Source organism: Nicotiana tomentosiformis, chromosome 7 (assembly GCF_000390325.3).
Source record: "Nicotiana tomentosiformis chromosome 7, ASM39032v3, whole genome shotgun sequence".
Taxonomy (NCBI): domain Eukaryota; kingdom Viridiplantae; phylum Streptophyta; class Magnoliopsida; order Solanales; family Solanaceae; genus Nicotiana; species Nicotiana tomentosiformis.
Genome location: NC_090818.1, coordinates 44,482,010 through 44,554,098, shown reverse-complemented (window position 1 = coordinate 44,554,098; position 72,089 = coordinate 44,482,010). Strand labels below are relative to the sequence as shown.

The 72,089-nt window shown below is 38.4% G+C and overlaps 1 protein-coding gene and 2 long non-coding RNA genes across 3 annotated transcripts in view; 2 read left to right on the top strand and 1 right to left on the bottom strand.

Annotated features, from left to right (window-relative positions):
- LOC138896477 (uncharacterized) overlaps positions 1–2,745 on the bottom strand; it is a 107,783-nt gene extending 105,038 nt beyond the window's left edge. The window contains exon 1 of the long non-coding RNA XR_011409655.1: positions 2,651–2,745. This is a non-coding gene — a long non-coding RNA (uncharacterized lncRNA). The remainder of the gene's footprint in view (positions 1–2,650) is intronic.
- A 12,210-nt stretch (positions 2,746–14,955) lies between these two features.
- On the top strand, positions 14,956–16,676 carry LOC104118829 (uncharacterized). Its single transcript, XM_009630192.4, has 2 exons — positions 14,956–15,329; positions 15,497–16,676. The coding sequence occupies exon 2, from the start codon at positions 15,517–15,519 to the stop codon at positions 16,393–16,395; it is 879 nt and encodes a 292-aa protein (XP_009628487.1). The 5' UTR covers positions 14,956–15,329; positions 15,497–15,516; the 3' UTR covers positions 16,396–16,676.
- Positions 16,677–34,212: 17,536 nt separating this feature from the next.
- Positions 34,213–37,133, top strand: LOC117281083 (uncharacterized). The gene is made up of 2 exons (XR_004511694.2): positions 34,213–34,691; positions 36,631–37,133. It is a non-coding gene; the product is annotated as an uncharacterized lncRNA (long non-coding RNA).
- Positions 37,134–72,089: the final 34,956 nt, after the last annotated feature.

The window sequence follows — 72,089 nt, the reverse complement described above, 5'->3', positions numbered from 1 at the left end:
ATAATAACTGAAAGCAACTGGAAGTCAATGATAATCTGAAGATATGCTTACCTACTGATACTGACTCAACTCTCTCAATATAGTAAGTAAAATAGATGTTCGGCCTTATAAGGTTATAAGGCTCGGTATATATGTAACTGCTCTGCCGTAGTAGGCTTACTAATAGGCACTCGGCCATACTAGGCTCTGTATCTCGGCCAACTGGGCTCTCTCATAGGCGCTCGACCATAGTAGACTCGGTATATAACTTATCATCTAATCAGAGGTTGCCCAATAGGGGCCTGCCCATCAATTATAGCTCGATGATAATGAAAATACTGTAATACGGTATATATATACTTTCTGCTCTCTTGACTGGAAAAAGAAAATACTCAATTGAATATGAAGTCCCGATAAGGAGAATATTATAACTTACAAGACTAGGAAAATATACGTAACTTCCGGGACATGAATTTTTTTCTTTATACATCGTTATCAAACTTGTGTAATTACGAGATTATGCAAAATGAAGGAAGAGCTTAGCCTTAACATACCTGAGTTGATTCTCTTGAAAAAGATTACACCATACTCCCTTAATATTACAAAATCTCACGTTGCTTCGAATTGGTGAAGATCTTTCGTTGCTTATGTTGATCAACTTAGATTTGCACTAGTCGTCCTTATAATTCATACCCAGGTACGTGACTACTTGAGAATTGAGATATATAAGAGGCCTTTGTAACGTAACAGTAAATATGTAAATCTAGCAAATCATTTCAAGGCTTACTTAAATAATGCTTTTTTTTGAGATATCAAGATTGTTGAGAATTCCAAATCCCATCTGTTACATATATCTTCATTTATCTCTTAATGAATTAGAGTCTTATACCTTAGTGGGTGTGGGCCCCACTAAGATAATGACTAGTCCTTTAAGAATGACACATTATCAAATGATTTGAAGAGTCACTTAGGTTAATTAGGTTGCTGCTACGTTAATTCTTAACCATTCCCAACCAATTAGCTACCAACATTTTAATTAATTGCTAATCTCCCACTAAAATTAATAATTATCCGATCATTCACATAATTAAGAATTATCCCAAATTACTTAAAATATTGCTCATTTTTAGCATACCTTACACACCTCACTATCATGGCCATGTGGTACCTTGTATGATACTAGTCCATAAATATCGGGTATTTTAGCTTGGGCCATATTTTATCCCAAAATATCAAACTTCAACGAAATTCATTTTCTTCGATTTGCTTACCCTCTCACCTTCATCAATTTACTCATCACTTGTTTAAAATAGCATAATGCTTATAATCACGATATAATTTTATTCCCGAACTTGCGTCGATTAACTTACGATGAAACTTTATTGTACGAAAATGCGGGATGTATCTATCTTCTGAACCTCTCTTTTTAATTGTTGAAGACCTCACATTTTTCTATCATAGGAATGATGCAAACTTGAGTTTCTCTAACTCAACTCTTCCACAGCTATATCTCTACCAACCATCTTTCTGGATGTAGGTATCGTCGTATTATGAATAAGATAGAGTTTAGGAAATTGAGTTCTTACAACGGAGCTCTACCACACGATCTAGAGTAAGAAGAAAGAGTGACAGTCTTAAATGCCCTGTAGCCTCCTGCTTATAAGTATGGTGCATGACACACCCATAAACAAGACTCTACTAGACACGACTTGTAGACTCCCTAGGATATAACTGCTCTGATACCACTTTTGTCACGCCCCGAACCTGGGGGCGAGACCGGCACTCAGTGCCTCACCTATCCTCGCGTACCAACTTGCGACTAAGGGACTCTCAACGTATAATGTCATACTTTTGCCACGGGCCACATTGCAAGACAATTACGAATACTGACTAAATATCAATAAAAAGCTGGGCCGATAAGGCCGTCATAACTACTACAGCTGACAATCCAACAAAATGTACATAAAAGGCCTACAAGCCCAACATACTGCATTTACCGACAGGATATGTCTACAAGCCTCTACTGATGGATATACTGTGATCGGAACAAGGCTCCAACCTACTCATAATATATATATATATATATACACACACACACACACACACACAAAGATGTACGTAAAGCTCTAGACCTGGCAACTCCGAAGGGTATGGAGCTTACTAATCAAGCTGAACTTGGGCAACACTTAATAAGGAGGTCTACCTGTCTGTCTGTCTGAACCTGCACGCATGAAATACAGCGCCCCCAGAGAAGGGACGTCAGTACAAAATAATGTACCGAGTATGTAAGGCACTATACTGAATGCTGAAACTGAACCGATAATATAATAACTGAAAGCAACTGGAAGTCAATGATAATCTGAAGATATGCTTACATGCTAATACTGACTCAACTCTCTCAATATAGTAAGTAAAATAGTTGTCCGGCCTTATACGGCTCGGTATATGTATAACTTCTCTGCCGTAGTAGGCTCGCTCATAGGCGCTCGGCCATACTAGACTCTGTATCTCGGCCAACTGAGCTCGCTAATAGGCGCTCAGCCACATTAGGCTCGGTATATAACTTACCATTTGATCAGAGGTTGCCCAATAGGGGCCTGCCCATCAATTATAGCTCGATGGTAATGAAAATAATGTAATACTGTATATATAGACTTTCTGTTCTATTGACTGGAAAAAGAAAATACTCAATTGAATATGAAATCCCGATAAGGAGAATATTGTAACTTACAAGACTAGAAAAATATACGTAAATTCCGGGACATGAATTTTTTTCTTTATACCTCGTTATCAAACTTGTGTAATTACGAGATCATACAAAATGAAGGAAGAGCTTAGCCTTAACATACCTGAGTCGATTCTCTTGAGAAAGATTACACCGTACTCCCTTAATATTGCAAAATCTCACGTTGCTTCGAATTGGTGAAGATCTTTCATTGCTTATGTTGATCAACTTAGATTTGCTCTAGTCGTCCTTATAATTCATACCCCAGGTACGTGACTACTTGAGAATTGAGATATATAAGAGGCCTTTGTAACGTAACAGTAAACATGTAAATCTAGAAAATCATTTCAAGGCTTACTTTAATATTGCTTTTTTTGAGATATCAAGATTGTTGAGAATTCCAAATCCCATCCGTTACCTATATCTTCATCCATCTCTTAATGAATTGGAGTCTTATACCTTAGTGGGTGTGGGGCCCACTAAGGTAGTGACTAAGCCATTAAGAATGACACATTATCAAATAATTTGAAGAGTCACTTAGGTTAATTAGGTTGCTGCCACGTTAATTCTTAACCATCCCCAACCAATTAGCTACCAACATTTTAATTAATTGCTAATCTCCCACCAAAATCAATAATTACCCGATTATCTACATAATTAAGAATTATCCCAAATTATTTAAAATATTACTCATTTTTAGCATACCTTATACACCTCACTATCATGGCCATGTGGTACCTTGTATGATACTAGTCCATAAATATCAGGTATTTTAGCTCGGGCCATATTTTATCCCAAAATATCAAATTTTGACGAAATTAATTTTTTTTTTTCAATTTTCTTACCCTCTAACCTTCATCAATTTACTCATCACTTGTTTAAATTAGCATAATGCTTATAATCACGAAATAATTTCATTCCCGAACTTGCATCGATTAACTTACGACGAAACTTTATTGTACGAAAATGCGGGATGTAACAACAGTAGTATTCACGCGAGCCTCAGCTACTTCAACATTGGCCCTATACTGGGCCACCATCTCTTCAGCATCGGCGAAGGTTATGCGAAGCTGAGACTTTATAGCTTCACATTCGTTACCGAGGGCTTCCCGCTCTGCCAGAGCCGAGCTCAATTATGATCAGAGTTCATCATTCAACTGGGACCGCTTGTCGGCTTTTTCTTTCGCCACCCGGAGTTGAACCTCTACTGATGCTAGCTGTGCCCGGGTGGTTTCCTTTTCTGAAGCCAGCCGGTCCATTTTGCTCTTCCAACCATCGGCCATGGCTTCGACCTCATTCATTTCAGCTCAGAATTGGTCAATCCGGTCAATCTTCTGTTGAACCTGCGAGTGTTGGTCGTTAGTCGCCATGGCTAATTTTTCATTGCTAACTTCAAAAACCTTTACCTTTTCGACCAGATCGGCATGTTCCCGCCTCATGTTCGAAGCCCCCCTCTAAGCCTCATCCAGCCCGGCCTGAAGGTCTTTGATGGCCCCTTCGTATTGCTCGCTGAGAAGCTTGTGCATATCTCTTTTCTAGTCAAGCTCCCTAACCTCAAGCTTAAGATGGTTAACCTCAGCCCAGTACCGAAGAAAGCTTTCATGATTAAGTACCGAGGCCTGCAAAAGGGTAAAAGAAGAAAATGTGAGAAATATTAGAAACTAAGTCAAAGTTCGAAAGAGCATATGAGAAAATCATTTCAAGGCTTACTTAAATATTGCTTTTTTTGAGATATCAAGATTGTTGAGAATTCCAAATCCCATCTATTACCTATATCTTCATCCATCTCTTAATGAATTGGAGTCTTATACCTTAGTGGGTGTGGCTAAGGTAATGACTAAGCCTTTAAGAATGACACATTATCAAATGATTTGAAGAGTCACTTAGGTTAATTAGGTTGCTGCCACGTTAATTCTTAGCCATTCCCAACCAATTAGCTACCAATATTTTAATTAATTGCTAATCTCCCACCAAAATTAATAATTACTCGATTATCTATATAATTAAGAATTATCCCAAATTATTTAAAATATTACTCATTTTTAGCATACCTTATACACCTCACTATCATGGCCATGTGGTACCTTGTATGGTACTAGTCCATAAATACCGGGTATTTTAGCTCGGGCCATATTTTATCCCAGAATATCAAACTTTGACGAAATTAATTTTTTTTCAATTTTCTTACCCTCTAACCTTCACCAATTTACTCATCACTTGTTTAAATTAGCATAATGCTTATAATCACGAAATAATTTCATTCCCGAACTTGCGTCCATTAACTTACGATGAAACTTTATTGTACCAAAATGCGGGATGTAACAATAGTAGTATTCACGCGAGCCTCAGCTACTTCAATATTGGCCCTATAGTGGGCCACCATCTCTTCAGCATCGGCGAAGATTATGCGAAGCTGGGACTTTATAGCTTCACATTAGTTACCGAGGGCGTCCCGCTCTGCCAGAGCCGAGCTCACTTGTGATCAGAGTTCATCATTCAACTGGGACCGCTTGTCGGCTTTTTCTTTTGCCACCCGGAGTTGAACCTCTACTGATGCTAGCTGTGCCCGGGTGGTTTCCTTTTCTGAAGCCAGCCGGTCCATTTTGCTCTTCCAACCATCGGCCATGGCTTCGACCTCATTCATTTCAGCTCAGAGTTGGTCAATCCAGTCAATCTTCTGTTGAACTTGCGAGTGTTGGTCGTTAGTCGCCATGGATAATTTTTCATTGCTAACTTCAAAAACCTTTACCTTTTCGACCAGATCGGCATGTTCCCGCCTCATGTTCGAAGCCCCCCTCTAAGCCTCATCCAGCTCGGCCTGAAGGTCTTTGATGGCCCCTTCGTATTGCTTGCTGAGAAGCTTGTGCATATCTCTTTTCTAGGCAAGCTCCTTGACCTCAAGCTTAAGAAGGTTAACCTCAGCCCAGTACCGAAGACAGCTTTCATGATTAAGTACCGAGGCCCGCAATAGGATAAAAGAAGAAAATATGAGAAATATTAGAAACTAAGTCAAAGTTCAAAAGAGCATAATGATGCCTTACCCAATTCAGCGCCTGCTGCGCTTCGTTGAACAGGCACGACATGTCCATCTCATTCATTTTTGCCTGGTCTTCTTCGGTCACCAGGCATCAGAGGTAGCTCGTTACTCCCACAGGAGCAGAAAGAACCCGGGCATCCTTCGGGACAGTGATAATTATGGACCTCTTACGGTCGGGATCCACACTCGGGGTGGTGAACTGGTTGACTCACTTTGGGCCCGAGTTCAGCCTACTGACTTCTGAAGATAGGTCCTTTCTCGACACTTCCAGGTCGCCCTGCCCGGAAAAGTCTTCCAAGACATACGAGTCCACAGCGTCAAAAAAGGAACGGGGGGATTGTCCACGCCATGAGCCCCTTTGTTAGACCTCTCCTTCCCTGCTCGGGCCTCCTCGAGCATGGACTCAGTATAGGAAGGCGATCGTGAAATCTCTATTACACCGGGCGCCTCCTTCGGAGCGTAGCCGGCATACCGGGAAGTCTCAGCCCTGGTTTTCTCATCAACCTCCCGGGTCTGAGGGAGATCGGCCTTGTGGATCTCCGCCTCAATAGCTGCCTACTCCTGGGGAGGAGTCGGCCCGTGGGCTACGAATAAATCACCTTCCTCGGGCTCATCCCTGATCCGAAGAAGCGAGTCCGAGTTGGGTGCTCTAGATCTAGAACTTTCCTTTGCCTTGCAGGCCAACCTTCTCTTTGGCTTCTTCTACTCTGAGCTCGGGGAGCCCGAAGATCTCCTTTTCTTCTTTTCCCCCGCTGCAGCCCCAAGCTACCCCAAAGCGGAGGGGTCAACGGATAAGGACACATCCTCGTCCCCTCCTAAAGGCCTAAGTTCAATGGTCTTAGGCAAACCTACAAAAATAAAAGTGAAGAGAAGAGAGTAAGTACGATGCGAAAGAGAGATCCCGATGTTACCTATTTAGGGAAAGGTCTTACCGTGAGAACAGGCCTCCCATCGGCCCCTCGAGAGTTTGCGCCATGTGCGCTCGGAATAAGGCATTTGTGAACAAATGCCCTCGACCCACTCCTTGAGCCGAGAGATAGCGTTTGGGACTCGAGCGACGACTGCACCACCACAAGTGCCAGTAAGAAACAAAGAGATGAACGTATAATGGTGTTCAAGGGGAAAATGTACTTACGAGATGCATTCTACTTCTCAGGGAATGGCATGAACTCAGAGGGAACCAAGTCTTCGGTCTTCACCCGAACGAAGCATCCCTTCCAGCCCCAGTCTCGATACTCATCTATACTCGAGAATGGGGCTTTGCTGGCCCGGCGTGTTAGCTTTATTAGTCCCCCTCAGAAGATTCAGGGACTGTATAGGCGGAGTAGGTGATCGATGGTGAACCGAAGGGATTCAGTCTTGTTCACGAAGTAACAAAGGAGGATCACGACCCTCCATAACGACGGGTGGATCTGACCGAGGCATAATTCGTACCTCTTGCAGAAGCCCAAGATAACCGGGTCCACCGGGCCCAATGTAAAGGGATAAGTGTAAACACTTAGATATTCCTCCACATTGGTAGTGATGGAGTCCTCAAGCCCTAGGCTTATTACATCCTTACCCGCTCAGTTGCAGTCCTCTTGGACCACGGGAATGACGTCTTCGGTAATGGAGTATATATACCTTGATACTCCTTCACACCAGCCCTGCACCGATGAGGGCTTTTTGACCTTAAAGTCATCCGGGACTGAGCAGCCCCCAGGGATGAACATTTTCAAGGGAGGCTCGGGAGGGGGTTCATCGGTAGCCGCACCGGGAGCAGACATCTCGAGGATGACTATATCAGGAGTGACCGCCTCAATTTTAGTGGTCGGTTGGGAAGAAGAAGAAGTGACTTGTTGATGAACAAATTTGGTTATTTTGGCCATTGTTATTTGAAAAAGCTTGAAAGGTCTAAGAAAAGGTTTTGAAAAATGAAGAGTCAAGTGTGCTGATTTGGGGTAAAGACTAGGTAAAAACCCAGAAATTACTAAGAAATTTTGAAGAACGGAGGTAAAGATATGGAAGTACGAAGAAGGTGAGTAACAACTTTAATAATCGAAGGTAGAAGCTTGGTCAAACAGTTAAAAATGAACAAAGAATGAATGATTTTATAGAGGTTTCATGACGCTTCGCATTCAGAGGTGACCCGCCAATGGCTGACACGTGTTTGAAGTCAGAACGACGCGATTGACGGGATATTTCGGCTTCTTTGTCGTTTCTGTTGCGGCATATTAAAGAAGGAGGTGAGAAACATCTATTATTTCTCATCGTTTCGGTAAACCTCCTCCCTAAGAAACGAGGGGACTATCTATATACGGGTAAAATCGAGTCCGTTAAATATCTCGGTTTCCCGGTCAGACAAACGGGATTGGAACGTGATCATAAGGAATCGGAGTCTAGGCGAAAAACCTCTCACATCGGGGATCGAGCATAACATCTGCCCTCGAAAGCATCGGGGCCACATCTCCCGGGTCCGATTCGAGTCCCTCAACTTCGGAGAGCATTACCAAGCGGCCGAACACGACTAACAAAGAGCCGTGACATCCGTGCCCAATCGGATGTCACGGCGTAAATCTCGGCTAGTATTAGCAGTGAATCAGTGATTAGCATAAAGAAAGATTTTTATCCTTTTTTAGAATTGTACTTGGGGTGAAACTCTCCCACTATATAAAGGAAAAAATAACTGTTCATTAGACATATTGTAACTCGCATATCAAGGCAGTATATTCCTATTCTCTCTATTATCCAAAATTCTTACTTTTGTTCATCAGTTCTTCATTAGTGTGAGCCCGAGATCGAAGGCAGGCACTTCGTTAAGCTGTTACTGAGTCCGGGATCACTCTCCTTATTGGTTTGGCAATATATTACGCCTTTTACTTATTTAATCTAACTTCATTTATCATTTGTATCAATTTTATCCGCGTATTTTTAAAATCACATGTAAATTTAATTGTTATCCAGTTTTTAAGGGTAAACAGTTATAAAGTAGTACATACTATGTATCATATTTAGGCACACAAATTTTAATCTTAAAATGCAAAACTTATTAATACAAGGAAACCTTCCCTAGATACTAGGACTTCTATCTAAAGGCTTTGAATAATTGATTTGGTCATCTTATGAAGACCTAGCACATGCTCATTCTGACCTACAGTCACTAATTTTTGCCCATTGCTAAAGCATGCATGTACTTGCTTAGATCCTATATTCTAGATCACAACTCTCTTCTTTTGCTTCCCATCATTTAATTTAGATTGCAATGTGTCAGCCTATTAATTCTTTATGAGGATTTAGGATGTTCCTTGTAATACTTACGTTTTGTCCTTTTTCACATATCCAGAGCTAATTTAATTAACTTTCATAGTATATAATTTATAAAGATAAAATTCATATATTTAAAAACATATAAAAATACTAAGTTGCAAATTTTCTTTAAAAGTTTTTGTCAAAGATCATTTAAATTTCACCCACCAATAGTAAAACGTAACAACTACTTTTGGGCAGAGACGAAAAATATATATTTATCTAAGTGAAAAACATTAAGAGAAGAGAGGGTTGTCCGAACCGGGGCTAATAGCCTATGATACCATAATACTATTATAAGAAATCCATTTGTATTTGGTCCTACTTTCCAAGCCAGAGGTCCCTCATAATATGAACCGTCAATCATTTAGAATTTTGAAAAGTTCAATTTCAATCACATTTCCATTCTTTTCTGCGAGCGCAATAATCTGTATAGTCAAGTCAAAATTTAAAGTTTATGGGTTATGAACTAATTATCGAAACTATAACTCGTTTAATTATTGATTTACAGTTTTTTTATATATATATATATATATATATATATATATATATATATATTAAAAATTTAAGTATAAATAAAGAATCTAAACAAAAACTACTTCATTTGTCTAAACTTTTACCTAATTAATATTGTAACTCTGCCCCGGTTGATCTGAAGTTAATGTAATATCTAAACATTGGATAAAATATTTGGTTGAAATTGAAAAAGAATATCTAAAAGTTGATTATTACTCCCTCTGGTCCACTTTAGTTATTTTTTATTTTTTTTACGTATATTAAGTAATTCACTTTTTAACATTAATTAAGAATAAAATTAACTATATTAACCTTTATTATCTATTTAATTTGTTGATTAAAAATATAACAAATACTTCAATACTCTTTACTCCAAGAGCAACTTTAAAAAAATAATTAATTTTTTCTTAATATCTAAAAAAGTAAATACTATAAACCATAAAAAAAAAAAAAGGCCAAAAATGAATCAAAGTGAACCAGTTTCGACCCAATTGTCATTTGAAACAATAAGACAAAGAAAAATTAAATACACATCAAGTTAGTTCCATCTTGTGCTTTTAACCTAAACAGAAAACGGGTTTATGTAATCGATCTCAAGCGAACAAGGGAATGCATCCAGTTAATTAAATCTAGAACCATATCTCTAAGAAGATCATTTCTTTAATTGAAAGATTGGATCACAGCATGCCAACTTTATATGATATACACATTATTATAGTTTTGAAAGTTTTCTTCTGACACAAGTTTTTATTTTCCCTCTGATAAGAACTTTTTCCTTCCTAAACAGAAAAGAATTTTTTTTATATAAGGAGAAACCCTTCATCTAATAACCTTTTCTTGTGCATTGCAGATCTTTCCAATAAATATGCATTTCTTACCAATATGCATAATAATTAACTTCAGTTAGAGTGAACTATAAATAAGGACTAGCAAAAAAAAAAAAAAAACTATTAATAAGGTATTCACGAATCTAACTATGAAAGGAGAACGAGGTCACATTAAATCATAGTTGACGGACAAAATAGGTACACGTTATATTATTCTTTTCATGCGAAGTGGCCAAATTTGATAGGAGTAACTTATGCCTCATTTGTTTTTTTTTTTAAAGATTAAGTCGTATGAATCTGAATACACATCCGAATATTAAGATGTGTATTAAAATCTGAAAACTAAATGATTAATACTGTTTAATTTTTAACATCTGAATGTATAAAATTTATCTTTATTTGAAAATTAATAAATATAAAATTCAAATGAAATACTAATTAATCTAATATTCTATCAATAAAAAAAATATATTTTTTAAATATGATTGCTGGTAGTGATGGCTAACAGTGGTGCTTCTAGAGGCGGTGGTTAGTGGTAGGTTGGGTTGATGGTTGTAGTTCAGGGTAGTAGCTAGTGGTGGTTAGTAGTGGTGGCGATCTAAGTTGCTCGAACACGGGTGCGGGTGTCCGACACGGGTGCGGATCTAGAGGTCGGATCCTTCGAGATATAAATTCTAAGATTCACGGATAACGATCCTAGTACGGATACGGGTGCGGGGATCCGGCTAAAAATAATTCAAAAATTATATATATATCTAAACTATGAGGAATTTGGTGTAATAATTATGTATAGCTTGTAAAGTGTGAATTTTTTTTTATTTTCAAGTTGTAGATAAGTAAAGAATTGATGTTCTGGATAAGGTATGCTATTTTCTTCAAATTCGCCCTAGTTTTGGTTCTGATTTCGTGAATCAACTTGTATCATGTCTCGAATTTTTTCGTCCGTCGCGGTCAAAGTACCCAAAATTATTTGACCAAATCCGGTACGGATCCCTTACCCATACCCATACCCATACTAGTATCGTGTCGACACGGGTACGACACCTAAACTGCCGTATCGGAGCAACTTAGGAGGCGATTATGATTGAGGATGGTGATGGTGAGTGGTGATAGTTAATAATGGCGGGTGGTGGTGGTAGTTGTGATTGAGGAAGGTAGTGGTAGGTGGTGGTAGTTAATAATGATGTGCAATACCGGTTATGGTTGTTGATGGTGATGGGGTGGTTAGTTGTGGTAGTTGAGGTTGATGAGTGTTGTTTGTGTTTGAGAATGATGGTGGTGGGAGTGGTGCAGATGGTGGGTGGTGGTAGTCGATTATGGCGGCGGCTATGATTGAGGATAATGGTGGTCGCATGGTAGTAGTTGATAATGGTAGACGGCGACGATAATTAATAATGGATATGGATGATAACATCTTAATGAAATTAAGTCTCTGTTATGGATCTTAATCATACAGACCTATTCAGACCCATTAAGTGGTTGTGAAGTTAAAAAAACAAACACACTTAATGATTAAGATCTGAATAATTAAAATTTAGATTTTAAAAATAAACATACTTAATATCTGAGATCTGAATGATTAAAATTCAGACCTCCATTAAGTGCAAACAAATGAGGCCTTAAGATACGAAGATTACCGAAGAAAATAGGGCAAGAAAAAAAGGGTATCCGATAAGTAATGTTCCATTTAGATCATTTAGCCTTTTACGATCATTAATTGGAGTCTTCGATTTTTAATTATGCTGAATGGAGTATCATTTGATAATTCTCTCTCCCAGTTTTAAGGCGTATAGAAAATATTGGATATTAATTGAAGTTGAAAATGATAATTTTTTTTTTAAACCCCTCACAAATTAGGAGAATTTATATTTGAGAGTTGAAAAGAGAAAATTGGGAGTTGAAATTGTATTTAACCGTAAACTTTTTCTCAAAAATATTTGTAAAAGATAAAAATTTGTAGGTAAAAATCATACCTTCACATCTCTAGGAGGTGGGTGGAATAACTTTTTTTAAAATAAAATAAGAAAAACAATACTTGGCACATCATACTATACATGGATTGTGCCATGTCCTTTTATATTAAAAGAGGTACTTGATTCAATTCAGGGGTGATCATAAAAACTTACTTGTAAAGGTGTTTATATTAAACCATATTAATTTATTATAGTTAAATGATAACTTAAATGTGAGAATATGAATTAATAATTATAATTTAGTGATAACCATATTTTTATGAAAAATATATAATATATTTATTGGATCAATATAAACATACGGTGATGGTAAGTAAATATCTCAAATAAAGCGTCACATAGTATTTCAATATTTTAAACGTTATACCTAATATTTTCTAATACTGATTGATTTGGCTTTATCATCATTTGTAGCTGTTGAACTTTAGTATTTGAATTGTTTATTAGATACTATTAAAATAATAAATTCAAATGTATTTTAAGTAAAATAATGATTTTCACTCAAAAAAAAAAACCAAAACTTTCACAAACTTTTTCTAAGTGAATTTAGTGCCCATGCTTCAAATATTATTTTTCTTCAACTGCATCTTCAAGTAGTACTTTTTTTTTTTTTTCAAATTCGAGTCAATTTGTCCGAACGTCTGATAATTTTATTCAATTTCATAGCCTTAAGATAAGATCTTATTAGCTGATGATTGGACTCATACACTAACTGGAATACAGATAGGCATCTCTTGTCTTCTTATGTGTGTTTTTCCTATCAACTAGCGTTCAAAGTCTTGGATAGGATAGTGTAGTTCACTTTAGACTTTTTATTGCAACCTTACTCTGTTCGTTTACACCAGAAAAAGCATTGCCAAAACTTTTCCATTTTGATTAAACAAGAGCTGAAAAGGGAAGAAAGATAATTTTATGCATAATATTCTACTAGGAAATTAAAGCACCGTCACATGAAAGAAAAAATAACCTATTTGATCACTATCCCCATCTATGTCAATTTAATCAATTTTAGCAATTCCCGCGTTATTCACTTTTGGAATCCATTATCTCTTTTTTAAAGTACTTCTTATTACATTTATTATTATTGCGAACGTAACAGATTTTGAGGGAAAAAATTTAAAAATCAAAGTTGCTTTTTATCCAAATGACGAAAAACCCTTTAGTGTGAACTCCTTAATATTATGCAAGAATCATGCAAGGAAGGGTGAACTTGTCTTATGGCGTAATGCGTGTTGAAAAAAGTGGCATCCTAGAAAATCTTAGGGAGTATTCCATTCATAATTAAATTAAAGGAGAAGAAAAGTGACAACGAAATAGAAACCGAGTGATGATTCTAAAGATGCATTTAAACATTTTCTTTTTGTTTCTCATTCAGTGTCCGATATTCGTATTGGTATCCGATTAAATCCAATTTCGAGTCGAAAAATTCTTCATTGAGATGTAAAATATTTGCTCACAAAAGCAATTTTATTTCTAGAATTCAAACCCGATATCTTTGATTAAGAACAACATATATTATTATTTTAAAGTAAAGAAAAGTATTTGAGAAACAGTTTGAAGTTTGAAAGTCTGAATTTTGAAGGAGTAGGTTATTGACTTGGCTCCTAAAGGGCATTGTTAAAGAAGATTGCAATAATAAGATACAATAAGTCTGTTTATTCTTGTTTCCTATTGACTAAACAATCCCTTGATTGGCGCAAGTCCACAACTTTAAGCCAGTTTTATTTTTCATGAAATTCTTTTTTAAACCCCCAAGTCCCCAACCGTCTTTCATCTTCTTCTATTGAATTGACTAGTTGCTAACAACATTTACTTTCATAATATTAAAATACCATAACACGACAAAACATTGACTTATATCAATTTGCTAAGTATAACTTTATTAGGCGTTGATCCATGTAAATATAATACTTGTATGGATAAAAAGTTTCAGCGGAAGGAAAATTACAGAGTCCATATGCAATAGTCTACTAATCAAGATGTTACAACTTAAAATTAAAATAAACAAATTAATAATATTCAATTAGACTTTCATTACCCCTAATAATTATGTGAACAGATGTCTCTAGCTTTTATATATTACTTGGGCATCGAAACTTTTCCGACATTTTACTACAATTACTCTCTTTGGTTTTTTTATTTATTTATAAATTAGTAGTTCATGATTTGGAGTACATGGGTCCACCCACTTAATTCTCGTTGATGAAGAAGATTTTGTACATTGAAAAACAAATCACAAAGTAAATTAACATAATTAATAACTACATAAAAAAAGTTAAATACCACTCCAGTAAAATCTATTTAAAACATAGAATTAAAAGGGAAAAAGTATTATTCTTTCAAATAATAAAAGTACCAAACAATTTGAGATAGAAAAATTAAAAAGAAAAAAGCAGACGGCAGGCCTTTACGCTAATTGGTATTGGTATTGATTTGGATAGCGTAAAGATAATCCAACACCTCCATTTGTACGACTCCTATGAAATCATGGAGTTAGTCAGAGTATATCGGGTCTTTGTTTCAATATTCCTGCCCCCACCATTACCCGACCCGATCCAAACCCAACAACTCTCACGTTGTGCATATAAATGCAGTATGAATTAGAACATGCCAATCCCATAACCCCACACTGGGCACTGAGTAGTGCACAAATCAGTTCTTGTTCACTCTTTTCTGTTTACCCTCAATCATCAAAGCACACAATCTGACGAATCCAAACAAACAAACGCGGCAAATTACATCACCATTATTAATACAGAGTAGTAAAATATTGAGAGTTCAGAATCTTCTACTTATTAGAATTTGTGAATTTATTGATATTCTTGATATTTCCCATTACGAAAGGCTGACATCGTGCTTTCCACTACTACTACTACTACTCTTTTGCTCACTGCTTTTTGCTCTCAACTTGTTAGAAACCCGACCCCATCAATCTTTTTCCGCGTTGGGATCATCAATTTACTCCTCTCGGATCTGATAAAATCAGCGTACGTTCCTGTTTCTCACTCTCCTCAACTTTGTTTGTTTTATCTTTCTCTCTCTCTTATTTTACCATATCCATAAGCAATACTTTCATTCTAACTATTTGTACTAGACTTTTGGATGTAGCTTCTGTTATGCTATTTCCCTGACCAATTTCTACTGAATTCTACAGATTCTTTATTATAAGTGAGAATGGGGAAAGCTGCTAGAGACTGGGCGCAGATCTACTCAATTTATGGTCTTGACGATTGGCACACCCCAATATTCCTTTTAATTCATGCCATTTTCTTCTCCGTTCTTTCGGTGCTTTTTCTCCTCTACTTCGAGCCCACCTGCTACTTCCTCCAGCATTTCTTACCTGGTCCTAGCGCCGCTCGTTTCGCCGCCGGCTTCACCGGCTCCGTCACTGCCCTCTCCGCCGTCTGCCTCTTCTTCGCCGCCGGCAACATCTTCTACTCCTCTGTTTCCCTCCACTGGGAAATGGCACAGCGAATGGTCAACGCCGTTACTGACTGGTCAACCGTCAAGCATGCTCTCGACTTAGGTTGCGGCCGCGGCATCCTCCTTAACGCCGTCGCTTTACAGCTTAAGAAATCCGGATCATCGGGTCGCGTCGTTGGATTACATCCAACGCCGATCCGATCTCTCACCACTCTCCGAACTGCAGGGCATGAAGGTGTCCAGGAGTACGTCACGTGCCGGGCGGGTGATCCGAGGACGCTTCCTTTCAGCGACAACTACTTCGACGTGGTGGCGTCGGCGGCGTTCGTGCACAAGGTGGGGAAGGAGTTCGGTCAGAAGACGGCGGCAGCGGCGGCGGAGAGGATGAGAGTTTTGGGGGAGGTGGTGAGGGTGCTGAAGCCTGGGGGTGTAGGGGTGGTGTGGGATCTGGTGCACGTGCCGGAGTACGTGAAGAGACTGCACGAGCTGAAGATGGAGGATATTCGGGTTTCGGAGCGGGTCACGGCCTTTATGGTCAGTAGCCACGTCGTATCATTCAGCAAGCCAAGTCAGCATTTTGTGGGGTCCAATGAAGTGAGACTGGATTGGAGACTCAACAATCTTTGTTGAAAATATAGCATATGAAAGTCAGTATGGTGATAACGTAAGTTATGGGTTGTATGTTGTACTTTTTATTTTTCTAGGGGCCTTTATGGCAATCTGGGGAAGCGAAGTGGAACCAGATTCAATAATAATAAATTACTAAGAATATAGGACGGATAGAGTGTTATTTTCCCCATTTTGATAAGGGAACTTGAATTTGTTCTATAGCTCTGAAGAAATGGTGAATATCTATTGTAATTTGTACATAATGTTTTGATATATGATTCTAATTAATTGTGCTACTAAAATTAGCTTTTTTGATTTTTATATTTGCCTTCTCTATGTTGTTTTTCCTGGTTCAATATGAAAGGATTGAATATATTTAATACTGTTTCTAGAATAGTAGCAGGAGTAACAAGTTTCGTATGGAGAAAAACGCACATGAAGTTGGATTGCTGACAATCAGGCAAATAGGAATTAATACTCATCTTGTACCAAAAATATATTTTTATTTTTACTTGTCAATTTTAGTAAATCAAGAAAAGATTTTTTTTTTATAATATTTTACCATTATCATTAATTACTCATATCACAAACTATTTCCCAAAGACTTCTCAAAATACAGACCATTATTATGGGTACTATGATAAAATATGCATTTTGTCTATTATATCTTAAGGGGCGTACAAAATAAAGTGAACAAAGTGTAAGCACGTAATTTTTGACCCGCACAACTTTTAAAAGTAGTATTTTAAAAATATTTATTTATTTTTATTTTTAATCGGATTTCAGTCAACTTTTAATTTTAATTTTAAAACATAAGTTTGAAAATACAAAAATAGTTCTATAACGTTTTTTTAGCTTATTAGTATTTTATAATATTTATAACATTAATAAAAAAAATACCAAAAATATTTTTATTTTAATATATAGTTCACTTTAATAATGTATTCTTATTAACTAAGATTAATTAATATATTTTGATAGTATTTTTATTTTTATTCAATAAGAGAATTGAATTTGGGCCAATCGGGAGTTCATTTTCGAATTTTAGTGGCCCAGTAAGACAAATGCCGATTCTTCACAATATCTTTTACCTCAAATCCTTTTCTCACCCATCAAAACCCTCCCTTAATCATAGCCATTGATCTACTTTCATCCAAGGGCCAATACTCACTCCCCACTACCATATAAAAATTAAATTAACACCCAAAAATCCTAAGCTGATTCCCCCACTTCAGCCACAAGAGACACAAAAAACAGAGACGAGTACATCCTTCAGGAGATCTCCAAAAAAGGGAAACCAGCCGCACACCTTAGCCATTTTTCCACAGCACCCCACCCCTAAACTTTTTCCCTTTCCGTTTCTTCGGAGTTTTGAGAAAGAAAACCAAAAATGAATAGTTTGCTTTGCTGGTAAATCTCCCGATTTCAAAAATGGAAAGAAAACATTCACCCCTTAGTTTAGTTCATAGTTGATGTAGTCATCTCTAAGAAAAAAAATCAAAAATGGAGTGTAGCATGAGGTGATTGTATTTGGTTTATGCTTAAGGAGTCCGACGTATTTTCGTCGCCGTTTGCGATTCGCGGTTCCAGCTCCCGTTGCCGTTTCTATTGTATGGTCCAGATCTGCTTTGCCAGAGTTCATTGTAATCAAACTCATATATTGAAGAAAGCTACTTAAAGGTCCCTCTCTTCTCTGTTCTTATTTACATGCTTGCTTATATGTTGAATGATCTGAGAGCAAGATAAATGTCCTTATGTGATTAGTTGTTAAATTAAGGTAGTCTTAAAAGCTCTTAAACCAAAAGTATTAGAATTTCTATTCTTATATGCATATATTATTTTACAGTTCTTCTGATAGTTTATAGTAGTATATTTTGAAAATTTAATTTCTTTTATTGGCATTCTTCCTTTTTAATAATATATCAGTAGGTTATTTCCAACAGGGTTTAAGGTTTTCTTTGGTCGTCACATTTAGGAAAAATATTTAATCTCATAGATTCAGCTTTTAATTCGTAACTCGCAGTACTATTTCCTTTAGTTTTTGGGATCTTTAGTTTACTTATTGAGATGGTTTGAAATTTGTTAGTTTTGGCATACTTAGGCCGTTAATACTCATAAACCTACGTAGATGCTTTAGGCGCGATTAATAATAAATTATCGTGACTATGGGTACGGTTCCCGTGGCATAGTTATGATACGTAACCCCAATTCGAGTGTGCGTTTCACGTGACTCGACCACAACTTCAAACAATAATAAAAATAAGCATGCCTTAAATCGCGGGTGCATTTCATGTGGCGTGGTTTGCGACGTGTGCCAACATGACAAGTGTACGACATCATGACTTGTTCCAGAAATAATTTCATAAATAATTAAAAGCGGTTAGAAGATAAACAATGCACCGTAAGTTTCAAATATGTATTAAATTAGATAATTAGGCCAAGTATTAATAGTTAAGCGACCGTGCTAAAACCACGGAACTCGGGAGTGCCTCACACCTTCTTTCGGGTTAACAGAATTTCTTACCCGATCTTCTGTGTTCGCGGACCATAAATAGAGTTAAATTTTCTCGATTTGGGATTTAAAATAAACCGGTGACTTGGGACACCATAAATTATTCCAAGTGGAGTCTCTGATAAATAAATAATCCCATTTCGATTAGTGTCACTTAAATTGGAAAAACTCCCTATCCCACTACGGGAAAAAGGAGGTGTGACAGCTCTGGCGACTCTACTGGGAAACGAACCCAGAATCTCTAGTTCAGGGTTCAGAATTCGAGCTTAAAATAATTGTGATACTTGGTTTTGTTTATAATCTGATTTTTTACGTGTTTGAGCCTAATGTGCTAAATGCCGCTTTTTACCGCTTTGATATTATTTGAACTGTATGTAAACTGCTATGAAACCCTCCTTCTCTCTGAGTCTTCTAAATCTTCTGGGGAGCGTGCGCTTCGCGTGACTTCTTTTCTGTTAGAGTCATATCCTAATTTTAGAACGAGGTTCCGACAAGTTGCAAAGCCGGTGAAGCTTCTGTATTCCCGGTACGCTGCCCCCTTCGGTTCGAGTTATCCGCTCGGGTAAGCCAGGTCTAGAATAATACACCCAGGATTTAAACTTATAATAACACAGCCTCATGACGGATCCCTAGTAGATACGTTTGCTTGCATCATGTGTATTTGACTTAGGGGACTCGACACAGGGGTTAGGTCCGTCTAGGATAGGTGTACCCAAAATTAAAGGACCATCCTGATGCATTCTTTACGTGCTACTTGTGCATTAATTTGCTTGGCTTGTATGTTGACTGGATTCTTGAGTTAGAAAAAAAATCAAAAAAAAACAATAGAAGAGAAAAACCAAAGAGTGAGGTAGGATAAAAAACGCCTGGTTTTGACAATCCTGATATTCAAAAAAAAAACTCGTTACTCTGTCAAAATTTCAAGAATAAAGAGAGAAAAGCATTTCAAAACAAATCATATTTGTCTGTGCATCAAAATTGACCGAACTACGCGGGTTTGATTCTCACCGGATGTGAGATACGTAGGCAACCCTCATCGGGTCCGGTCCCCTTTTTGTAAAAATAACCAAAAAAATACGTCATTTTGTCATAAATAATTTTAGGGGATGCTATTTTCTGTCCAAATAGCCAGAAACGACCCGACGGGACGCCGAAAGGCTTATTTTGCAAAAATAGCCACCTATGGCTCTTTTTCTAATTTTGACCACTTAGCAAGCACAGTTTTAAAATCTTTATTTCTGAAGGGCTGAAGGGCCGTATATGCAAAGGTGGCCTTGAGTTGTTTGAGTTTTATTTTGCAAAAAAAATAATCTTTCTTTTGGGGTCAAAAATAAATAAATAAATAATCAAAAATCACTTGTTTTTAACCAGTCGCCTTGAATAAAAATGTGCAGGATGAGCATTGTTGAAAATATACCTTTTCGAGTCGTAGACAAGATTTCACTAGGACTTCACATGTGGTGGAACGACCTGGGGGAGGTGGCCAAGCGTTCTGTGACAAAGGCTTTAGGTGGGCTCACTGGTCTTCTGGAGATTAAACCAAGGGTTGATATAATCAAAGCTTTGATACCGTTTTGGGACCCGACACACAATGTTTTTCACTTATCTGATTTCGAGTTACCCCCTACACTAGAGGAGATAGCAGGTTATGCTAGTTTCAAAGGGAAGCTAAGGCATCAATATCCAGTAGCACCAAGAACTGTAACCTCTCATAAGTTTTTGGACCTCTTGAGTATTAGCCGGCAGGTTAAAGATAAAAATTTAGCCGGAGGATTCTGCACATTCCGTTTCTTATACAGCCGGTATGGGGACCCCTACGGATTTGAGGCTCCGGACACTGGTTTGAATCATCAAGGAAATAAAGACAAATGGGAAGCACGCAGGGGTTTGGCCTTTGTGGTGGAATTTTTAGGCACTCTGATATGCCCAAGGAGTGACAGACATATAGAATTGGGGCTCGCAGGAGTGGCCGACTTTATGGTCAAAAAGGCCAATGGCACTATCATACCGATGATTCTCGCAGAAATATATCGATCTTTAACCGCTTGTCGAGCCGGGACAAAGTTTTTATAGGGTTGCAACTTGCTTTTACAAATGTGGTTGATAGAACATCTTTGTCATCACCCAGGTTACATGAACTACAGTCTGACCGGACTCAGTTGCATCGAAGAATATGAAAACCGAGTAAACGGTCATAAGTTGCCAGAAGGTACTGAGGCATGGTTCGCGTATTTGGTTTCTTTAAACGCAAATCGAATTGAGTGGACTTTCGGTTGGCTCCCGGTCGACGAAGTTATTTACATGTCCGCCGGAGTGTGCTTTCTTTTATTAATGGGTCTTCGGAGTATTTAGCCATATGCCCCACATCGGGTCCTACGCCAATTGGGCAGATACCAAACGGTCCCCTATGACGAAGATTTGAGTCCGCAGATTATTGAACTATGCTCAAAAGCCACATTTCCAGAAGAAAGGGTTCGCCAGATTTGGCACCAATGTAGGTTCCTTGAACCACAAACTCAAGTACGAGATTTGTCCATGGGTGAAGTAGGATCCAACTACACCACATGGTATGGTAAAAGAAGTCGGGTCGATCAAGAGCCAGAACAGCCCGCCAAAAGGCCCCATCTCCAACAATTCACCGATGGAGCACGAGAACAATGGGTTTGGTTAGCTAAAGAAAAAGAATACCGCACTACTATAAACAAACTAAAAGAACAAATTGAAAAAATTAAATTTGATAGTAGTTTGCATGCAGCTTAAGATGAAGGGGAAAATAAGAGGTTGGCTAGGGAAAATGAAGCCCTTCGAGCCCAAATCCAGAGAATGAAAATAGCCGCCGAGACACCGGTAAGAAGTGAGAGAGATGAGAAAATTATAACCAACCTAAGACGAAAAGTGCATGATTATGGTTTTGACTTGACAAAGGCCGAAAGGGACTTGTTAAATGCTCAAGCAAAGTTGGCCAAAAGTGCGGAAGAACATGCTAGATTAGCCCACCAGTTGAAGCAGAAATATGACAAAGAAGTAGCAATTTTACAGAAAAAGCTGGTTGCCCTGGAAAATGAAATGGTCAAGCAAATAAAGGATTTCAAGACAGAAAGAGAGCATTTCTATGCATTGATTTACCAACTACAAGAAAGCCTGCAGCAGTTACAAGACCAAAACAACACAGATACACAAGTGTTAGAGGCTCGGGCCCAGCAGATTGGACGTTTGCTTCAAGAAAAGGGTGTCATCAGAATGAGGATTAAAGAGATAGCTGATTATGTTGTAATAAAATGCCATGAATGTGAAGACATGACCAAGTCTATATTTTTTTCTTCTGTAATGACATTCCCTCGACAGGTGATGGTTGACCTAGACCACCTTCAAGAAGATATTGCCCGTAGGCCCGTGCGGAGACCGGCTGATGTCCCGCAAGCCCCCGGAGTACCAGTGGACGCTCTTATGTATTTTTGACTTTTTTTTTAAGTTTTTGAGTCTGTTTTGTTTTTCCTCGAGTTTTGTTCGTCTTTGTCAAGGCTGTTTATTACTTTATTTCGAGTCTGTAGATTTTTCTTTTGTAGTCATCACTACTTTTAAGTCATTATAATAGAAAATCCAAGAATATGTCTTTTATTAATGAAATATTGAAAAAAAACAAAAAAAAAATTCATTTCACATTTATATCCCTGAACTACGTAATGATCTGATTCATGCGGCATCATGATACGTAGGCAATCCTCATAGGATTCGATCATAGTCTTAAAATTAAAAAAAAAAGAGAAAGGAAAACAAGAAAAAAAAATAAAGAGAAAAAGAGGGAGGAAAAAAAAGGGAGGGAAGAAAGAAAAGAGGGGCCAAACAAAAGGAAGAAAAGAGAATGAGAATTAAAAGAGCAAAACACAGCAAAAGGAGAGGAAAAAAATTAGGATTTGAAATTTGGAAAAAGAGCCGGGATGAAACACATAAGCCGTCGCAAAGCATTTAGAAACGTTTAATTGCTCAGGTACATTGCATCCCCAATATGCGATTACCTATCTGTTAAATGCTTCAAAACTGACCAAGTTATTGTGTGTGCATAACCAGACATGTTCTGTTTAGGTGATTAGTTTATTGGCATCCTGGCAAGTCACCCCTATAATACCAGATCAAAACGCAAGGTAGTCATGACTAGCAAAGAGTCAGACACGGGTGTTGTTGACCCGCCAAGGGAGATTGTAGAATCAGAGTCTGAATTGAAAGAGGAGGTCCACAGGTTGAAGCATCAAATGGCTGAGATGTATCAAGCCTGGATCAGGGGGCATCCTCCACCTTCATTTCCCGCTAACTACACAGAAAATCCCGCTTTCATCCCACCACTGGCACAAGCCCAGAATCCCACTACCGTTGATCTTTCCCCTTAGCATGCACCGGGTTTTACCCCTTTCCACCACTACCCCGGCAACTTGTCCCAAACTTTCCATGCTCTACCAGCCAAAACAACTGCATACCCGGCTCCGATATCTGCTCCTGTTTTCGTAGCCCCTTCGCGAGCTACCCTCCACTGATCTTCTAGTGAACCCACATTCCAAGCTCCAGATACCCAATATTATGCTCCAGAACCAACTTTCAAAGTCACGGATCCTTATTCCCACACCCCTTACTTTGAACCTCCTGTTGAAACTGAGAAACCATCCCGGAACGTGGAGCAAGATGAGATATTCAGGAAAGTGAAGAGTCTAGAGCAATCTTTGAAGAACATGCAAGGGATAGGAAGCCAAGTAAGTGTGGCTTACAAGGATTTATGCTTATTCCCTGATGTCCAACTGCCCGCTGGGTTCAAGATGCCCAAGTTTGACATGTACGATGGACATAGAGATCCCATGGCCCATTTGAGAGGCTTTTGCAGCAAGATGAGAGGCGCCGATGGGAAAGACGAATTATTAATGGCTTATTTCAGTCAGAGTTTGAGTGGGACGGCTTTGGAATGGTACACCCGCCAAGACACTAGCAGGTGGTACACATGGGACGACTTGGCTCAGGTCTTTGCTCGGCACTTTCGGTACAATATAGACATTGTCCCGGATCGCCTATCTTTGACCAAGGTAAAGAAGAAGCCCAGTGAGAGCTTTAGGGAATATGGTTTCAGATGGAGAGAACAAGCTGCACAGGTCAATCCTCCAATGGAAGAAGATATAAGATGGTCGAATACTTTCTTCAAGCCTTAGAACCTACTTACTTTGGCCATTTGATCTCAGCCATAGGTAAGTCCTTCAACGATGTGGTAAATATGGGAGGAATGGTGGAAGAGGGACTCAAGACAAGCAAGATCATGAGCTACTCCGCCATAAAAGCAACCACACAGGCAATTCAAAGTGGCACCGGAAGTCTGTTAGGCAAAAACAAGAAAGATGATGTTGCTATGTTTGTCTCTGGATCAGGGCTGGCCCAAGGGGTTCGTCTCACCAGTACACCCAACCTCGACCCCAACCTCAAGCCTACACCCAAGCTCCATACAATCCATCCCAACATTATTTCCCACCACAAGACCCTCAATATTCAGTCAGACCACCCCAATACAATGTTTACCATGCACAGTCATATGCGCAACCCCCTCCTTACCCGCAATGGCGTGCTCCAACTCCACAAAATCCTTATCCACCCCCACAACCATACCGAAACCCTACTGGTCCAAGCTTTTGATCAAGGCCGGATTATAGAAAAGAGAGGCAGCAACGAAAAGAAACCTTTACCCCTCTTGGAGAGTCGTATACCAGTTTGTTTCAAAGGTTGAGGCAATTGGACGTTTTGAGGCCGATTGAGCCAAAGACACCAAATCCACATCCAAGGAACCTTGATTATTCCCTCATATGCACATATTGTTCAGATTCCCCAGGGCACGACACAGAGAAGTGTTGGCATTTGAAGAGGGCGATCCAAGAGCTTATTGATACAAATCAAATTGTGGTCCAGAGCCCGGAGGCGCCAAACATCAACCAAAATCCTTTGCCGGCCCATGTAGAGACACATATGATTGAGATAGTTCATAAGGATGGGGAGCCCAAGAATTCTTCCAAGTCTGTCATGATGATCCGGGCTAGCGAAAGTAATCTAGTTAAAGCTCCAAATTCTGCAAAAGCAATGCCCTTGACAGTTGAAGGGGTGTCGGAGAAGCTAAGCATGCTCAACGTGAATCCATCTGTATTGGTTGTGAAAGGGCCTCCGATTGATGTTGAAGCGAACCAGGAAAAGCAAAAAGTGATCGTACCAGGGGTCCCGGGCAAGCATGTCATAATCGTGGAAGGGGCTCGTATTATTCCCGTTATTATTAAGCCAGTGACCCAATTACCAATGATTGACACAAAAGCCGTCCCGTGGAATTACAAACAAGTGATAGTAACATATAAAGGGAAAGAAGTAGAGGAAGAAGTCAATGAAATCGGAGGACTGACTCGTTCTGGGAGATGTTTTACCCTAGAAGAACTGAGGAAAGACAATCCATTCAAGGATGGACACATCCCAGTAAAGAAGCCGATCACCGAAGAAGAGGCTGAAGAGTTCCTGAAAAAGATGAAAATGCAAGACTGTTCCATTATAGAGCAGTTAAGGAAAACACCAGCTCAGATCTCTCTTTTGTCTTTGCTGATACATTCAGATGAACACCGCAAAGTCCTGATGAATATTTTGAATGAGGCCCATGTTCCTGATAAGATCACGGTGAACCACTTGGAAAAGATTGCTAATAAGATTTTCGAAGCAAACAGGATCACTTTCTCAGGTGATGAACTTCCTATGGAGGGTAGAGAGCACAACTGAGCTCTTTATCTCACAGTGAAGTACGAGGATTCTGCTGTCTCAAGGGTACTGGTTGATAACGGTTCTAGTGCAAATATTTGCCCTCTGTCCACTTTGCAAAAGTTGAAGATCGGCATTGAAAGGATCTACATAAACAATGTATGTGTTTGAGGCTTTGATGGAGGAGGAAAAGATTCTGTCGGTGATATAATGCTAGAATTATCAATAGGGCCAGTTGAGTTTACTATGGAGTTCCAAGTGCTAGATGTGGCTGTCTCCTACAGCTTGTTGTTGGGCAGGCCCTGGATACATGCTGCCAAGGCAATCCCGTCTTCTCTGCATTAAATGGTAAAGTTCAAATGGGACATGCAGGAAATAGTTGTGCACGGTGATGAGAACTTATCTGCTTACAATAACACAACTGTTCTATTTATTGAAGTTGAAGATGATAAAGGGCCTTGGGTTTAACAAACATTCGAAACAGTGTCTGTCGAGAAGATTCCTGAAGGAGAATGCATTCCAGGTCCGAAGCTACCATCCGTGTCCGTCATGGTAGCAAATGAAATGTTGAAGAATGGTTTTGTGCCGTGAAAAGGCCTGGTTTCATCTCTGCAGGGTATTGCACATCCGGTGTGTCCACGTGAAAGTTTTGGTACATTTGGTTTGGGATTCACACTCACAGGGAAGGACGTGAAAAAGGCTAAAAATTTGAAAAGAAAGGCATGGTCACTTCCTAAGCCTGTTCCACATATCTCCAAGTCTTTTGTCAAGCCAGGGGTCGCAAAATGCCCAATATCAGCGGTCCCAAAACCTGTGGTCGACTTTGATGGAGATCTGATCAAGAGGTTCCAGAGTCTGTTTGATGAGGTTAATATGGTGGAAATCGGGGAAGGTTCCAGTAATGCCGATGTGCAGCTCATTGGGCCAAATGTGAAGCTTAGCAATTGGAAAGCTACTCCTCTCCCCACCCGGAAGGAGTTTTGATAGTTTGCTTTGTTTTCTTTTTTGTTATCTGGGTTATTCCAGGGTTGTAATCCAGATTTTTTATTTTTTGCTTGTTTTGATGTACAAACCCTTCTATCCTTTTATTTTCAATGAAATACAATTTCTCGTTTTCCATTATTCCTGATAGCATTTCATTTTTGTTTTGTTTCTTTTTTCTGTACAGTTCTTTTTATGCTGGTTTCAATGACATGACATGCATGAGTAATTTTCAGCCAAATCTTAAAAGCCAATCTAATTCTGAAATAACAATCCAAGAAGTAGATTGTGACGATGAAACAGAATATGATGAAGAAGCAGCATTTGAAGAAATCAGTAGAGAACTAAAACACTTTGAAGGAAAACCCAAGACTAATTTGAATGAAACTGAAGCAATCAATTTAGGAGATCAAGATAATGTCAGGGAAACCAAGATAAGTGTGCATCTGGAACCACAAATCAAGGAAGAAATAATCAAAGCACTGTTTGAATATAAAGATGTTTTTGCATGGTCGTATGACGACATGCCGGGTTTGAGCACTAATTTGGTAGTTCATAAATTGCCAACTGATCCAGCATTCCCTCCAGTCAAGCAAAAGTTAAGGAAGTTCAAGACTGATATGAATGTGAAGATCAAAGAAGAAATCACAAAGCATCTTGACGCAAAGGTCATTCGGGTCACTCGATATCCCACTTGGTTAGCTAATGTCGTGCCAGTACCAAAGAAGGATGGTAAGACTAGGGTCTGTGTTGATTATCGTGATCTCAATAAGGCAAGTCCAAAAGATAACTTTCCATTGCCGAACATCCATATTCTGATCGACAATTGTGCCAAGCATGAGATTGGGTCTTTTGTGGATTGCTACGCGGGATATCACCAGATCCTGATGGATGAGGAAGATGCAGAAAAGACAGCATTCATCACACCATGGGGGACATACTGCTACCGGGTAATGCCATTTGGTTTGAATAATGCTGGGGCAACTTGCATGAGGGTAATGACTACCATATTTCATGACATGATACACAAGGAAATTGAGGTTTATGTAGATGATGTGATTATAAAGTCAAAGAAGTAGTCCGACCATGTTGGAGACTTGAGAAAGTTTTTCCAAAGGCTCCGCAGGTACAACCTCAAGCTCAATCTAGCAAAATGTGCATTTGGTGTCCCGTCCGGGAAACTGTTGGGATTCATAGTCAGTCGATGCGGTATTGAGTTGGACCCATCAAAGATAAAAGCCATCCAAGAATTACCACCGCCAAAGAATAAAACCGAGGTGATGAGCCTTCTTGGAAGGTTAAACTACATCAGCAGGTTTATTTCTCAACTCACGACAACTTGTGAGCCCATCTTTAAGTTGCTGAAGAAGAATGCTGCGGTTAAGTGGACTGATGAGTGTCAGGAAGCATTTGATAAGATCAAGAGTTACCTGTCAAACCCACCTATGCTGGTCCCGCCAGAACCTGGGAGACCTTTAATTCTCTATTTGACGGTCGTGGATAATTCTTTTGGTTGTGTGTTGGGTCAACACGACATCACGGGCAAGAAAGAGCAAGCCATTTATTATCTCAGCAAGAATTTCACTCCTTATGAGGTTAAGTATACTCTTCTTGAAAGGACATGTTGCGCCCTGACTTGGGTGGCACAAAAGTTGAAGCATTATCTGTCATCCTACACTACTTACCTCATTTCTCACATGGATCCTCTAAAGTATATCTTTCAGATGCCTATGCCCACAGGAAGATTGGCAAAGTGGCAGATTTTACTCACAGAGTTTGACATCATCTATGCGACTCGGACCGCGATGAAAGCCCAAGCCCTGGCCGATCACTTGGCCTAGAATCCGGTGGATGAAGAATACGAGCCACTGAAGACTTATTTTCCTGATGAAGAAGTGATGTATGTTGACAAGGCTGATCATGATGAAAAGCCAGGTTGGAAACTCTTCTTTGATGGAGCTGCTAACATGAAAGGTGTCGGAATAGGGGCTGTACTCATTTCTGAAATAAGGCATCACTACCCCGTAACAGCTCAGCTTCGATTTTATTGCACTAACAACATGGCTGAATACGAGGCATGCATTCTGGGTTTGAGGCTAGCTATAGACATGGGAGTTCAAGAAATATTGGTTTTGGGAGATTCAGATTTATTGGTTCACCAGATTCAGGGAGAATGGGAGACTCGAGATTTGAAGCTCATACCGTATCGACAATGTCTGCATGATCTTTGTCAATGATTCAGGTCGGTATAATTCAGGCATATTCCCAGGATTCATAATGAGATTGCCGATGCCTTGGCTACTCTGGCGTCAATGTTACACCATCCGGATAAGATTTATGTCGACCCTCTGCATATCCAAATCCGTGATCAGCATGCCTATTACAATGGGGTTGAGGAGGAACCTGATGGTGAGCCTTAGTTCCATGATGTCAGGGAATACATCAAATCGGGGGTATATCCGGTACATGCCACAGGTGATCAAAAGAGAACCATTCGACGTCTGGCTAGTGGATTTTTCTTAAGTGGGGGGAATATTGTACAAGAGAACTCCAGATCTAGGATTACTAAGCTGCATAGATGCTAAACAAGCTTCGACTATCATGGCCGAAGTGCATTCCGGAGTTTGCGGGCCGCATATGAGTGGGTATGTCTTGGCAAAGAAGATTCTCCGAGCAGGGTATTATTGGCTCACCATGGAGTGAGATTGCATCAACTTCATTTGCAAATGTCATCAATGCCAAGTGCAAGGTGATTTGATTCATTCCCCGCCATCTGAGTTGCACACAGTGTCTGCACCTTGGCCCTTCATTGTTTAGGGCATGGATGTCATTGGACCAATTGAGCCGGCAGCGTCAAACGGGCATAGGTTTATTCTGGTGTCCATTGATTACTTTACCAAGTGGGTCAAAGCTGTAACTTTCAAGTCCGTGACTAAGAAGGCGGTGGTAGATTTTGTTCATTCAAACATCATTTGCCGGTTTGGAATTCCCAAGTTAATCATCACAGATAATGCTGCTAACCTCAACAGTCATTTGATGAAAGAGGTATGCCAACAGTTCAAGATTATGCATCGAAACTCCACTCCGTATCTTCCTAAGGCAAACGGAGCTGTTGAGGCTGCTAACAAGAACATAAAGAAGATACTTCGTAAGATGGTGCAAGGTTCCAGGCAATGGCATGAAAATTTACCTTTTGCTTTACTGGGTTATCGCACTACTGTTCGCACTTCAATAGGTGTAACTCCCTATTTGCTGGTATATAGAATTGAGGTAGTTATACCTGCAGAAGTTGAGATTCCATCCCCGCGGATCGTTGTTGAAGTTGAAATTGATGATGATGAGTGGGTCAAGACCCGGCTAGAGCAATTGAGTTTGATTGATGAAAAAATATTGGCAGTAGTATGTCACAGTCAATTGTATCAGAAAAGAATGGCAAGAGCATACAACAAGAAGGTGGGTCCCCGAAAATTTGAAGTGGGTCAGCTGGTGTTGAAACACATCCTTCCACATCAGGTTGAAGCTAAAGGCAAGTTCGCCCCAAACAGGCAGGGCCGTTCATTGTGACAAATGTGTTGCCCAATGGTGCTTTTGTATTTAACAGACATAGAAGGTAAATGTGTGGATATGGCTATCAATTCTGATGCAGTCAAGAGATATTATGTATGATTTCTTTGCTTATCTTCAATCGTATTTTGTACTAGGCATGTTCAAAGTTGGAATGACGAAGGCATTTTATTCTGCTATCCCAAATACTTTTATCATTTGTTACCCCTTTTTGAGCCTTATTTATGTCCTTTCATACCCCTTTTTTGGAATCAAAAATAGAGCTGGAAATAGAAAAGAAAAAGAAAAAAAAAGAGAAAAGCAAAAGAAAGAAAAGAGAAAAAGAAAGGAGAAAAATAAAAAGAAAAGCAAAGTAACAAAAACAAAACAACATTTACTAGTTTGAACTATGTTCGACCTGATTCCTTTTAAGGATACGTAGGCAGCCTTACACGGTTCGGTCCCATCAAAATAAAAATCCAAAATTTCCCAGATTCGAAGAAATTGGGGCAGAAGTTTTAGTTTTGTAAAAAGATCCGATTCCAAAAGTTGTAATTTTGAACCCCTTCATGTTAAATTATTTTGAGCCTGCATGCCACCCTTTCTTTCTAACCCTGTCCAAAACCTACACTACAGTCCAAAGAAAGACCTTCTGATCAACTTTGAGGATGCCAAGTCAAGTGAGATGGAGGAATTATTTACATCATGGGTAACACCTTTGTTCATGGGCACAAGGAAAAATGAATAAATGAGAGAGTCTTATTGGTGAAAACCTTTATGGGCACTGTAAGGTGACAGTGAGTTGAGAGAGGAGCAAATGAGAGAGGCTTGCTGGTGAAAACCCCTCGGGGCATTACAAGCCGAATGGGGTTCATGACTTTACAGAGAAAATGAATATGGAAACCTCGGTTTTGAAGTATGAAGACATGACATGAACTGAAATTTGATTAGTTGGATGGATTAGGCTGATTAATCCGAAATGCATGTCATGATCATTGGAGACAGCTGCTTCATTCAGATAAGTCTCTTTTCCATTTTTCTTCAAATAGTCATTTTTTTCCTTTTTATTCCTAATTATCGAAGTCACTTCGCTTCGTTTCTTTTGGGTCTATTTTTCTAAGTCTCTGTCAAATTAGTATTTTTTAAGCAAGCAAGAAAGGACTTCAAAGCTCATTACCCGCTTTTTATTTGCACCAAGCAAAATTCAGCCAGGCACATCACAAGTGACATGATTTAGAATGAGCAATGCGGTGATAACTGAAGTTCAGGTGATCATGTGATTCATGAATTTGTAGGAAATGCAAAGGTTCAACAGTTGTCAGAATAAAAGTGCCATACGACGAGTTGAGCGTAAGGGATTCAAGTCATTCAGAGGTTTTGTGGTCAAGGTCCGATCAAAAGGTCGAACTAATTCTTTGTAGCCCGAAGCAGCTAATCAGAATGAAGCGGGATAATGGCAGAAGCAGACACCTTCAGCAAGGATGCCACAAACTAACCGCCACAGTTTCAAACTTACAAAATTTTCTTTGTTTCAAGCAGGGGCAAGAAATCTTGTTTGCTTTGCCAGGAATCCTCCATGAGAAAGCATGTTCCAGATAAGTTCAGTTTTAAGTTTTCAGGACCCTCCTGGATAATGGGATTTGATATCAAGTTTTCAGGACCCTCCTGGATAATAGGATTTAATTTTAAGTTTTCAGGACCCTCCTAGATAATGGGATCTAGTTTTAAAGTTTCAGGACCCTCCTGGATAATAGGATGCAACTAACAATCAATGAATGTTCCTGGTACAATTTGGGGCAGAAAATTTTCTCTGTTTTGTCTGTGTTGTCGTGATAGCAGGTGCCCACCTGGAGAACGAGGGAATTTATTTCAGTTTTAAATCAGCACAGGCACCCACCTGGAGAATGAGGGAATTTATTTCCAGTTTTAAGGCATCAGACGCCCACCAGGAGAACGAGGGAATTTATTTCAAGTTCTAAGTTAGCAGGCGCCCACCTGGAGAATGAGGGAATTTATTTCAAGTTTTAAGTCAGCAGGAGCCCACCTGGAGAATGAGGGAATTTATTACAAATTTTAATTCATCAAGCGCCCACCTGGAGAATGAGGGAATTTATTTCAAGTTTTAAGTCATCAGGCGCCCACTTGGAGAACGAGGGTATTTATTTCAAGTTTTAAATCATCACACGCCCACCTGGAGAACGAGGGAATTTATTTCAAGTTATAAGTCATCAGGCTCCCACCTGGAGAACGGGGGAATTTATTTCAAGTTTTAAGTCATCAGACGCCCACCTGGAGAACGAGGGAATTTATTTCATGTTTTAAGTCATCAGTCGCCCACCTGGAGAACGAGGGAATTTATTTCAAGTTTTAAGTCATCAGGCACCCACCTGGAGAATGAGGGAATTCATTTCAAGTTTTAAGTCATCAGGCGCCCACCTGGAGAACGAGAAAATTTATTTCAAGTTTTAAGTCATCAGGCGCCCATCTGGAGAACGAGGGAATCTATTTCAAATTTTAAGTCATCAGGCAGCCACCTGGAGAACGAGGGAATTTATTTCAAGTTTTAAGTCATCAGGCGCCCACCTGGAGAACGAAGGAATTCATTTCAAGTTTTAAGTCATCAGGCGCCCACCTGGAGAACGAGGGAATTTATTTCAAGTTTTAAGTCATCAGGCGCCCACTTGGAGAACGAGGGAATTCATTTCAAGTTTAAGTCAGTCACAGGCGCCCACTTGGAGAATGAGGGAATTCATTTTAAGTTTCAAGTCAATAGCATGCGCCCACCTGAAGAACGAGGGAAGTCATTTCAGAATTCACTTAGAGTTCGAGTTAGAAGCATCAGGAGCCTGCCTGAAGAACAGGGTCAATTTTCAGTTTACAAGTTCAAGTTAGAGAGGCATCAGGAGCCCGCATGAAGAACAAGGTCAACTTTCAGTTTTCAAGTTCAAGTCAGAGACATCAGGATCCCGCTTGAAGAATAGGGGCAATCTCCAGTTTTTTAATTCAAATCAGAAGTAGCGCGAGCCGCCTGAAGAACAAGGTTTGCAAGCTCAAGTCTACCGCAAGTTCAAGTTTATTTCAAGTGCAAGTAGCAAGGTGCCCGCATGAAAAATAGGGTCAACTTTCAGTTTTCTTCAAATTCAAGTCAGCAGGATGCCCACCAGAAGAATGGAGTGAATTTTCAGTTTCATATTGAAGGATCAAGTGGAGATTCAAGGAAGATTCAAGATAGGATCTTGTATTTTTCTTTTATTTTTGTTATAATTTTTGCTTTCAATTCATGATGTAATGGAAGGGACCGTGGACCGGAACCTCACTCGACTCTCTCATCCTCTCCACACACTCCATCACTTCATTCACTTCTGAACTACACGTGGCCTGATTTCTTTATAGCCAAGGATATGTAGGCAGCTCGGATACCAGGGCTCGGTCATAATCATTTTGAATAAGTGTCGGGTCAGAAATCAATTACGTCGCTTACTTGATTCTTTTCTCAAAAACACTATGTATTTTCAAGCAAAGAGGGGCAGCAGTAAGCACGTAATTTTTGACCCGCGCAACTTTTAAAAGTAGTATTTCAAAAATATTTGTTTATTTTTATTTTTAATAGGATTTCAGTCAATTTTTAGTTTTAATTTTAAAACATAAGTTTGAAAACACAAAAATAGTTCTATAATGTTTTTTAGCTTATTAGTATTTTATAATATTTATAACATTAAATAAAAAATACCAAAAATATTTTTATTTTAATATATAGTTCACTTTAATAATGTATTCTTATTAACTAAGATTAATTAGTATATTTTGATAGTATTTTTATTTTTATTCAATGAGAAAGAATTTAATTTGGGCAAATTGGGAGCTCATTTTCGAATTTTAGTGGCCCAATAAGATAAAGACATATTCTTCACAATATCTTTTAGCTCAAATCCTTTTCTCACCCATCAAAACCCTCCCTTAATCATAGCCATTGATCTACTTTCATCCAAAGGCCAATACTCACTCCCCACTACCATATAAAAACCAAATTAACACCAAAAAATCCTAAGCTAATTCCCCCACTTCAGCCACAAGAGACACACACAAAAAACAGAGAAAATAGAGACGAGTACATCCTTCAGGAGATCTCCAAAAAAGGGAAACCAGCCGCACACCTTAGTCATTTTTCCACAGCACCCCACCCCTAAACTTTTTCCCTTTCCGTTTCTTTGGAGTTTTGAGAAAGAAAACAAAAAATGAATAGTTTTCTTTGCTGGTAAATCTCCCGATTTCAAAAATAGAAAGAAAACATTCACCCCTTAGTTTAGTTCACAGTTGATCTAGTCATATCTAAGAAGAAAAATAAAAAAGGGAGTGTAGCATGAGGTGGTTGTATTTGGTTTATGCTTAAGGAGTCCGACGTATTTCCGTCGCCGTTCGCGGTTCACGGCTCCAGCTCCCGTTGTCGTTTCTATTGTATGGTCCAGATCTGCTTCGCCAGAGTTCATTGTAATCAAACTCATATATTGAAGAAAGCTTCTTAAAGGTCCCTCTCTTCTCTGTTCTTATTTACATGCTTGCTTATATGTTGAATGATCTGAGAGCAAGATAAGTGCCCTTGTGTGATTAGTTGTTAAATTAAGATAGTCTTAAAAGCTCTTAAACCAAAAGTATTAGAATTTCTATTCTTATATGCATATATTATTTTACAGTTCTTCTGATAGTTTATAGTAGTATATTTTGAAAATTTAATTTCTTTTGTTGGCATTCTTCCTTTTCAATAATATATTAGTAGGTTATTTCCAACAGAATTTAAGGTTTTCTTTGGTCGTCACATTTAGGAAAAATATTTAATCTCATAGATTCTGCTTTTAATTCGTAACTCGCAGTACTATTTTCTTTAGTTTTTGGGATCTTTAGTTTACTTAATGAGATGGTTTGAAATTTGTTAGTTTTGGCATGCTTAGGCCGTTAATACTCATAAACCTACGTAGCTGCTTTAGGCGCGATTAATAATAAATAATTGTGATTATGGGTACGGTTCCCGTGGCATAGTTATGATACGTAACCCCAATTTGAGTGTGCGTTTCACGTGACTCGACCACAACTTCAAACAATAATAAAAATAAGCATGTCGTAAATCGCGGGTGCATTTCATGTGGCGCGGTTTGCGACGTGTGCCAAAACGACAAGTGTACGACATCGTGACTTGTTCCAGAAATAATTCCATAAATAATTAAATGTTGTTAGAAGATAAACAATGCCCCGTAAGTTTCAAATATGTATTAAATCAGATAATTAGGCCAAGTATTAATAGTTAAGCTACCGTGCTAAAACCACGGAACTCGGGAGTGCCTCACACCTTCTCCCGGGTTAACAGAATTCCTTACCCGGTCTTTTGTGTTCGCGGACCATAAATAGAGTTAAATTTTTTCGATTTGGGATTTAAAATAAACCGGTGACTTGGGACACCATAAATTATTCCAAGTGGCGACTCTAATAAATAAATAATCACATTTCGATTAGTGTCACTTAAATTGGAAAAACTCTCTATCCCACTGCGGAAAAAAGGAGGTGTGACACAAAGGGAGCAATTAATTTATTCTTTGATATTCATCATATTAATCTCTCCAATAATGCTAGGGTCAAACTGGTTAATTCTTTCTTATCTAAAATTATAAGTATTATCTATCTACTTGAATTCAGTCAGTGAGAAATAAATATAAAATAAAGAGTGAAATTCCATAAAATACAATTATTTTGAACAGTTGGAGTATATTGAGTTACAAAGTTGTTTAACAAAATGGATATTAAAATATAATGTCAAGTTAAAATTTAACTTAATTTAAAATATGGTGGTTTATTTTAATTTGAATTTATGAGAGAAACTAAAAAGAAAGTTTTATTAGGATGGAGAATTGTTTTAGGGTAATAATTAAGTTAGGCTTGGGGTTGTTGGGATGTCAATATCGTACGTAGTAGAAAGTGAAGTAACGAATGACAATTTTGAATTGTTGGGGACCTTCCGGTGTAAATCATTACTGGTAACTTAGAACTTTACGTGGAAACAAGTTAGTTTTGAGCATTAAATTCTAGTCCTGTGTTTACCGGTAATGGCACAATTCTATAGTACACATTTTGACTTTATGGCCTCTCTGAATATATTGAGCCAATTCTTGCTTAATTTATGTAAAATTTGGATAAATAAACCAATGATACCAAGTAATTGAAATCCGGACAATTCTGATATTCTCTCCTCTCACCTGGCAACTACGAGAGCTTTAGAATTTAAATTTACTACCGATAAGAGCAAAACCACAACACAGAAAACCATTCATGTTAAATGGACGCGACCTACTGCTGGCTATTACAAATTTAACACTGATAGAGCATTCTAATGTTTGGCTAAAAAATGCTTAGCTTACGTCGTGTTTTGAGGTTAATATGTGAGACGTTTGAGCTTAACTACGTTGTCTTATGTGTAGGATCATTGAAGCATAAAGACGAGTGAAGGTTGTACAAAATGGTGACGAAAATACAAGAAAAGAACACGAAAACGTGAAAAAATCAAGCCAGGCGACGTCTGGCTTAAGGCCACCGTTAGCTCGCGCCAGTCCTGGCCTCGCGAGGCTCCAGGTGCGCCCCAGATCTGGCACCGCGAGGTCAGGTGTTCAGTACCCCCAATCCGTGAATTAAAATATTTTCTACTCAGTTTTGGACTTTAAGACTCCGACCCTAGCCTATAAATACTTTTTAAACGTGATTAGTGAGAAGTGGGATGGTTTTTGGAGGAAAAAGCACAGTGTTGAACAACTTTGAAGAGAAAAATCATAGAGTTATTCATCTCTTCACCATTTCTTTGTAATTTATTTATGCAATATATTTGGATAATTGTTACTACGAACATGAGTGGCTAAGTACTCTAGTTTCTAGGGTTGTGGTTGGCATGAATATTGACGTTTATTAATTACATCTTCGTTAATTCGAATTATCGTCTCGTGGTTGTTTCTTTAATTCTAGTTTTAACTTGTAAATTGTTGTAGCTACCGCACCCCACTAACTATGCTATGCTTGGAAAAAAAGACATGTTTAAATTAGAGTAGAATTAAAGAAAGTTTGTTTCTGAACTCGTGGCTCGTGGAAAGATTTTGCGATTAGGATAGGAATATACCTAACGATCTTGCTTAGTTGAATGCCATATTTTCTTTGTTCATGATATATTCAATAACATAGAAATATAAGATTAATATATTGTGGGTAAATAGATAGTATTGTGGAAATATGTTATTTACATAAATGATCCGGTCAACTAGCGAGCATAGATAATTCAGATTAACAGGTGTAATTATGAACTCAATAGGATTGATAAATCGACTACAACCCTGGAATCTTCATCTTCTCACAGTAAAATCCAATAACAAACTTTTGTGTTCTTGTTAATTTTTTTGATACTTGTTTAATTTTCGCAACAGTAGATTAATAGAAAAATAATATTCTTGATTACCTTGGATAGTTAATTGATTTGGATTGTAAGCATGTAATTTTTGACCCGCACATCAGAATTATCTTTAATAGTCTTAGTATTTTTAGAATATTTATTGAAGTTTATTTCTATAGGATTTCACTTTATTATTAATTTTAATTCTAGTTTTAAAGAACAAAAATTGAAAAATACAAAAAATAATTTCATATAGTTTGCCTTAATTAATTGGAATTAATTTTACATTTAATAGTATATATTAAAATTATTAAGTTTCTTAATTTATGGACCTTTAGAATTAAAGAGTCCAAAATTTGAGCCCAAATTTGGATGGCCCATTCCTCTTAGCCCAAAACCCACATAACCTAAAAAATTCAAAAAAAAAAAAAACCCTAAAATAAAAGAGGCTCCTCTCTCATTCTCACAGGAGGAGGGCACGAAAGAAAACAGAGAGAGCTAAGAAAGATGGCAGCAACTGTTACGCATAGATGGTAGTGACGCAGCTCTCGTAACAGCATCCCGGTCAACGCCATCCTTAGCTCTTCCACCTGTAGCTCATCACTGAAACGATACACGAAAATAGCCATTGCCGAGGTCGGTTGCGGTGGTATTCTGTTCCGATCGAGTCGAGTTCGCGGTTTGGAGGTTTTTCCGGTCGCGGGCCAGATCGTTTTTCTTTTCAAGTTCCGTTATCAATTTTTGGATTTTGATTCCATCTCACAACTGCTCTGTGAGAGATTTGATTTGGATATTCTTCTTAAATACAAAGGTCTGATTCTTTCCTATCTTTTGGGTATTAAATTCTTGAATTCTCTTATTTTAATTAGTTCCATGTTTACGGTAGTTAGGCATGAGTTTTTGTTTTATCCCATTACTGTTCAATTCATGGATACTAAGATTTTTATTTGGATAATAAGTTTGTGCTTGTATGACTGAAGTAACTGATTCATGAGTTCAATTTTAATTTGATAATTTGGTTCTTCAGTTGGTTGGTTTCCATTTTAAGCAGTAAAATCGTTTGGGATTAAACTTTTGAATTCTTTGAAGTAATGACGTGATACGGGTATAGTTTAGTCTTGAAAACTAACATGTTATATTTTTTATTGATAAAACTGGAATCTTGCTCATAAGGGGGTAATAGATTTATTAGCTTTTGTTGATGAACCAATATGAATTTTATTTGAATCTGATTAAGATAAGCATAAGAATAATGATACGTATACTGCTTTCGTTATATTGTCTTTATTTTTGTTTAATTTTTCAACCTCTCACAATAATTTTCATAATTCATGACCTCACAAGCAATCTCAAAATGGTTTAAGAAAATAACTCACGAACACGCGCTAGTTGCTTTAGGCGCGATAAATAAATCATCGTGACTATGGGTACGGTTCCCGTAGCATGGTCACGATACGTAAAGTCCATTCGGGTGTGCATTTCATGTGACCCGACCATAACTCCAAACAATAATAAAATAAGCATGTCGTAACTCGCGAGTGCATTTCATGTGGCGCGATTTGTGATGAGCACCAAAACAACAAGTGTACGACATCGTGACTTGTTCCAGAAATAATTCCATACATAATTAAAAGCGGTTGAAAAGTAAAAATACACAATAGGTTTTAAATATATAACAAATCAGATAATTAGGTAAATTAAAAATAGTTAAGAGACCGTGCTAAAACCACGGAACTCGGGAGTGCCTCACACCTTCTCCCGGGTTAATAAAATTCCTTACCCGGTCTTCTGTATTCGCGGACCATAAATAAGAGTCAAATTTCCTCGATTTGGGATTTAAAATAAACCGGTGACTTGGGACACCATAAATTATTCCAAGTGGTGATTCAGAATAAATAAATAGTCTCATTTCGAACAATGTCACTTTAATTGAAAAAACTCCCTTATCCCATATTCCCCTCGGGAAAAAGGAGGTGTGACAGCTCTGGCGACTCTGCTGGGGATAAGAACCCAGAATCTCTGGTTCAGGGTTCAGAATTCGAGCTTAGAATAGCTGTTATGATTGGCTTTCATGATTGTCTGATTTTTACGTGTTTGAGCCTAATGTGCTAAATACCGCTTTTTTTTACCGCTTTGATATTGTGTGAATTGTATATAAACTGCTACGAAATGCTTCTTCTCTCCGAGTCTTCTAAATCTTCTAGGAAGCGTGCGTTCGCGGGGCTTCTTTTCTGTTAGAGTCATATCCTAATTTTAGAATGAGGTTCGGACAAGTTGCAAAGCCGGTAAAGCTTCTGTATTCCCAGTACGCTGCCTCCCTCGGCTCGAGTTGTCTGCTCGGGTAAGCCAGGTCTAGAAAAATACACTCAAGATTTAAACTTAGAATAACATAGCCTCACCCGGATCCCTAGTAGGAACGTTTGTTTGCATCACGTGCATTTGACTTTGGGACTCAACACATGGGTTGGGTCCGTCCAGGACAGGTGTACCCAAATTAAAAGACCATCCTGATGCATTACGTGCTACTTATGTATTCATTTGCTTCGGGTTGTATGTTGACCGACTTCTAGAATAGGGAAAGAAAATCAAGAAAAAAAAACAAGAGTGAGGTAGGTATTTGAAACATTTCGAAACTCTGTCGAAATTTTGAAAAACATAGGAGAGAAAATAAGCTAATGTTTTCAAAATTCATGTTTCCCATGTTCCGTCAAAACTGGTAGAACTATGCGGGTCTGATTCTCACCGGATGTGAGATACGTAGTCAAACCTCATCGGTTCCGGCCCACAATTTTCAAAAAATCTAAAAATATTTTCTTTTACCTCATCTTTAGAAAGTCTTTCTTTTAGACCCCATTTTTTTTAAAAATCCAAAAATATTTTTCTTTATTCCTTCTTTAGGAATTATTTTTTTAGAAAATCCCAAACAAAAAAAAAATAAAAAAAATTTTAAACCAAAAAATATTTTATTTGTAGGAGTCTTTCATTAGTAAAAGAAAAAAATGAAATCAAAATCCAAAAAAATATTTTCTACCTTTTTTTTAGAAGTCTTTTTCCCAAAATTCAAAAAACAAAAAATTCAAAAATACAAAAAAAAATATTTTCTTTCTTGTCCTTTTTTTTTCAAAAATTTCAAAAAAAAATCAAAAAACCAAAAATCCAAAAATATTTTCTTTCTTCTTTAAAAGCATTTCTTTCGAAAATTTAACAAAAACAAATTGCAAAAAAGTACATATTCTTTTTCTTTCATAATCCTCCCGAACTACGCATGATCTGATTCATGTTCCCACATGATACGTAGGTAACCCACATCAGGTTCGATCGACCAAAAAAATAAAAAATAAAATGAAATAAAAATGAAAAAAATAAAAAAATAAAAAAATAAAAAAATGATAATGATAATAAGGACCGACTGAGTCCATTCTAACGTGTCTCTTGTTTTGAATCATAGAAGAAAGTTTGAGGTGGTCGGTTTATGGTAAGCTATCAACACAAGATCCAAAGGAAAAATTTCATTGACAACTGACATTGAAGCTATTACGAGTGGTCAAGAGACTCAGGGTCAGAGGGTTCAACAAGAGTCTACTATGGTTGAGGAAAATAGAATACTGAAACAGCAAATGACTGAAATGTGTTGAGCATCGGCCAATGGTCAAGGACCGCCTTTTTCTAATCATGTTTTCCCAAAATTCACGCCCATCTCGACTACTACCACTCATGTCTCATTGTCTGATCGATCCTATCCATTTGGGTTCAGTATTTATCCCAACTGTACGACTATAGCTGGAACTTCTGTTGCATGCTCCCAAAGTGTGCCATTGACAATCAATCAGACAATCACTGCTGTTATGCCCGTTTTCACTATTCCACAGCCAACAGTGGTACAAAAGAAAAGTCATGAGTCACAATTTGCTACCCATCAAGAACAATACCATTCTCCTGAGTACTACTCATACCTATTTGATCTTCCTTCAAAGACTGAGAAGCCTGCCCAAAAGATGGCACAAGAAGAAATGACCCAAAGAGTGATAAGCTTAGAACAAAAGTTGAAAAACATGAAAGGGTCGGCAGGTCAGAAGAGTATTGCCTTCAAGAATCTATGTATGTTCCCCGGTGTTCGTTTGCCACTTGGTTTCAAGACTCCCAAATTTGAAAAGTATGATGGACATGGAGACCCCATAGCCCACCTGAAAATGTATTGCAATCAGCTAAGAGGTGTGGAGGGAAAAGAAGAACTAGTAATGGCTTATTTCGGGGAAATCCTGATAGGAGTAGCCTCTGAATGGTTTATGGATCAAGAAACCTCTCACAGGCATGTCTGGGATGACATGGCCCAGGCCTTTGTCAAACAGTTCAAATACAACATCGATATCGCCCCAGACCACAATTTCCTTTCAAACCTGAAGAAGAAATCAACTGAAAGTTTCAGGCAATATGCCATTAAATGGAGAGAGCAAGTGGCTAGAGTTAAGATACTCATGGATGACCACGAGCTAATCACTGTCTTCCTTCAGGCTCAAGAGCCAGATTATTTTAAAAACATGATGTCTGTGAGCACCTAATTTTTTATCGTGCTTGAATATTTCCCGCTCACATATTCCCAGGCGTGTCCCCACTCAACTTTCCTTTGTCCCCCATGCTTGTCCCCCATACTTGTCCCCCATGCTTTGTTCCCCATGCTTGTCCCACATACTTTGTCCCCCACACACAACTCCCACATATCCCCATTTTCTTTCTTCACGTGAAGGGAAAAAAAGATGACTAAAAAATACCATCTTCTTCCCTCTATTAATTCCAGCAAGAGAGACACCAAAAAACAAAAAAACGAAAAGGAGGGGGCAACCATAACCGGATCTCTTCCAATAACCCACCAAAAATAGATAGCTCTTGACCACCATTTTTTTTTTCGTCGGACAAGCTCAACTTCACCCAAAAAATGACCTCAAAACAAGCTCCGAAAACGAGCCAAAAACTACCCCAAAGCTCCAGTCAAATCCATGGAAGTAAGTTGAAAACTCCAGCTCAAATCCAATCTCGAATCTAGTTGCAAAATAGCTCGAAAAAGCTTCGAAAAAGCTCCGAAAATGACCTCCTAAGATCAGTCAAAAACCCAGCTCCAAAGTCATTTATTTTCCTATTTAAAACTACTACGATTCAATCGTTTAAAAGAGCAGAACTAATGGATCTTTCATCTCATATTCTGAGTTTGGAGTAGTCGGAGATCGGGCTCGCGACTGCGCAGTTGTGGTTGCCGTTTAAGGTCTGTGGGCGACGGAGCTGTTCGTGTTCAACTACAGGGTCACGTTCTTCTTGTAAACCAGTTGGAAGATTTTTTATATATTGAAAGGTTTCAAAGGTCCGTTGTTTTCTTCTTTACCATTTTGCTCGGAAGCTCATGCTTAGTTAAACTTCTATAATCTGTTATGGCTATGTCATTTGAATTTTCCGTGCTAGTAAACTTCGTTGTATTGTGTGGTGGAATATGTTTTTTGTTCATTTAGCTTTTGTTGTTAAGGATGTAAGTGCTTAATTTTGATTTCTTAATCCCAAACTATAAAAAATGAAGAATGCTAAATGTTTTGCTGTGGAAATCCTTTTCGTTTGGTTTATTTCATGTTCGTGTGTGTCGTTAAAGTTTAGTTTAGTTTATAGGATCTTTGCATCTGTTTCTTCTAAGCAGTAAATCATTTCTCATTCTAAAAGTTTTTTTTTCTTTTTATTAGAATAAGTGTTTTGCTTTAACAATGATATTTTAATTAGTAAAAGATATAGGCATGAATTGTTAGATTGTAACGATAACTTTAGTTTTAAGTATCTTTAAAAATAAATTCATAATATTTAAAATCACTCATTTCTTCCACAATATTTTTGTATCCATCATAACCTTACAGTAATCTCAAACTAGTTTAGGAAAATAACTCATAAATATTACTAGTATGCTTTAGGCGCGCTTTTAATTAGTTTATCGCGATTATGTATACGTTCGCGTGGCATAATTGTGATTTCCAAAGTTAAAACTGAAGTATGTGTTAGAACATTTTGTCCAAAGCAATCTTAATATAATAAAATATTATTAATTGTGTACACGTACACGTGACATGATTTTGGCACAATAAACAAAAAGGATTCACACACGTGATTCGTTACAAAGATAATTTCATATTTTAATAATTAAAAGTGGATAGATAAAACATGGAAATCAATAAATCACAATTTATCCAAAATTAATTCAAGACAAGTTGTTGTCAATAAAGCGACCGTACTAGAACCACGGGACTCGGGGAATGCCTTACACCTTCTCCCTGGTCGAACAAAGCAAGTCCGAAGGATAATTTTCCTTTGTCGAACATCCATATTCTTGTAGATAATTGCGCAAAGCATGAGATATAGTCGTTCGTGGATTTCTATGCTGGGTACCACCAGATTCTAATGGATGAGGGTGATGTAGAAAAGACCGCTTTCACCACTCCGTGGGGTACCTAATTTTACAGGGTCATGCCATTCGGTTTAAAGAATGCAGGGGCAACTTACATGAAGGCCATGACCACTATTTGTCACGACATGATGCACAAAGAGATTGAAGTATATGTCGATGATGTCATCATAAAACCAAAGACACAGGCTGACCACGTGAATAATTTGAAAAAGTTCTTCGAACGGCTTCGAAGGTATGACCTTAAGCTCAATCCAGCCAAATGTGCATTTGGGGTTCCATCTGGGAAACTCCTCGGTTTTATAGTTAGTCGGAGAGATATCGAATTAGATCCATCTAAGATAAAGTCCATTCGAGATCTGCCACCCCCGAAGAAAAAAAAGGAGGTCATGAGTTTGCTCGGAAGGTTGAACTACATCAGTAGGTTCATTGCTCAGCTCACAACCACGTGCGAGCCCATCTTTAAGTGGCTGAAAAAGGATGTTGCAATCAAGTGGACAGACGATTACCAAAATGCTTTTGACAGGATCAAAGATTATCTATCAAAATACTTTGTTCAGGTCTCTGCTAGAACCACGGGACTCGGGGAATGCCTTACACCTTCTCCCCGGTCAACAGAATTTTTTATCCGGACTTTGTTTTCGTAGACCAATAATAATAGAGTCAAATCTTCCTTTGACTAATGATTCAAATAAAAGGTGACTTGGAACACCCCAAAACTCAATTCCAAGTGGCGACTCTGTAAGTAAAATAATCTCTACTCAAGTTTGTCACTTTAATTGGAAAAACTCTTTAACCCAACCCATATAAAACCATCCATAACACACATTAACAAAGGTTGAAAGATAATTTTACACCAAGGGGCGTAAAAGGGGCGTGACAATGTCCGCAGTGGGCAAATCCTTCTCGAAAGCAATCAAAATTGAAGAAATGGTTGAGAATGGCCTTAAGACACACAAAATTATAAGTCAAGCAGTTCTCAAAGCTACAACTCAGGCTGTCCAGATTGAATCTGATAATTTTAGTGACACGAATGAGAAGGATGAAGAAACCATGATGACAATAAGGTGGAGAAACGGTCCTAGGAGAACATCTCAAAGGTATGAGCAGCCTCATCAGGTTTTCGATGATTTTCCTGAGCACTACTATCCACCTCAGAACCCACAATACTCTATTACTCCACTTCAGTATGTTTTCCAGCCACCAAGACACCCCAGAAGGCGAGCACCAGCACCGCAAAATCTCCACCAGCCTCCACAAAATTTTTAAGTGCCCTATAACCCACATCCAAGCCAGGGGTATAGAGGGGAACAAAGGTTGAAAGATAATTTTACACCAAGGGGCGTAAAAGGGGCGTGACAATGTCCGCAGTGGGCAAATCCTTCTCGAAAGCAATCAAAATTGGGGAAATGGTTGAGAATGGCCTTAAGACACACAAAATTATAAGTCAAGCAGTTCTCAAAGCTACAACTCAGGCTGTCCAGATTGAATCTGATAATTTTAGTGACACGAATGAGAAGGATGAAGAAACCATGATGACAATAAGGTCAAGAAACGGTCCTAGGAGAACATCTCGAAGGTATGAGCAGCCTCATCAGGTTTTCGATGATTCCCCTGAGCACTACTATCCACCTCAGAACCCACAATACTCTATTACTCCACTTCAGTATGTTTTCCAGCCACCAAGACACCCCAGAAGGCGAGCACCAGCACCGCAAAATCTCCACCAGCCTCCACAAAATTTTTAAGTGCCCTATAACCCATATCCAAGCTAGGGGTATAGAGGGGAACAAAGGTTGAAAGATAATTTTACACCAATAGGAGAGTCCTATGCAAGTGTGTTTGAGAAATTAAAGCATTATGACATGATTGCACATATTCCTCCAAATCATGTGGACCCACGTGCAAGAAGATTTGACCCTTCTAAAAGGTGTGAATACCATTCCAATGCTCAGGGCACAATATTGAAAGTTGTCGGGATTTGAAAAGAGAAATAGAAAGGATGATCCACGAAAAATTGATTGTGATCCAAAATAATGACCCCCAGAATATCACGCAGAATCCTTTACATGCACATGATGATGCACACTTTGTGGGGATGATGTGTTGTGACATGGAGTATGAGAATCCTCTCGGGAACTTGCCGACTGAAATTGGAGACGGCCATGGTGATTCTTATGAGCAAATTTGTGGCTAAATTTCAAGCTTAGCAATTGAAAAGTCATTCCCTCCTTACTAGGAAGGAATCTTGGTAGCTTGTTTTAATATTTTTTCTATTATCTGGGTTATTCCAAGGTGTGATCCAGATTTTATATATTTTATTGAGTCAAACTCTTCTATCCCTCTATTTTGTTTGTGTGAGTCTTGTCTGTCCTTTTTGTTGCTATTTTCATTAGCCGGGTTATTTTAGGGTTGTAACTCGGATTTTAGGTTGTTTGTTTTGTTGTTTACTCAATGAAATACAGTTTGTCCTTTTGTGTTATTCCATGCTTAGTTCTTTTCCTGCTAGTTTTAGTGATATGAAATGCATGCGAAATTTTTGGCCAAATCTTAGAAAACTGGTTTAAGCTTGAATTGGATAAATGAGAAAAATGAACTTTTGAGGATGAATAAAGAGTTGAAACACTTTGGAATTAAGCTCGAATAAAATGACCCGTGGAGGTTAATGGTCTTTACCTTCAAATCATTATGAAGGTCGGATTTGAGGAAGAATCAATTGAAGTTTATTGGAAAGTTTGACATTAATGGGTAAAAAGTATCTTCCGACCACGACACACCAAGAAGACAGACATGTTCATCAATGCTGTGTCGCGAAAGGAAACCATGATTGGCAGTCTAGAGGCTAGGAGGCCCTAGTTCTGCTACCCAAACACTTTATACCATTTGTTACACCTTTTGAGCCCGTGTTATTTTCTTTAATCACTTTCTTTTGGAATCAAGTTTAGAGTCAAAAGTCAAAAAAAAAAAAGGTTCATGCTCCCAAAGTACAAACTGGGAAACTCTTAGAAAGTTCAAGTGGAAAAGAAAAATAAAAAAGAACATTCGAAGGTTCATGCCCCTAGAAAATAGAAGCCGGGGCAGTTTGTTTTTAAAACAAAAAAAAAGAGAAGAAAGAAGGAAAAAATGAGAAAAAAAGAAAGAAAGATGAAAAAAAATAGTTAGTTCAGAGTTTTGAACTACGTTAGACCTGATTTCTTTAAAAAAAAAAGGATACGTAGGCAGCCTTACACGGTTCGGTCCACCCAAATAAGAATTAAAAAGAAAAAAGAAACAAAAAAAATACAAAAATCCCCAGTATCAGAAACTGGGGCAAAACATTTATTTCACTTTTGAAAGAGTCCATTCCAAGAGTTGTATAGTGTACAACCCATCATATTGAGTCTACTTAGAGCCTCCACGCCGACCCTTCTTTCCAACCTTATCCAAAAACCTTCCAAATAAAGACCTCCCGATATGCTTTCAAGAATGCCAAGAGACGCATGCAATGAGCAACAGTTGTCACACGCATAGAACACTGTCAATTTGCTCACACTAGAAAGCAAAAGAAAAAGAAAAATAAAGAAGAAAAAAATGAGAGTCTTACTAGTAAAAACCCTCACGGGTACTGTAAGACGACGGTAAGCAGAGATGAATAAATGAGAGAGACTTGTTGGTGAAAACCCATCGGGGCACCACTAGTCGATAGTGAGTCGTGAAGCTGATGCAAAGGATTGACACGAACAAGCCCGACTTAAGGTCATAAGAATAGTAAAAGGAAAGATTGGATTAGTTTGATAGATCAGCCATTAAGTCCAAAATGCATGTCATGATTCATTAAAGCTAGCTATTAAAAAAAAACTCCTCCTTATGTCCTTCTCGACATGGGCATTTCTTATTAATATTGTTTCTTGGCATCATTGTGTCCTTCACTCTAAGTCAGTCCTTGTCAAAACAAGCAAGAAAAGATTTCAAAATCTGCTACTAGCTTTTCAGTTACACAAAGTTAATTTTGCCAGCACAGTCAGGTGTCGCAGTCAACATGCCTTGAGGATTCATGCAAAGGCTTTCCCCCAAAATACCCTTGTCAGCCTACTTGGCTAAAGCAAGCAAAGATAACCTCGAGGTTAATCAGGAGCTCGGGCTCTCTGTAGTACTGAACAAGAACTATGAAGTGTGCACATCATGCAAAAGACACTTACCAGTTATGATTCTCTCTGACAGACAAATTGCTCAAAAAGCAGAAAGACATTCAAGACATAGAAAAGGTCACCTAAGCAAAGATCTCCAGCTGGGATAAGGCTGATTGAGCCACAAATACAAATGGTACTGGGTGTGAAACGATCAGGGTTGATGTAAAGCAAAAAGTCTCTTGAAACTGACTCAAGCTAATTGAGCAAAAGCCAAGCTGCCCAAGACTCAAGGCCGCAAACCGACCACCACTTTTAAAACTGACAAAAAATTTTCTTTGTTTGAAACAGGAACAAAGTAGTGCAAGGAAGTTGGTTCAAAAACAAACAAAAAAAGAAGAAGAAAAGAAAGAACAAAAAAAAGAAAGAAGAGAAGAGCAGACAAAAGGAAGTTTCTGAAATCTTTTCCTTTATCTGTCTTACTAGTGTGCATAAAATATTTTCATTGCTCTTCACATTTTTCCTCCTAGGATAAAAAGTCCTAGTCTGATGGATTTTCTCCCAATAAAAATCTTAGTCTGATGAATTTTTCTCCTAAGATAGAAAAACTAGTCTGATGAATTTTCTCCTAGGATAGAAATCTTAGTCTGATGAATCTTTCTCCTGAGATAGAAGACCTAGTCTGATGAACTTTCTCCTAAGATCAAAATCTTAGTTTGATGAATTTTTCTCCTAAGATAACAAAAAAAAACCTAGTTTGATGAATCTTTCTCCTAGGATAAATATCTTAGTCTGATGAATCTTTCTCCTAAGATAGCAAAAAAAAGGGACCTAGTCTGATGAACTTTCTCCTAAGATCAAAATCTTAGTCTGATGAATCTTTCTCCTAAGATAACAAAAAAAAGAACCTAGTCCGATGATTTTTCTCCTAGGATACAAAGTCTTAGTCTGATGAATTTTCTTCTATGATCGAAATCTTAGTTTGATGAACTTTCTCCTAGGATAGACGTCTTAGTCTGATGAATCTTTCTCCTAATATTAAAACCTAGTTTGATGAATTTTCTCCTAGGATAATATTTTTTATTTTTATTTTTTTTTTAAGAAAAGGGAAGTCTGGATTTTTTTTAAAAAAGGACAGTTTTTAGTTTTCTTAAGTTATCAATCTTTAGTTTTTTTGAAATCAGGGGTCCCGCCTGGAGAATAGGGTCAGTTTTTAGTTTAGTCAAGCTTAGTTTATAGTTTTCCGCAAGCTCAATCTCAAATCTAGGAAACACACTTCCTAGTTTAGGTTTTTCAGATTTTTATTTCTTTAGGAGACACACTTCCTAATTTGGTTCATTCAAGTTTCACCCCTAGGAGATGCACTTCCTAGTCTGGGACATTCAGGTTTTTTTTAGCAGACGCATTTGCTAGTTGAAATTTTCTTGGTTTTACTCACAGGAGACACACATCCTAGTCGAGTCTTCAATTTTACTCTCATCATTACATTCTTCATCAATAGCATAGGTGATTTATAGTTCTGCTAATAACTCACAAATCTTCCTAGTGTAAACTGGGGCAGAAAAAGTTTCTTTTGTTGTTTCCATTTTGCTGTAGTGGCAGGCGCCCACCTGGAGAACGAGGGAATTCATTTCAGTTATAAGTCATTATCAGGCGCCCACCTGGAGAACGAGGGAATTTATTTCAAGTTTTAAGTCAGCAGGCGCCCACCTGGAAAATGAGGAAATTCATTTCAAGTTTTAAGTCAACATTAGGCGCCCACCTGGAGAACGAGGGAATTTATTTCAAGTTTTAAGTCAGCACAGGCGCCCACCTGGAGAATGAGGGAATTTATTTCAAGTTTTAAGTTAGCAGGCGCCCACCTGGAAAATGAGGGAATTAATTTTAAGTTTTAAGTCAGCATCAGGCGCCAACCTGGAGAACGAGGGAAGTTATTTCAAGTTTTAAGTCATCAGGCGCCCACCTGGAGAATGAGGGAATTTATTTCAAGTTTTAAGTCATCAAGCGCCCACCTGAAGAACGAGGGAATTCATTTCAAGTTAAAGTCAGTCGCAGGCGCCCACCTGGAGAATGAGGGAATTTATTTTTAGTCAGCAGCAGGCGCCCACCTGGAGAACGAGGGAATTCATTTCAAGTTTTAAGTCATCAGGCGCCCACCTGGAGAATGAGGGAATTTATTGCAAGTATTAAGTCAGTGGCAGGCGCCCACCTGGAGAATGAGGGAATTTATTTCAAGTTCAAGTTTGAGAGGCATCAGGAGCCCGCCTGAAGAACACGGTCAACTTTTAGTTTTCAAGTTCAAGTGAGAGACAACATGATCCCGCCTGAAGAATAGGGGCAATCTCCAATTTTTTAATTCAAATCAGAAGTAGCACGAGCCGCCTGAAGAACAAGGTTTGCAAGCTCAAGTCTACCGCAAGTTCAAGTTTATTTCAAGTACAAGCAGCAGGATGCCCGCCTGAAGAATAGGGTCAACTTCCAGTTTTCTTCAAATTCAAGTCAGCAGGATGCCCACCTGAAGAATGAGGTGAATTTTTAGTTTCATATTGAAGGATCAAGTGGAGATTCAAGGAAGATTCAAGGAAGATTCAAGACAAGAAGTAGATAGGATCTTGTATTTTTATTTTTATTTTTGTTGTAATTTTTGCTTTCAATTCATGATGTAATGGCAGGGACCGCGGACCGGAACCTCGACGGAACATCACTCGACTCTCCCATCCTCTCCATACACTCCATCAATTCATTCACTTCTGAACTACACGTGGTCTGATTTCTTTATAGTCAAGGATATGTAGGCAGCTCAAATACCATGGCTCGGTCACAATCATTTTGAATAAGTGTCGGGTCAGAAATTAATTACGTCGCTTACTTGTTTCTTTGCTCAAAAGCACTTTGTATTTCCAAGCAAAGAGGGGCAGCTGTAAGCACGTAATTTTTGACCCGCACATCAGAATTATCTTTAATAGTCTTTAGTATTTTTAGAATATTTATTGAAGTTTATTTCTATAGGATTTTACTTTATTATTAATTTTAATTCTAGTTTTAAAGAACAAAAATTGAAAAATACAAAAAACAATAGTTTCATATAGTTTGCCTTAATTAATTAGAATTAATTTTATATTTAATAGTATATATTAAAATTATTAAGTTTCTTAATTTATGGACCTTTAGAATTAAAGAGTCCAAAATTTGAGCCCAAATTCGGATGGCCCATTCCTCTTAGCCCAAAACCCTCATAACCTAAAAAATCCAAAAAAAAAACCCTAAAATAAAAGAGGCTCCTCTCTCATTCTCACAGGAGGAGGGCACGAAAGAAAACAGAGAGAGCTAAGAAAGATGGCAGCAACTGTTGTACATAGATGGTAGTGACGCAGCTCTCGCTACAGTATCCCGGTCAACGCCATCCTTAGCTCTTCCACCTGTAGCTCATCCTTGTTAACATCATTAAACCAGATCCAAAATCCTCTATAAGAACACCCCAAACAATCACTAAAACCATACACGAAAATAGCCATTGCCGAGGTCGGTTGCGGTGGTATTCCGTTCCGATCGAGTCGAGTTCGCGGTTTGGAGGTTTTTCCGGTCGCGGTCCAGATCGTTTTTCTTTTCAATTTCCGTTATCAATTTTTGGATTTTGATTCCATCTCACAACTGCTTTGTTAGAGATTTGATTTGTATATTCTTCTTAAATACAAAGGTCCGATTCTTTCCTATCTTTTGGGTATTAAATTCTTGAATTCTCTATTTTTAATTAGTTCCATGTTTATGGTAGTTAGTCGTGAGTTTTTGTTTTATCCCATTACTGTTCAATTCATGGATACTAAGATTTTTATTTGGATAATAAGTTTGTGCTTGTATGACTGAAGTAACTGATTCATGAGTTTAATTTTAATTTGATAATTTGGTTCTTCGGTTGGTTAGTTTCCATTTTAAGCAGTAAAATCGTTTGGGATTAAACTTTTGAATTTTTTGAAGTAATGACGTGATACGGGTATAGTTTAGTCTTGAAAACTAACATGTTATATTTTTATTGATAAAACTGAAATCTTGCTCATAAGTGGGGTAATAGATTTATTAGCTTTTGTTGATGAACCAATATGAATTTTGTTTGGATCTGATTAAGATAAGCATAAGAATAATGATACGTATACTGCTTTCGTTATATTGTCTTTTATTTTTGTTTAATTTGTCAACCTCTCACAATAATTTTCATAATTCATGACCTCACAAGCAATCTCAAAGTAGTTTAAGAAAATAACTCACGAACACGCGCTAGTTACTTTAGGTGCGATTAATAAATTATCGCGACTATGGGTACGGTTCCCGTTGCGTGGTCACGATACGTAAAGTCCATTCGGGTGTGCATTTCATGTGACCCGACCATAACTCCAAACAATAATAAAATAAGCATGTCGTAACTCGCGGATGCATTTCATGTGGCGCGATTTGCGACGAGCACCAAAACGACAAGTGTACGATATCGTGACTTGTTCCAGAAATAATTCCATACATAATTAAAAGCGGTTGAAAAGTAAAAATGCACAATAGATTTTAAATAATTAACAAATCAGATAATTGGGCAAATTAATAATAGTTAAGCGACCGTACTAAAACCACGAAACTCGGGAGTGCCTCACACCTTCTCCCGGGTTAACAGAATTCCTTACCCGGTCTTCTGTGTTCGCGGACCATAAATAAGAGTCAAATTTCCTCGATTTGGGATTTAAAATAAACCGGTGACTTGGGACACCATAAATTATTCCAAGTGGCGACTCTGAATAAATAAATAATATCATTTCGAACAATGTCACTTTAATTGGAAAAACTCCCTTATCCCATATCCCCTCGGAAAAAAGGAGATGTGACATGAATTAGCCTAGTTGACAATTATTCTAAGTCTTTGAGGGTTCGACATTCGACTTTCGAGTTACTTTATTACTTGACGGCCATGTACACGTGCGTGTACTTGGTGAACCAAAACATTCACTGCTAAGCAGAATAGTGGAGGAATTGGAGGTGTTATTAAAAATTCTAATGTGGATTGGGTAGTAGGATATTGGAAAAACACTTATGCTTATAATCACACCCATATTGAATTGATCGTACTACAACAGAGGCTACAATTGCCAGCAGCGCGACATATGTTGCCCATCAAAATCGAAATAGACTCCATTGAGGCAATACAACGGTTAGAGCAGCAACACCCTATGTATCAATCTATCATTAATTCTTGGAGGTTCCTACTGAGGAGGTTGGGGAATCCAGTAGTCCGGCATAGTTTTTGCCAAACAAATACAGCAGCCCACGTTTTAGCCAAAGAAGGTTCCAAGCAAGCTATGTGTAATCATCTATCAGTAATGGTGACTCCCCCGATATCTGCAATGACAAATGTGCAAGCAGACAATGATGAAGCAACTAGTAGTAATATAGTATCAATATCTATGTGTAATAAGTTGACAAGTCTTGAAAACCTCAGTGTTATCACTATAAATGGTGATTATGCTCCTAGTACTACTCTTGTAATGTCAGCACAAAATTGAACTTCTGTTATACTTTAGTATTATCAATAAAATCTATCCCTTTAACCCAAAAAAAAAAAAAAAAAGCTACTAACCACTACTTTCTTTTAATGACTTTGTGATTCTAGCTGAAATTTACTCTAAGCTAATTCTCAAATGTGATCTAATCAAACAAAAATTATTTTAAGAGGTACAAAAATATTGATCAAGGTAGTCAACCAAAGACTTCTTGCAGAACTTGATATGGTGATCATCAAGATTTGCCGCAAAAGCATGATAATCACTAGAATTCTTCATATGGCGATCACCAGAATTTGCCACAAAATATCGCAATCGCCAGAATATTTCTTATGGTGATCACTAGGATTTGCAAAAGTATGGCAATCAATAGAATTTTTTAGATGGGAAGTTCTCGCAGGATTTTAAAATTCTGGCAGTAGGGCTATTTTACCAGAATAATTTTTAACATGATCAAAATATAAATGATAGTTCTAAAAAGGTTCACGTGTCGTAATTGTCTTGTGACTTGTATGGGTTTATCAGTTGAAGCCCACTTTAGTTAGTCAAATAAAATTTGTTGACCCAACAAGCTTTCATATTCCAACTAAAAGAAGTTAAATAATTAAAATTCAACAAAGTTGAGTTTGTAGGCATGAACAAAACTGAACACTTCGCTATTTGCATAATCTGAAACATGTTATTTGCAAATATGTAAATAAAATTTAAAACCATCTAATATTATTTTCAAGGCTTCAATAAAATTAGAACTCTGGCGGTCTAGAAATTCGAGAATGTCCTAATGAACTCCAACGGCTAGTAGAGATAAGGGGCATACTGGAAACTGGAAGCTTGCCACGGATGATCTGGACTATAATTAGAAGTGTATAGAGGGTACATTTGGTAGAATTGATACTGATATCTAGTGTAGTGAGCCTAATATCCTGGTGTAGTAATTGGAATATTCAATATATTGTTCAACTATGATTGTGTAGCTCGTACTTATTATAGTAATTATATGGCATTAATCTAAAAATCCAAAAGCTGACGGATTACATTTATGGTATCTGAAAAGGACAAACAAGATTGCATACAAGATATTCTGGACCAAAGAGGAATTAAGAAAACTTAAAATATTAAAGTAACTAACTTATTGGACTCAATTGTAAGAACTTAAACTAATAACTATTCAGCTATTTCAACCTCCCTGACCACTAATGGTCAAACATTCAAAACCCCAAGCATTCAATTACATACTAAATTTCATATCGTATCACTTTATTTCTCATTATCGCTCTTCCGATATGGCACCTCAAGCTGCTATCATTAAATAAACTGCCTAAAAGTTGTCAGAGAAGTTGGATGGGCATCGGCGTGTGAATCAGTTTGCGAACTACTACACCAAAAAGGAATTTGTAGTCCATAGTTCATTTGTTAAGCTTATGCTTGGTGAACACCGAATTGCAGCACCACCGTGGAACATACATAACGTGAGAAACGGAATAATAGAGATTTTGATGTTTGCTTTATTCATAGCGGTAACCGTATTCTTTTTAAAAATTAATTTTGACGTTTGATCTATTCTTTTTAAGTCCGTTACGAAATGTTTCGTGTATAATCTATGTTTTATCAAAGGTATAGACTCTGACCCATAGTAGATGAGTCTAAGACATAAAGTCACTTCACATAGTTTTTATTTATATTGGTAAGGACTAATTCAAGTTAATAAAATATTAGACATGTGGTTATAATACATCGTGTTGGATGTTGCTCTAAAAATATTATTTACCAATATAAAGATTTATTTAATTAAATTCAAAGTTCTAAAACATATTACTCCCTCCGTTTTAATTTATGTGAACCTTTTTGACTGAGCACGGAATTTAAGAAAAAAATAAAGACTTTTGGAATTTGTGGTCCTAAATAAGTCAAAAAGGGGCCTAGAGTATTTGTATGGTCATAAAAGCTTTTCATTAAGGGTATAATTGTAAGTTTAAGCTAAATTGTTTCCAAATTTAGAAATAGGTCATTCTTTTTAGAACAGATCAAAAAAAAAATAGGTTCACATAAACTAGAACGGAGGAGTATTAAAAATGTATAGTCTGCAATGTGATTAAGTTTGGTTGATTTAAGAACAAGACACACAAAAAATCACGACAAAACTAATTAAAATTGAATAAGAACGGTCGTGATATGTAGGAAGATATTGAAGATGACTATTGTTTACCGAAAAAATCGGATAACGTTAGATTTTGTGTATGGTTTTAAGGATATACGATATAATTCGATATAAATCGTGTAGAGAAATAGAGATACGTATATTCTTGACTATGAGAATGCAAATAGTGGGCAATAAGAATGAATGAGATAAAGTAAAGCAAACACAAAGGGATATCTTTCAATCTGAGAAGTAATTTTTTGTCTCTCTGTTTAGCTTACAAGGATTCTCCCTTTTATAGAAAAGGGTCATTACAAAAAATAATAAAATAAAGCATATAGTGGAAGGTCCATGATGATTAGTCTCTTCCTTGATTCCCGCCAAGATTCTCTCTCTTGATGCGGTCGCAACGGCTCTTGTCTGTGAGCTCGATACTGGCTCGAACTCATTACTGGGTCGGGCCCTTCGGTCTTGGCTCGAGTTCGACCTTCGAGATGGGCGTCACGCATTTTCGACCTCGAAGTAGTGCCTTGCGGATCGATTCGGTCATGGGCTCGATAGGGTTATCGAGCCGACTCCTCGAGCGACCTTCGAACTAGAGGCTCGTTAGTACCGACTTCGGAGCTCACTCCCAAAATCTCATTCCGACTTTTTAACACTCGAACTCGATCGAACGTAGGAATGCCGAAATGTATTTAGACCGTATACAGATAGTCCCCTCGTTTCTCACGAAGGATGCGGTGAGAATCGATATGATTTTTGGTGGTTCGATCGGGTCATAAGCCGACGTTTTCACAGGGATCGATTATGACGTATGTGATAGCTGTCCTATCAATTCAGCCTTTCAAGGTATTTAACGCTTGTCAGATGGCGGTCGGCCACCTGTGATATTGAACTATCACGATGCGAGCCTATAAATAGCTCTTCCATCTATCATTTACTTCTTTCACGCGTTCACTCCCCCAAATTTTCTCATCTTTTCTTCCTTTCTTGTTGCAACCAGAGTTTTGGTGTCGTCAATTTTTCACTTTCCTTTGTCTTTCTTCCTCCCATATCAATGGCCAAGACTTCGAAAACTGTGCCTCAGAAGGAGAAAGCTTCTTCTTCAGGGCCGTCTGGCGACAAGGCGCCGGTGGAGCCGTCCACCTATGACTACATTCTCGGCCCGTGTCCTCTAAAGATCGATTTTAAGATTGAGAATCCTTCATCCGTCCCGGGTCGATGCGAGCACGCGTCGATGTATATGTGCTCTATAACGGAGGGTCATCTTAAGGCCATTAGAAAAGACTGCAGCTGGTGTTCCGAGGTTGTGTTGCAAATACCATCCCCTGAAGAGAGCGTCGTCGCCCATGTGGAGGGGTTTTTAAGTGTTTACACTTATCCCTTCACATTGGGTCCGGTCGACCCGGTGATTGTAATGATCCAACCGGTTATTTCGACTTTTAGAATTCCGTTTCCCTAAATAAAACTCCCCGAATATGTTTTTAATGATTTATGACTTGCGGGGATGGTTGGTTCGGGATTTGGAAGTGTTTGGGTTGAAATCGGAATACTTGGTTCCTTAAGTTAGCCTTAAAAGGGCAAATTTGACTTCAATCAACACTTTGAGAAAACGACCCCGGAATCGGGATTTTAAGGTTCCAGCAGGTTCGTATGTTAATAAGTGAGCGAGTCATATTATAAATGATGTAGGGTCTAAGGAGAGCCCTAAGTCTTAATCAAGTTGGAAATTACATGATAGACTAAAGTTCCAAATAAGTACACACAAAAACCTAACTTTGGAGGAGCATGCCATATATATATATATATATATATATATATATATATATATATATATATATATATATATATATATATAAGGATTTATATGGTAGACAACCTATCAAATGCAAGATCTTCGAGTCTAGTTTCTTACGCTTTCGACCGTTCATCATTTGAATATTTCTACAAGGACTTATGGACGTTTTAGTAAATGGTGTCTAGCAGGGCAAAACTTGTAATACGAGGTACAACTTGCACAGCGCAAGGTATAACTCGCTGAAGCACCTGTGCCTTTATAAGGCAGTCACGGGCGGCAGCCATTTTTGGGGATTTTCTTGAGCTAAGGATTGGTTCTTTCATGGTGGATTTGACCTTGGGGACTACTTAAGAATATAAGGTGAGTTTTTTTTGGATATTTTAAGTTAATAACATCCTATTAACACTAGTATTAATATCCTTCAATCTTTGAAATCCCTAAAAATCTTTCAAGTTATTCAAGAACACCAAATTTCCCAAACATTGGAATTTCAAGGAAAAGCTTCAAGAAGGTAATACTAATGCTTCAAGCTCATTTCTTATGAGTCGGTGAGAGTAATTCTAATAGTTGTTTCAAGTTGTTATGGTTGGATAATTGATTCATAAACTCTAGTTCATGGCATGAATAGTGTTCTTGAGAAAATGAGGGAAAGATAAATAGTGTTCTTAGAAATGAAATTAAAGGATGAAATGAACCTATGGAATCATATTCTAGCTTAGTTGAAAGTATTCAACTAAGTAATCACCAAATTGAATGTTTTGAAAATGTTGGTTAAGGAAGACGATGAATAGTAACTTGGCGGTGTTGGAGAATTAATGTAGTATCATTGATAACTTCAAATGGGTATTGAATGATAAGAGTGGAGTTGAATATACTAGTAAGTGAACCTATTAGACGATTTGAGCTGGAGGCTTGTAGCCAACTTGAGAGCCATAAATGGATATTGATAAATATTTTTGAGTCATATTTTGATTGTAATTGGGATTGTAATTGTAGATATCAATTTGTTGGTGGCGTATGAGTATTTTACTCAATGTTACGATGTCGGAGGAGGATTAAAAGCTTGTGAATGTTAATAAAGCGAAAGCGAGTTTTGGAGCGTTGGGCATCGGTCGAGTTATTTGAAAGGCTTGGGAGCCGGCTATGGAACTTCGGAGCGAGGTAAGTCTCTTGTCTAATCTTGTGAGGGAAAAATTACCCCATAGGGATTAAATTGAATAATGGTTGTTAATTGTGGGGGCTACGTACGCACGAGGTGACGAGAGTCCGTGCGTAGCTACTATTAATGCTAAAGTCCGGGTAGTTTAGGACACAAAACATGAATTACTTGTGTAAATTATATTATTTATTTAATTGAATTATTTGATATATAAATTGTGAATTGTTAGGAAATATAATAAAGATGAAAATTTCATATGCTTAATTTTCTGTTTAAATTAATTAACTGTTTAAAGAAATTGTTCATCCTCCCGAATTTATCTTATAATGAATATACTCTCCTTCCGGAGGTACATAAGAAAATGTCCTCCTTTCTTGTGGAGCGGGCCGAACGCCTCGGCAGGATAGATGCATCTATGGATCGTGCCGCACGTCCCTCGGCAGTGTACACGAAACTCTGGATCGGGCCGTACGACCTCGGCAGAAATCGTGCTTAATAATAATAATAATTACACGATACTTGAACAGTTTATTACAGCTTGTAAAGCTATTTGATAAATTGAAAATTTATTGAAATTGAATTGTAGCTTGTAAAGCTATTTGATAAATTGAAAATTTATTGAAATTGAATTGCAGCTTGTAAATCTATTTGATAAATTGAAATTTTTATTGAAATTGAAGGATTTAATTAATAGATTAGAAATTATTTGAATTGAAGGAATTTAATTAATATATTGAGAATTATTGGAATTGAAGGAATTTAATTACCTCTGCTGGTACAATAAAATTATTGTTAACTCTGTGAATCACGTTGATATAAATATTTCTATTTTCATGATTATTTAATATTATTGACCCATAGTGAGTGTCATAGTCGGTCATCTCGTCTCTACCTCTTCGAGATTAGGCTTGATACTTACTGGGTATACGTTATTTTCGTACTCATACTGTACTTGCTGCACATTTTATTGTGCAGGTACATATATGTATAGCGGCCTTGTGGGCGCAGAGGTGTGGTTAATAATTGTGGGGACATAGGTGAGCTGCATTCTATATTACGATCCGCAGCTAATAGAGTCTCCTTTAGAGTTATTATATTTTCCTGTCTAATTTGTATTCTAGACAGATGCTGTCTTTTATTTTAATTCCCTAGTAAATGCTCATGCACTTGTGACACCGGGTTTTGGGATGATTATGGGTTGCACTGTATTGAAAATTTTTAAAGATATTAGTACGTATTTGGTAAATGTCATCTTCTGCTATTTAATTGAGGGGAACAACTATGACTTCAAAAATATTAAAATGAGAATTTATTTAGTATTTATTGTTGGCTTGTCTGACAGCGGTGTCCGACGCCATCACGACCTATAGGTGAAATTGGGTCGTGACAACATGGTATCAGAGCACTAGGTTCACGTAGGTCTCACAAGTCATGAGCAAGTCTAGTAGAGTCTCGCGGATCGGTACGGAGACGTCTGTACTTATCTTCGAGAGGCTACAAGGCTGTTAGGAATACTTCCCTTTTTGATTCCTCATCGTGCGATTCGATTCCTTTGATGCTTATGCCTTCATTTTCTTCCTACTCAATCTTATGCGATGTGAAGCGCTTGTTATAAATTGGGGATCGAGAAAATTTTTAATGGTACTATAGATGTAGTACAGGATACTTCTCCTTAAGTAATTAATTGGGCTATTGTCATCGCCTTACGAAAGGCCGCTCTGTCATTTCAAATTAAGTATCGGTACTACTTAAGGTTTTGAGATTTGGCACTAATTGTTATGATGATTCGTGCGTTGTTATCGCATAATATTTATGAAATGGAAAAAAATGTCCGTCTATGTGTTGGGGCAGTAAACGACTTGAAAGAAGGTTTTCTCAGTACATGATTCAGAGGTTCCATGTTTTAATTCCAGCGGAGAAAAGTCAATCGGACTATGAATGTTCAAGTTTGGGGTTGATGGAGTAACGAAGCTTGATATTTTCGAGTGTTGTAGAGTTCTCAATTTTGATGTGGTGTCATCGCCTTGTAAAATGCGTTAAGGTTCGTCAGTGTTATGATCTTCTTCAACTCGCCATCACGACAGGGTGTTAGGAATTGGTATAGAGGAAGCAGTCGTTAGAGATCGCGGTGTGAAGTGATTCAGGATCGAAGCAGCATTTCTAGTATTGATGTCTCGAGAAGGATAATCGTCAAAAAGGTTTAAAGCTAGTAACGATCTATTGGTTCAAGTGCTACAGAGACAGATTTTGAGTTAAGGCAACAACTGGGCAGCGAAGGATGAGGAATGACATGTGGAAGGTGCCTTGTGGTGGTTAGGTTCCGAAAATGCCAAGTGTAAGAAAACAAAAGTAGAGTAATTTCTTAAAGGAGATGGTTGACCAAAGTGGGAGAGTGGCAAGGTAGCACATGGGTTACATGGTAGGATGATTACATGTCTTGAGGAACATTTGGAGTGATTTGGGATGTAAAATGGACAGTGACTAAGTCTATGGACTTAAGTTGTAATATTAACTGCTATATTGAGGAAGATTGGATACAACATGAGGGAGTTGCTTGATATGAAGAATGATACAACATGACTTTGGATTGTAATGTATTGTCGCACCTCTAGTTGACGGCCATGAAGAGTGAATGGACTGGTGCAACTGGTGAATGAGCTCGGACTCAGGGTGATCTACTGATTTCGTAGTAATTGCACCCAATGCAGCGGCGTTGGAATATGTTGGCATGTAATTTCAACATGTGGCTTATCTCATGTGAGCAGGTTAGCGGTTGCGTGGTGTTGACAAAGCTTCTGTGAAGAATTTTACTGGCTACCCGGTAAGAGATTTAATATGTAAATATAGCTTCGGAGTGTTTATTAAAGGTTAATAGAAGAATTTCGAGAAATTTGGCAAGTTGCGTGTGCAGGATCATGCCGGCGATGAAGAAAGAATCTCGGTGGATTCCAGAATTTTGTAATTGTAGCTTCAAGCTAAGTAGGAGAGACCCACTGTCTATGATTGGATTGTGTAGTGTCAACTTGTGCGATTTCTGGTTATCAGTGTATTGGTGGGTCATTACGACTAAGGAAAGAAAACATCGCTGGTAATTTGAGCAAAGGATTTGGGGAATGTGTGCCATATTTGTCCTTATCAATCCATATTCAGGTTTGTGGGAAGACTCAGAGTTTATGCTTCGTGTAGATGTAATGCACAGGGAGAGTGAGACAGTCGGGTGTTTCCTTGAGAAAGTGTCCATGTGCTAGCAAGGCCTTGGAGTTGATCATGTATGGGAACAAGTCAGAGCAAGTGACTCTCAATAACGGTCCTAGTGGATTCAAAAATTTAAAGTGTGGTGTCTAAGGATCTCGAGTCTATAGTATGGTTGAGTATCGAGCTTTTGCAACAGATTATTAAACAGGTCTTGGAGTACTCTACGTTGTCTTTAGGTTCTGGTGTAGCATTGGAAAAACAGAAGAAAATAACTTCGGATTCATAAAAGAAGTATCAGAATGGGTGTACTAGTTGAAGATGTAAAAAGTGCGCACAAGAAGGGATATGAGATAATTAGTGGGTTTTGAAATAGCGTGGTCTCGTGAAATAAGGTCACTTGGGATGAGTGCGGATTTGAGTTCGTGATATAATAAATGAAGCTATTATTATTTCTAAGGCAAGTTGAGAGTAAATCGAGAAAAAAAATGGATCGGCTAACAATGGTTGAATCGGCACGATGGTGGCAATGATCAGTTCCTTCATCGTATTGAATTATGCATGTGATTTATGGCGGTACGTGCGAGGCTTGACGACCGCCGTAATTGATTTTATTTTAGAGAAATTCAAGTATTATGACATGTTATATGTAGAGGGATCCTAGAAGAGTTATGGTGGTTTAGACCACTACCTAAGGCCGGTATTTTCTACGGATATGGGAATTCAGCCACGTGTTGCAATGGTTCTCTTAAAATGAATTAAGAAGAAGGTTTCTATATGATGAAGTGTTTACCCTATTAAGTGGTTCGGAAGTTATGATGAAATTCTTGTACTCCTGCGCATTGGCGTGATTAAGTGCACTAAGTAGCATGGGATTCGAAAGTTAAGGATTTAAGATTTCGATTCGGTGTTGACAAGGATGTTATGAGCTCGGATGAGCAGGAAAGGGATTTAGATGTTTAAAGTAAGATGGTATTGTTTTTGGCATCATCTAAGGTCGATGTCAGGTGTAAGGGACCTTGTGTATTGATTTGTGGATTCTTGATATGCTTTACAACATTTTGTGTAACCGATAGCATGAATGTGCAGACTTGTTACCTGGTGTGGAAGGTTATGGGAGCATGTCTCACGGAAATATTGTGTAAGAGTGACGTGTAGTCACTTGATTGAGTGAATATTGAAACCAAGTATGAAGATTGTGGTAATATCGCTGATTCGAGAATTTATGCTTGGAGGGCGCTTGGTTCATTTGGTTGTGGACTGTGAAAGTTTGTTCCGATTATGACGGCTATTCTTGTGTGTTATGGGAAAAAGGGTTATTATGGATCCTTGAAAGGTTATTAGCCTAGACCTCAGAATCAGCTTGAGGTCTGTGGATGGATTTAAATATGAATACGGGCTCTATATCAGGCCGGATGTGTTCATTTCAGCATAAAAGCTCCCTATGGAGGAGTATTCGATGTTGGATGTCATTTTGTCGTCGGTTATTTCATGTAATACTATATTGTGCCGTGTGAGTTATGAAACAGCTTGATAAATTTCTTATGTGTTGAGGTTCCGCAGAGCGATGGTGTTATATGAGCAGGATGGCTCTCGGGATTCAGATTATATGTCGCACCTTAGTTGTGCTTGAGTTTTGTAGCGTATGGCGATGTCGGTCCTTCCAGGTATGGTATTATGCATTTAGCGTGCTTGTGTCCGATATTCGGATATTTTGTAGTAATGAGCATTCTAGCTCGGTAAGTATTTCCTTATAGATTCTTTATGTGCGGATCGGGTGGCACGCCACCACAGATATGTTGTTTGGATCGGGTTGCACGCTGCAATAGTGTAATGTTGAGTACAGTCCCCTATATTCTATTTTGTGTGTTTTGTGTCCCATTTTCAGAGAAAGGTTCATGACACCTTTTCAGTTGTCTAATTAGTCACGTGGGTCGAGAAATCCTTTCCAGAGTTCGTGTTTCTTATGTATCGCAATCGAGTCCGTAGCTTATTAGCTCATTATGGTGTCATATGAGGCTTTTTGATCGTCTCTGAGGTAGTTTATTGCCTGAGCAGCTTATACTTGGTGAGACGAGATTATTGGATTCGGCATTAGTGCGATCAGATTATATGAAGTGTAATAAAGAACAAATACCATTATTTGGTTATAATGAGGCAATGATTCTTGTCAGAAGGAGAAACTCAATAATTGTTGACTCGGTAGTTGGTTATGAATTTCTACACATTTCTTCCATCGTGGAAGCATTTCAAGAGTTGGAACAGGATTTATATGTATCATGAGGTGTGTTATGAACATCAGATTCGTGGAATTTTAGCTATTGTTATCGGAGGATATTATTATAGTCATGTGAAAGATGCGGTGCATGGTCTAAATTCAACAAAGGTATGCAACCCTGTATTGGTGCATCGTGTAATGATAGATACGACATTCATAGGTTGGAAACATGCATGGTGGAGAATTCTGGATGTTAGAATTGGGCTCTAAGGCTTATTTGCCTAAATAAAGGGGAGAATTTTCAGATTGGCTCGAGTTAATGTGCTCAACTGGGTGTGGTAGCACGGGTAGGTGCACGAGGTGTTAAACAATGATTTTGGATAACTCTGGAACACTCCTTAGCACGTACGAGGACGAATGTATATTTAAGTGGGAGAGAATGTAACGACCCAACCGGTCGTTTCGACTTTTAAAACCCTGTTTCCCTAAATAAAACTCCCCGAATGTGTTTTTAATGATCTATGACTTGCGGGGATGGTTGGTTCGGGATTTGAAAGTGTTTGGGTTGAAATCGGAACACTTGGTTCCTTAAGTTAGCCTTAAAAGGGCAAATTTGACTTCAGTCAACACTTTGAGAAAACGACCCCGGAATCGGGATTTTAAGGTTCCAGTAGGTTCGTATGTTAATAAGTGAACGAGTCATATTATAAGTGATGTAGGGTCTAAGGAGAGCCTTAAGTCTTAATCAAGTTGGAAATTACATGATAGACTAAAGTTCCAAATAAGTACACACAAAAACCTAACTTTGGAGGAGCATGCCTATATATATATATATATATATATATATATATATATAAGGATTTATATGGTAGACAACCTATCAAATGCAAGATCTTCGAGTCTAGTTTCTAACGTTTTTGACCGTTCGTCATTTGGATATTTCTACAAGAACTTATGGACGTTTTAGTAAATGGTGTCTAGCAAGGCAAAACTTGTAATACGAGGTATAACCTGCACAGCGCAAGGTATAACTCGCTGAAGCACCTGTGCCTTTATAAGGCTGTCACGGGCGGCAGCCTTTTTGGGGATTTTCTTGAGCTAAGGATTGGTTCTTTCATGGTGGATTTGACCTTGGGGTCTACTTAAGAATACAAGGTGAGTTTTTTATTGGATATTTTAAGTTAATAACATCCCATTAACACTAGTATTAACATCCTTCAATCTTTGAAATCCCTAGAAATCTTTCAAGTTGTTCAAGAACGCCAAATTTTCCAAACATTGGAATTTCAAGGAAAAGCTTCAAGAAGGTAATACTAATGCTTCAAGCTCATTTCTTATGAGTCGGTGAGAGTAATTCTAATAGTTGTTTCAAGTTGTTATGGTTGGATAATTGATTTCATAAACTCTAGTTCATGGCATGAATAGTGTTCTTGAGAAAATGAGGGAAAGATAAATAGTGTTCTTAGAAATAAAATTAAAGGATGCAATGAACCTATAGAATCATATTCTAACTTAGTTGAAAGTATTCAACTAAGTAATCACCAAATTGAATGTTTTGAAAATGTTGGTTAAGGAAGACGATGAATAGTAATTTGGTGGTGTTGGAGAATTAACGTAGTATCATTGATAACTTCAAATGAGTATTGAATGATAAGAGTGGAGTTGAATGTGCTAGTAAGTGAACCTATTAGACGATTTGAGCTGGAGGCTTATAGCCAACTTGAGAGCCATAAATGGATATTGATAAATATTGTTTGAATCATATTTTGATTGTAATTGGGATTATAATTGTAGATATAAATTTGTTGGTGGCGTATGAGTATTTTACTCAATGTTACGATGTCGGAGGAGGATTAAAAGCTTGTGAATGTTAATAAAGCGAAAGCGAGTTTTGGAGCGTTGGGCATCAGTCGAGTTATTTGAATGGTTTGGGAGCCGGCTATGGAACTTCGGATTGAGGTAAGTCTCTTGTCTAATCCTGTGAGGGGGAAATTACCCCATAGGTGATTAAATTAATAATGGTTGTTAATTGTGGGGGCTACGTACGCACGAGGTGACGAGAGTCCGTGCGTAGCTACTATTAATGTTAAAGTCCGGGTAGTTTAGGACACAAAACATGAATTACTTGTGTAAATTATATTCTTTATTTAATTGAATTATTTGATATATAAATTGTGAATTGTTAGGAAATAATAAAGATGAAAATTTCATATGCTTAATTTTCTGTTTAAAGAAATTGTTCATCCTCCCGAATTTATCTTATAATGAATATACTTTCCTTCCTAAGGTACATAAGAAAATGTCCTCCTTTCTTGTGGAGCAGACCGAACTCCTCGGCAGGATAGATGCATCTATGGAACGTGCTGCACGTCCCTCGGCAGTGTACACGAAACTCTGGATCGGGTCGTACGACCTCGGCAGAAATCGTGCTTAATAATAATAATAATTACACGATACTTGAACAGTTTATTATAGCTCGTAAAGCTATTTGATAAATTGGAAATTTATTGAAATTGAATTGCAGCTTGTAAAGCTATTTGATAAATTGAAAATTTATTGAAATTGAATTGTAGCTTGTAAAGCTATTTGATAAATTGGAATTTTTATTGAAATTGAAGGATTTAATTAATAGATTAGAAATTATTTGAATTGAAGGAATTTAATTAATATATTGAGAATTATTGGAATTGAAAGAATTTAATTACCTCTGCTGGTACAATAAAATTATTGTTAACTCTGTGAATCACGTTGATATAAATATTTCTATTTTCATGATTATTTAATATTATTGACCCATAGTGAGTGTCATAGTCGGCCATCTCTTCTTTACCTCTTCGAGATTAGGCTTGATACTTACTGGGTACACGTTATTTTCGTACTCATACTGCACTTGCTGCATATTTTATTGTGAAGGTACATATATGTATAGCGGCCTTGTGGGCGCAGAGGTGTGGTTAATAATTATGGGGACATAGGTGAGCTGCATTCTATATTACGATCCGAAGCTAATAGAATCTCCTTTAGAGTTATTATATTTTCCTGTCTAATTTGTATTCTAGACAGATATTGTCTTTTATTTTAATTCCCTAGTAAATTCTCATGCACTTGTGACACCGGGTTTTGGGATGATTATGGGTTGCACTATATTGGAAATTTTTAAAGATATTAGTACGTATTTGGTAAATGTCATCTTCCGCTATTTAATTGAGGGGAACAACTATAACTTCAAAAATATTAAAATAAGAATTTATTTAGTATTTATTGTTGGCTTGTCTGACAGCAGTGTCCGACGCCATCACGACCTATAGGTGAAATTGGGTCGTGACAGTGATCATCGATTTTTGCAAGAGATATCAGGTCACCCTTGGTCAGATTCATCCCTCTCTGTGGTGTATAGTAATCCTACTTCGCTTCTTCTCCACCAAAGCCGGGGGGCTGGATTTTTCCCTGAATCACCTCATACGGTTGTATCGGCCTCAAATCTTTCGAGGATTAATCAGACTTCATCGTCGGGCATCGAAGGCTTTGATGTCGAGCATCGACGAAGACAAGGATTGGGGTTGGATGGGGCGTTACATTCGGGTGAGGACCCGTGACCTTATTCCGGAAAAGAAGATGCTGTTCCCCGAGGAATGGAATTTCGACCGTAAGTTGTTCTCATAAGATGTTGCCTTTTGTATCATTTCCTGAATGTTTTTTTGATGTTTCTTCCTGATATACAGCTGCCCCTTGTATGCCACAAGCGGTGCTCGAACTCGAGGATTGGGTTCGGAAGTTAGCCTCGACTTCCTCTTATGTAAGGAAGATGGGAAGCCAAGAACCATTGTAAGGTTTTACTTCTCATTTCCTACGAAGCGTTCTTTGTGCTCCATTCGTTACCGATTTCCTTTCATGTAGGCGTAACCAAGGATGCCATTTTGAGGCTTTCGAGCGGTGAAGAAGGAACCAAGTCCCCGGTCCGAAAACCGAGGAAAGACAAGAAGCGCAAAGCTACCTCTCGATCAGAGGGCCCCAAGCCCAAAACTCAAAGGGTGAGGAGAAAAGCAATTGCCCTTTCGATTGACTCGGTCCAACGACTGAGAGAAGAAGAAGAAGACGAAGAAGAAGGAGAGGAAGGAGGCGCCTCGGCTTTGGTGTCCCGATCTGCCAGAGCTATCGAGGTCACCAAAGCTCCTGAACCGATGGCAGTTGTACCGGTCAGGGTTGACTTCGGGATCCCAAGTCTTGATCGGAATGCCCCGAGTGATTCACTTGGGACTATGACAGTGGGTTATTCGCCTTCTCTTCCCACCTTTTCTGAGGAGGCGTTAAAGGAAGTTCGAGAATTGAAAACCCCCGATATGGGCAGAGGCTCTAGTGTAGGGGATCCCTTTCGGGATTGCTTTACCGGAGTCCGTAATGCTTTCAATATCGTGGACGCTTCTCTTCTACTGGAAGAGGCCCAACGTTTCATTGCTCGGGTAATGATTTTACTATACTTGGTTTCTTTGTTCTTTTCTGAATTTGACTCGTGTTCTTTCCCTACTGTACAGGCCATTAGTAGATTTCGGATCGACCTTAGCCAGTGTGAGGTCGAGCTTCAGAAGGTCTCGGGGGAGAGAGATGCCTTGCGGTTTCTTTGCAGCCAAAAGGATGAGGCTATAAAGGACCTCCAAGCGGATTTGGCTAAGGCTCGTGAAGAAGAGGCCAAACTTGACAAGCAGGTGAGCCTCGTTCTATTAAAGTATGGGTTTGACTCGACTGTGGAAGTTAACCCTTCGTTGTCTCAGCTGCAGCAAAAGGTTGAAATGATTGGGTCACTTCGGGAAGAAGTCGATCAAATCAAAACTGAATATAATCGGTGGAAGGAGACTATTGATCGCCTGGCTACAGAAAAAGAGACCATTTTGACCAACTTATTATCGGCCGATGTCCAGCTTCAAAACGTTAAGAAAAAGGGTTCGGCTCAAGGCCGAGGTTGAGTCATCGAAAATCTTAGCGGATAAGTCCATTGCCGTGCATCGGGCTGATGCCGAGGCTGCTCAGATAGAGGCACGAGAGGCAGCGGATATTGCCGATACCCGAGCATATTGGATTACCGAACTTGCTAAATGTAGGTCTCGGAGGGAGACCCTCGATGAGATACATGTTCGGGGTTTCGACCTTACTGAAGAAATAAAAAAGGCAAAAGAGCTCGAAGCTGAAGCTGAAGCCTTGGCTTCTGATGGCGATGATGATGACGATGACGGTAGCAAGAGCGGATTCGAGTATGGGGGAGAGCCTGACAGAGAAGCAAACTCCCCTGAGGATGATCAGGAAGCTTAGTTCATAGTTTTTTTTTTTTTTTTTTTTACGTTTGTAATCAATCATGTAGAAATTTTTGTATATAGACAACTTTGGCAGATTTGTGAAGACTTTATGCGTGCCTTTCAAATGTTTTCACAAGGATCTTAACAATTCAATAAAATTTGGACTTTGTAGTCTCTATTATTGATTTGTTCGAAGTGATGTAGCCCTTGGGCTTACTAGTTGAGTTAATGATTCGAACTTGAAGAAATATAATCCGTAGGCGTAATAGTCGAGTGATTGCTTGAACTCAAAGTGAAAGTAGCCTGTAGGCTTTAATCGTCGAGTGAATGATTCGAACTCGAAATAATGTAACCCGTGGGCACGATGGTCAAGTGAGTAATTGCTCGAACTCAAAATAAAAGTAGCCCGTAGGCTTTAGTCGTCGAGTGAATGATTCAAACCCTATGCAATACAGCCCGTAGGTGTAATGGTCGAAGTAGCCCGTAAGCTTAGTGGTCGAGTGAGTGCTTGCTCGAACTCGAAATAAAAAGTAGCCCGTAGGCTTATCAGTCGAGTGAATGATTCGAACTCGATGCAATGTAGCCCATAGGCGTAATGGTCGAAGTAGCCCATAGGCTTAGTGATCGAGTGAGTGCTTGCTCGAACTCAAAATAAAAAGTACCCCGTAGGCTTATCAGTCGAGTGAATGATTCGAACTCGATGCAATGTAGCCCGTAGGCGTAATGGTCGAAGTAGCCCGTAGGCTTAGTGGTCGAGTGAGTGCTTGCTCGAACTCGAAATAAAAAGTAGCCTGTAGGCTTATCAGTCGAGTGAATGATTCGAACTCGATGCAATGTAGCCCACAGGCGTAATGGTCGAAGTAGCCCATAGGCTTAGTGGTCGAGTGAGTGCTTGCTCGAACTCGAAATAAAAAGTACCCCGTAGGCTTATCAGTCGAGTGAATGATTCGAACTCGATGCAATGTAGCCCGTAGGCGTAATGGTCGAAGTAGCCCGTAGGCTTAGTGGTCGAGTGAGTGCTTGCTCGAACTCGAAATAAAAAGTTGCTCGTAGGCTTATCAGTCGAAAAAATGATTCGAACTCGATGCAATATAGCCCATAGGCGTAATGGTCAAAGTAGCCCGTAGGCTTAATGGTCGAGTAAATGATTCGAACTCGATGTAATGTAGCCCGTAGGAATAATTGGTCGAATTTAACTTGATTGTGTTTGCATAATAAATCTCCAAAGAGAGGAATTTTCCTTGGATATAAGATGCCGATAAAGAAGAGAACTTTCTTCACATGTTATTACACATGTGTTCATGTTTCGCGCCTGGGTTCGGGCCAATCTATATGAGCATGGTTCGTTTCGACCATTTGGCTCTTACAATTTTTCCTATTGGAACCCTGTTGTTGTGAAATAACTTTCTTGCATCTGAACTCGACATATTTGGGGGCCTAATGCCCCCTCTGTATTCGAGGTCGATTGTAAAGAGGCCTCGGATATTGTTGTAAGTGCAGCACGATCAATGGTTGCCTTATTAAAAACCTTGCCGAAAAACCCATTTGGGATAAAACCGGTCTAAGGGAAAAAGAGTGCAATGCGTGCTTTCAAGCGAAAGATCCATCTTAGCCCTCGTTCGGACTTCTGCAGGGGTAAGTTTTGAAATGTAAATGAATATGGAAAGGTCGTACCTTAGCAGTAGTACCGTTTTAGATGTGATACATTCCAGCTGCTTGATAGCTGTTTGCCGTTTATAATGCCGAGCCTGTACGATCCCTTTCCGATGTTCTCTAGCACCTAATATGGTCCTTCCCAATTCGGTCCTAGTTTTCCTTCGTTCGGATTTCGGGTATTGATGGTAACTTTTCTTTACACTAAGTCCCCGGGCTTGAAATGGCGGAGCTTGGTTCTTCGATTATAATATCTTTTGATTCGCTGCTTTTGGGCGGCCAATTGGACGAGAGCAGCTTCTCGTCTTTCGTCCAATAGTTCGAGACTGTATTCATAGCCTCGTTATTTGATTCTTCCATCGCGAATCAAAATCTGGCACTGGGTTTACCAACTTCGACTGGTATCAATGCTTCGTACCCATATACTAAGGAGAATGGGGTCGCCTCCGTACTGGATTTTGATGTCGTCCGATATGCCCAAAGGACTTCGGGCAGGATTTCTCTCCATTTTCCTTTATCGTCGTTCAACCTCTTCTTTAGGTTTTGAATGATAGTTTTGTTCGTTGATTCGGCCTATCCATTCCCACTGGGGTGGTATGGTGTTGATAGTATCCTTGTTATTTTGTGGTCTTCGAGGAATCTTGTTACTTTGCTGCCAACGAATTGTTTTCCATTGTCACATACTATTTCGGCTGGTATCCCGAATCGGCATATGATATGATCCCAAATAAAGTCTATAACTTCTTTCTCTCTTATTTTCTCAAACGCCTGCGCTTCAACCTATTTAGAAAAATAGTCAGTCATAAATAAAATGAATTTGGATTTATCTGGGGTCGATGGCAGAGGGCCGACGATGTCCATTCCCCATTTCAAGAACGGCCATTGGGGATAGAACTGAGTGGAGTTGCTCTCCGAGTTGATGGATCATTGGCGCAAACCTTTGACATTTGTCACATTTATGAACAAATTCCTTTGCATCTTTGCCCAT

What these genes read in the sequence shown, in the direction of transcription:
- LOC104118829 (XM_009630192.4), top strand. Translation starts at nt 15,517, where the DNA reads ATGGGGAAAGCTGCTAGAGACTGGGCGCAGATCTACTCAATTTATGGT.